Source organism: Gopherus evgoodei, chromosome 2 (assembly GCF_007399415.2).
Source record: "Gopherus evgoodei ecotype Sinaloan lineage chromosome 2, rGopEvg1_v1.p, whole genome shotgun sequence".
NCBI lineage: Eukaryota > Metazoa > Chordata > Testudines > Testudinidae > Gopherus > Gopherus evgoodei.
The window spans coordinates 228,908,423-228,980,511 of NC_044323.1; the positions used below are offsets into that span (position 1 = coordinate 228,908,423).

The 72,089-nt window shown below is 41.7% G+C and overlaps 1 protein-coding gene across 1 annotated transcript; it reads right to left on the reverse strand.

The window, feature by feature from the left end:
* Positions 1–12,147: 12,147 nt before the first annotated feature.
* IMPAD1 (inositol monophosphatase domain containing 1) lies at positions 12,148–43,963 on the reverse strand. Its single transcript, XM_030553133.1, has 5 exons — positions 43,496–43,963; positions 18,936–19,095; positions 17,757–17,852; positions 15,012–15,173; positions 12,148–13,543 (listed from the first exon to the last, which is right to left on the reverse strand). The coding sequence occupies exons 1-5, from the start codon at positions 43,874–43,876 to the stop codon at positions 13,266–13,268; spliced, it is 1,077 nt and encodes a 358-aa protein (XP_030408993.1). The 5' UTR covers positions 43,877–43,963; the 3' UTR covers positions 12,148–13,265.
* Positions 43,964–72,089: the final 28,126 nt, after the last annotated feature.

A 72,089-nucleotide genomic window follows, 5' to 3' on the forward strand; every position in this document is an offset into this window, starting at 1 on the left:
GTGACTCTGGACATTCAGTTGATCAAAGTCTCAGTTGATTTTAGATGCTCAGCAAAATCCAGTTAACAAAGTAGAGACCAAGGAATCAAAACTTATTTTCCATGAGTCATGTATAGTTTCATGAATTTAAACTTTTATTTGTACCTTTAGCCCAGGGGTGGCCAACCTGAGCCTGAGGAGGAGCCAGCATTTACCAATGTCAAAGAGCCACAGTAATACATCAGCAGCCCCCCATCAGTTCCTCCCACTCCCAGCACCTCCCACCCACCAGCAGCCCTGCCAGTCAGCACCTCTCCCTCCCTCCCTCCCTGCACCTCCCGATCCTCTGTTTTGTGGCATGCAGAAGGCTGGGGTGGGGGAGGAGCAAGGGCACAGCAGGCTCAGGCAAGGAGGCAGGAAGGGGTGGAGTAGGGGCAGGGCCCTTGGCAGAGCCAGGGGTTGAGCAGTGAGCACCTCCCAGCATATTGGAAAGTTGGCACCTGTATCTCCAGCCCCAGAGTCGATGCCTATACAAGGAGCTGCATATTAACCTCTGAAGAGCCGCATGTAGCTCCAGAGCCACAGGCTGGCCACCCCTGCTTTAGCGTATATGGAAAAAAATGAAATATTTTTCCTTCCAAAGAACACTCAGGTAAACAAGTTTCATTTGACCAAGTAGGGCAACAAATGCATGTCTTCTCTTCCCAGTATAGAACCATAAAAATCAGATGCTGCCACTTTTACTCCTGCTGAGTAATACCTTACCTCATGCATAACTCCAGTGAGATACTTCCCACTACTCCTGGAGTGTAGTATTAGTCAACAAGAGAAAGGATGGCAGAATCTCACTCACAGTATTTTGTATTAAGGAGAGAGTATCATGACTGTTGACCATAAGCTCCTACTTGAGATGTTTCCTCGGTTAAAAGCTGAGGGAGCCAATTCTGGAGCTGAGGGTTGTTCACACTAAATGCCCAGCCACCATTGCCAGTGGTTTGAATCTTGGATCTGTCAGCTCAAGCATTTCAGTTACACGAACTGCCATGGCAAGCTCACTGCTTGAGACACATTTCTCAGGAACCTAGGACTCAATTTGTCTGCATTTTCCTACAGTGTGGGCATCCAAGACTGAACACACAACTCCAGCTAAGGACTCACCCTTGCCAAGTAGAGTGAGGAAAATTGCCTCATACGTTTTACATATGACACACCTGTCAATATGCTCTAGAACAGGGGCGGGCAAACTTTTTGGCCCACATCAGGTTTTCAAAATTGTATGGAGGGCCAGTTAGGAGAGGCTATGTCTCCCCAAACAGCCATGCGTGGCCAGGTCCCTGCCTTCTATCCGACCCCCTGCTTCTTGCCCCCTGATAGTTCCCCTGGGACTCCTGCCCCATCCAACCCCCCTGTTCCCTGATGGCCCCTCCGGGACTCCTGCCTCATACCCCTCCCCACCCACCAGTTCCCTGTCAGCTTTCTCTGGGACTCCTGCCCCATCCACCACACCCTGTTCCCTGTCCCCTGTCCACTCCTCACCACTGACTGCCCCCTGCAGCCCATCCAACCCCATCTCATTCCGGACTGCCTCCCTGGGACCCCTGCCCCTTCCAACCCCCATTCCCCACCCCCTGACCGCCTCAACCCTTATCCAAACCCCTCACTCTCTTGCCCTCTATCTAACCCCCCCTGCTCCCTTACTGTGCAGCACACAGCACTGGTCGCTGGCAGCATTACAGCCGCACTGCCCAGAGCACCGAGTCAGACTGCAGCTCGGCGACTGTGCTGCCCAGCTGCCCCAAGCCTTGCACCAGCAGCGTGCTGCACTGAGGCTGCGGGGGAGGAGGACAGCAGAGGAGAGGCCAGGGGCGAGCCTCGCAGGCCAGGAGCTCAGGGGCCAGGCAGTGGCCGGCAGGCCGTAGTTTGCCCACCTCTGCTCTAGAAAGATATTAGCATTATAAGCAACTGCATCACATTCCTGACTCATTCAATTTGTGATCCACTATAACTCCAGATCCTTTTCTGCAGCACTACCACCTGGGCTAGTTACTCCCCATCTTGAAGCTGTTATTTCCATTCACATTCCTTGCTAGGTATTACTCATTTTGTGCCTTAGCCTTTCTGAATTAGTGCCTACATAGCTGCACTATTCTTTTGTACTCATCTTTAGCGATTTGTCCACATTTTGTAGGATTCCTTTTTGATTTTTTCCGGTCATTATAGACTCTAGATGGAGCCTAGTTTTACTTTGCATAAGGGTAGTTTGCTGTTGCATCTCTAATATTGGGTCTTTGGGAAACTGCCAGCCCTCCTGAATATTGATTAACTGTGGAGATGCTATATTTATTTCACTTTGCCTAAACTAGGGCAGACTTGAGCCAGTTTTCAGTATGTGCCCTCCAAGTCAATTATTTTGCCTTCGCCTCACAAAGAATCACATCCAGACTTAATTGTCCTTTTAGAGTAAACAGCTAGTCCCATAGTCATAGCCACTCAACTCTGGCCATGGCTACACTAGAGAGTTGCAGCGCTGGTGAGGGGGTTACAGCGCTGCAACTTAGGATGTGGCCACACTTGCAAAGCACGGCCAGCGCTGCAACTCCCTGGTTGCAGCGCTGGCTGTACACCCGGTCGAGCCTCAGGTGTAGAGATTCCAGCGCTTTTATTGACCTCCAGGGTATAAGGAGGTATCCCAGAATTCCTGTCCACAACAAACTGGAAGAAAGGGAGAGCTTGGAGTTCAGCCAAACTGCTTATTTAAAAAACAAAACTCATCTCCTGTTTGCTGAGCGAGCGGAGGCAGGCAGGGGAATTACTTTGGAATGTTCACAGCTGTTTGCTTGAAGAGAGAAATAGCACGCTCACACAGCAGAGGGGGAGGGGGAAGTCCATGTTGAGCAGATGCTTATCTGGTCTGACGGCTATTTAGGAGTACATAATTTGCATTTAGTGAATGAGAGAGGGGGGGTTAGAATGAGAGAGGGGTGGGGGAAGGGGGTCAGAACTTTTAAAATGATTGAAGGTAGGCACTGTGTGTCTTCCAGTCCTTAGAACTTGCAAGGTAGGGAGCTGAGAACAGTGTCAACTCCAAAAATCCACTCTCTCTGTCTCCTCCACGCTCCCTGTCACATTCCACCCCACCCCCCTCTTTTGAAAAGCACATTGCAGCCACTTGAATGCTGGGATAGCTGCCCACAATGCACCACTCCCAACAGCGCTGCAAGTGCTGCAAATGTGGCCACACTGCAGCGCTGGTAGCTGTCAGTGTGGCCACACTGCAGCGCTGGCCCTACACAGCTGTATGAACACAGCTGTAACTACCAGCGCTGCAGAACTGTAAGTGTAGCCATGGCTGTTAAACATCTTAAATCAAGCCCCAGGCAGTTAACTCACACTCTAACAGATATGCAACTCCCAGCCCATCTGCTCCAAAATTCACATACAAGTCATGTTAATAGGGAACTACACAAACAAGTGTTTCAAAGGACAAACCATCTGTAGTTTGAGACTCACATGTAGTGATCAAACAAGCAAGGGAAAATAAAGGTGATATTTGCCCAAGACTGAACTTCATGAAAAAGAATGTAATTGCTCTGCCATAATCAAGGGCTAGAAGTTCAGGGGTGTGACAGAGAGAGAGAGTGAGCGCGTGCCACACACGTGCTGGGGAGAAAGCGGTAGGATTAGAGTTTTTTTGCATGAAGTAAAAGTAAATTTGAGCAGGTGTTAGACTGTACTTATTCTCACTATTTATTGAAACAAAAACAGTCCCATTTAAGTGACCTTTACATAAACATATATCTTGGTATGAACAAGAGGTTGGTTTTTTATTTTTAAATTACTGCAGCCTTTGGATGAGACTCTGCAGTGATATACACGCATGCTTAACTTTTAAGTCAATGAGACAACTGCCATGTTTAAACTTAAGCATGTGTGTAAATCTTTGCCGAACTTTAGTTAACTTTCTACATGTGTTCATTGTATTGATGGAAAAATATAGCCCCCTAGTGGCCTAAGCAATGTTTCCAGGTTCTTAATACATATACATTTACTTCTAGAGAACACTTTTTACTGTTAAGGATTGTCATTATATGAAAGTTTTACCAGATATAAAAGTAAAGGTACAGTTATACTGGTATAACTTCCCCCCATGGACATTCTTGTTCTGGAATAAGAGTGACTTTTGTATTTAGCTTATATCATTGGGGAAGAGGTTTAAGCTAGACTTGAGGAAAACACAACACTCATATCTGAATAAGAGTCCAGACAGCAGTTTATACTGGTAGCTTTACTAGTATAACTAACTATTTACATTCATTCCTTAAATATTAAAATAACCCTTTCCTGTGCAGACAAGGTCTTAGCTTTGCCTTCTCTGTTCCTGCATGACTGAGTAATTTTGATGCTGACAAACTTCTTCAGAGATTTCTGAAATTTTGCAACATAAACTGAATGAACTGTGCAATCAAGGAAGCTAAAACAGTTGCCTCTCTCTTGAAAGGTAATCCATGTTAGTTTTGTTACTCCCAAGTTTTTTTTGGAGGGGGAGGGAGGAAGGAGGGAAACCACCTTACACGAGTTGTTTGTACTATAGATGCAAAGGTAATAATTAACCAAACCGGGGGGGAAGGAAGAAAGGAGATATAGACAAGGGGAATTACTTGATATTACCTAAAATACCTACTAACAAATTATCTTACATTTTGGAAGACTTTTCCTCTTTGTTTCACAATTGCTTTTACTAGCAATTTATTTCACTCACTACAAATCACTAAAAATAAAAAAAAAAAAAAACCCACCACCCTTGGTGAATCTCATCTCTACTATGTCAATAGAGTATGCTGGCTTTTAATAGTCTCTCTTAGGCCAGCCAGGGCATCTGCCCACGGCTGGCCCCAGCATTTTTGTCACCCCAAGTGGCAAAAAAAGCCGCTCTCAGCGGCAGCTCTACCGCCGCCGCTTCATTCTTCGGCTGCAATTCGGCGGCAGGTCCTTCCCTCTGAGAGGGGCCCGCCGCTGAATTGCTGCTGAAGAGCGGGACGCGATGCCCCTTTCCGTTGGCCGCCCCAAGCACCTGCTTGCTGTGCTGGTGCCTGGAGCCAGCCCTGCATCTGCCTCAAACAATGACAACCACTTCTGAGGTTCTCTTGTGGCTGGTGTCTTTTCACTTACAAATCTCAAAGCATGGTATATATTTAGACAAAGGATTACTCCATGACCCGGTTTTTCACCCCTCTCCAAGGCTCATTAATTTTTAAAAAGTCCATTACATATCCATTAACTTCTTACAATTAGTACATCTACTCAGGGTTTGTATTTTCCTTTATTGTGAAGCAGTGTGGCACTGTCAATGTTTTTGTCTTTCACGAGCCTTAGGTCAGGTCTACATTAGACTTCTGCTAGAATAGCCCTGTTGCTCAGGGCTGTGACAAGGTGTAACCACTGACTGACATAGCTATCCCAGCAGAAGCCACTAGTGTAGACAGAGTTATCAGCAAAACTGCACTTTTACTATTACAGCTAGTTTTGCTCATGGGGGTGGTTTTCCTGTAGTGGTACAAAGGGCAGCTCTGCCAGCATAGCTGCGTCCACACTAGGAGCACTTTGCTGCTATACTATGCCAGTATTCCTACACTGATAAAACAATTCTAGTGTAGACATAGCCTTATGCATAATATACAGTAGAGAACAATTTTAGCTTTTCACACAGGGTGCATAAAAATAGTCATCTCTACAATAGTTCCAAACTGGTCCACGGAGAATTGGCTGGTTACATGGTGCTGGTTTTCTTTGTTTCCAGCAACTAATCACATTAAATAACTACTCATACTCTAAATTCTTTCCTAATGCTACTCTAATGCGGGTGTTGCTACAAGCATGGTTACACTCCCTGCCCAGGGACAGTTTTCAAACTGGGAGTTTTACGCAAACAGGAATGGAATAGGGAAGTGGTTTGTTCAACTGCCACAAGGAAGCAGCCATCCCCCGCCTGTGACAGATTAGAGACACCCTGCTCCTCTATAGTGTTCTTGCCTAAGAGGTGCTAAAGTAAATGTAAATCTGCATTGTGTGCCACTACTCAGTTTACTGTCGCGTGTTCTACTGTGTTACTGAATCACTTTGCGTAGGTGACTAGAAACTATTTCCCCCCCCAGAATTAATATTATAAGATGTGGAGAGAAGTGTAAAAGTAACATATATTGGAAACTGCTTGGAGATACCGAGTATGCAGTTACACATTTTTTGGTGAATGGTGCTTGGTCTAGAAGCAGTCACCATGAATAAGGGGATACTCTATTTAGAAATAGGAGGATGAGGAAGAGGGGCTAATAAGAGTGCCTAATACAGCACTTCTTTTGCCCCTACTCTTCTTATCCTACTAGGAACTATTTTTCATAGCAGAAATATCCACAAGGTAATCCTCCCCATACCACCACCACTTTAAAATTTCCAAGCCTCACATTCTAACACAATTAGCAACACTAGGATATGCATTAGTAGGCCATTGACACTCTAACAACTGGTTACCTAACAGGCCTTCAACCTCCGAGGTAGTGAGGGTGCTCCAACAGCATATTAACAGACACCCTTTTATGGCTTATTGTGATGAGGTGTTATAGTATCTTTTGATTCATTACAATTCTTTTGGTTCTGGAATTATTACAAGTTTTAATCCATGAAGTATGGAGCACTGCTAAAGCAAAGGTAAGTATTTAAGATTTAACAAGATGTCAAAGAAATATGGAAACCAATGTCATAATGAAACTCTGTATAAATGAGAAATTACTTCAGGCTTGACCGTCCAAGTTTGAACAGACATTCACTGTATTAGTAAATCCAACTGTGTTAGAGAATGCAATCCCTGGAGTCTATGCCTACTGGCTGGTGTGAAATACTACGTTCCAAAGGAATTAATCTTCCCCTCTGCTCTACTGAGAAGAAAAGCTGACTTTAAATGGAAGCTGATGGTGCTTTATACCTCTGAAAAAAAATCAATCAGGCTATGAATGACTTCCCAAGGTCACATGGCCAGATATGGGGAGGAAAAAAAAATGTGTAACTCCTAACACCAAAACCACTGCAAAGAGTCTGGTTCCCACCCCCACACACTACACCAAACACATCACTAGACAAGCCTGTTTTCCCTTCTCATCTGAAAGAGAGACATATTTTAAAATGAGTGCACCACAGATCTGGTCTCTGGAGAATACAATTTATGTTTTAAAGGGCATTTCAAGGCTTCAGTTACAAAAACAAAGTTGTGACACTGCTGAGGTAGTACTGTATTCTCGACAATCATCTTGTCAAATGGAGCTATAGTAGTGGTTCTCAACCTATTTACCTTTGTGGGCTGCATATGCATCTCTCTGAGTGTTATATATATTGTGTGGATGCAGCTCACACACTAGCTGTATGGACCAGAGGATGTCACATGGGCCTCAGCTGTTTGCTGATTGGACTGCAAGCAGCGCAAGAATCACTGAGCTATAGGAGTAATACTTGAAATTTCTTCCATATTAACCATCATCAATGAAAATAGAAAAATCCAGGGAACAACAATTTAAAATAAAACCCAATACAGAGCGCTCTGACTTCCCTAAGCAAAATAGCTCTGTCTGCTTTAGTGGCTTATCGTGTGAGTAAAGTCAATTTACTTACGTTGCATTATTCCACTGTCATGTGTAAGAGCACAATACTGTGGGGCTTCAATGACAGCAACATCCGTCTTCAAGTTTGTAAAGAAATGAATGGCTGGACTCTTTCAGGTTAGAGTATGTCAGTGTAAACACCAATATTTGTGTGAACTATCAAATACAAAAATAAAACTTCAGACCTGAAACATTATAAAAAGGGCAATTGCTTGAGATCAAGTGGAAGAGAAACATAGACTCTTTGAAAACAAGAGCAAGACAGAAAGGGGACTCCTAGAAATCTCTTAAGTAATAAGAATACATCAGCCCAAGGAACAAAGTTCACATACAAAAGCTACTGGCAGTAGGGCTTTCGAATCCAGGCTCTGGTGCCAGCTTGCCAGAACCCATTGCTAGTGAAAATTCCTCTGGAGACCAAAAGGGGTGGAAACCAATTATGCGGGATGGGGATATCTATGGCTGAAAGAGTCTGTCCTTCCCAGGAAGATAAGTAGTATCTGAAAATAACTTAGCAGAAAAGCAAATAAACCACAACTCAAATCAATTGAAGTGTCCATTTAAAATGTGAAAAGTGAAAAGCCAACAATGCAGTCCAACAGAGGATTTATCTATAGAATTCTTATTCATTTGATACACAATCAGCAGATGCAGATACAGTTTGCTGGTACATTTGGGAAGATTTCCAGGGTGCCAATCCTTGAGCTGCTACAGCTTTTCCTATATACAGTTCACTGAATATTGCTGGAAGAAGAAAAGAAGCAGGTACTATGAATAAGAACATTCAATACTGAGGACAAATTTATCTGGAACCAGACCCTATTACCACAAAGAAATAAGCTGAAAGCTTAATACTTCAAATAACTTAGAAAACTGAGAAAAATTAGCCTGTGATCTTCTGACTCCAGATACCTCCAGTCATGTCAAAACTAAATTGAAGCCATGAGAGGTAACTGTAACAAAACCCTTCCCAAACCACCCTGCGGCCAGTTGCACAGTAGTATAGCTATCACAGTGCACTGCTCTCTGTGTCAATGCAAGAGCTGCTAGTGTGGATACACTCTGCCGACACAAGGAGCATAGTGTGGACATGCAACAGCGGTGTTAAAGGGCATAACTTTTGCTGACAAAACTTTATAGCATAGACAAGGCCTTAGACATAGTCGTACCCCCACCCCCATTATTTATGGTAGATGTCATAGACAGGGTCATGGGCATCCGTGAATTTTTGTTTATTGCCTGTGGCCTGTCTGTGGCTTTTACTAAAAATAACAGTGGAAAAAAATCTTAACCTTAGACATCAGTATTAGACAATCCCACCTCAGCAATTTAAGAAGTCAGGAGTTGGAGATGGGCCAATCTTTACAATTAAGATGATAAAGAAGAGAAAACATAAGATTTACTTACATCATAAGAATATCAAGCATAATTGGGTCAAGAGATCTAAACTGTCCGAGTAATGTATCATTCTTAGAAGTCTTAATATGACCTTAACCCCTTCCAGCTAAATTCAGATCTTCCACTGTCATTTTTCCCTCCGCCCCCCAAAACAAAAATGCAGTTTTAAGCACCCAAGAAAAATAGTACATTGGCACAGTTAAAGTCCTAGCTTTCTCTTTAGAGAAAAGCTGAGGAAAACAAAAAAGAGGGAGAATCTCATTAAGAAGTTTAAAGCCACAGCAAGATAGTGTCACTGCAGTTGCCGGACTCAGTTGACATGAGAGAGTATAGCTGGCAGCAAAGCACTCAAATCCACTTCTAAAATGACTGGGAGGAGGGATGGAATAGACTATCTGTTTCTATACTGTTAAACTGTGTGTTGTAGCATCATTTTGTTAACAGTGGAAATTTTGCTCTTGTACAATTAGATTAGATACACTAGAACATTATGATGTATGATGACATGACTGATGTTTTTTAAACTAAGGAAATAGTATATGGTATCAGAATTAGAATAAGTAACCAAAAGATGAATCTAAGTAACCGTTTTCCCTACTCCACCATTCGTCAGCTTCTCTAAATGGTTTCCCCAACTTGCTTTCAAAATTAACAAAAACAAAAAACCCACACCTCCCGAGCCAATGATAACCATCAAATAGCTATTAAAATCTATGAAATGGCAATGGGTTTAAGGACAAACTCTCTGTACATCAGCTTTTATATCATAAAAAAAATAGGTAAAACCAAAAGCCATTTTGTAAGCACAATATTCAACCCTTTTATTTCCATGTTTATTTATTCAGAAATATTTGGCATTCAAGGAATGCAAATTATAACTTTCGGTACAGTGCTATGTAGCATCTACACCACCTTTTACTGAGAAAAACAAAGTGGATTACAAATCAAGGTACTCTAAAGCCTTAGAACACTGGTTGAAATATCAAGTTAAAATAAAAACTAGTGCCAAAATAAAACACTATCCTGGGCTTCCCTTTTAGTAGCTATGATAGAAGTGTCACTTTAAAAATTTATATAAGAGGTACTATTGTAGGCCCCGACTGCACTATAAATGTTATGTTTCACCAGCATGCCTAAATATTGTACTGCCAAGGTACAACAGGGTTTGCTTTATGTGGAAGAGACCAAAGTGGTGTTGTAACCAAAGTAAGGACCTGCGCTCCAGCCCTTGTAGAGGATAATGTTACAGTATGATCCCTTACCACGCTGAACACATGAGCAAGATCAAACTGTGTTATATCCAAGCTGGGCTAATACCATGTTTAGGAACACAGCACAATCATGGTAAAATGGATAGTGTAGACAGGGCCTTAGTTTTATCACAAATAACCCAGATGTGCACTAAGTACTTTTAAATATTAGCTGGTCTGTGCAAAAAAAGTTATTCTTTTCTAATATGAAAACATCAGAAAGCTTGATGTTAACCAAGGGCCCAATTCTGCCAACTTCGAGGGGATGCCTCTTTGCACTAGATTGTGAGACTCTAGGCACAGCCCTGCATGCCTCTGAATCACAATTCCTCCACGGCCTTCTCCTTAGGCCTCAGAGATAGTAATATACGGCTGGCCTATACCCACAATAATGGCTTGATCCTGCAAGGTGTTGAGTACTCTGGACCTGATGCAGCAAAACATCTAAGGATGCAGTAACTGTGAGCAAATAGTCTTGCTGACTCAAAGCTAGCTGCTGTGGCCAGGAAGTAGGGGGAGTGGAGCCATACCTTTGCCCATTCCCTGGTCACCTACTCTGGGGAGTGATTAAGCAGGTGAATATCCTCATTTACTGCCTGATCTAAGTATACGTAAGGATGTAAGGGGAGTTATTATCCCTTCTTACCTTTCTTGGGCATGCAGTCTGTCCACAATCTAGTTCTATGCAAGTAGGGTTGGCAGAATCAGCCCCAAAGTAAGAAGTAGTCACATACTTACTAGGAAAAGTTTACATGGTCTCTCAGGCCTTGGCTACACTGGCGCTTTACAGCTCTGCAACTTTCTTGTTCAGGGATGTGAAAAAAAACACCCACCGAGCACTGCAAGATACAGCGCTGTAAAGCGCCAGTGTAAACAGTGCTCCAGCGCTGGAAGCACGGCTCCCAGCGCTGCAAGCTAATCCCCATGAGGAGGTGGAGTACGTGCAGCGCTGGGAGAGCTTTCCCCCAGCGCTGGCGCTGTGACCACACTCACACTTCAAAGCGCTCCTGAGGCAGCACTCCAGCGGCAGGGCTTTGAAGTTTTGAGTCTAGCCAAGCCCTCAATCCGAACCTTCGAAATAAATCTTTGCCTTAGTATTATTTAACACCTTATGCCCTATCTCTATGATGCATTCAGCTTTTAATATGCTAATTATGGCTATTTCTAGGATTAAATTTAACTCATGTTCTTTAATTAGTAGTAAAAGAGCTCTCTTTTTAATCAGGCCCCAAGTAGTTTTAAAGTAGCCAGAACGAAAAAAAAACACAACAAAACCAAAACATTGTACTCCTGCAAAATAATCTTACTAAAGCCTTGCTAAATCATTGACTTTAGTTCTTCAGTGAAGTTTGCAGTGAAGTTTAATTGTCCAGAATAAATCTGCCCACTGAAAAGGAGCATATTTGTTTTATTTTGTAACATAAGGAAGTCATTGATGTATTAACCTCTTGATTTAAGAAGAACTATAAAGTTATTTTGTAGGCGGTGTCACTCTCCTTTTACCATATAGATGATTATTGGAGTGAAGATTAAAATTTTTACTAGGGGAATAGAACTGAGAAAAAAAAAATTGTGTTTAAATGAACCCTTTAGCTTCCTTGAGATGAGACACCCACAAGTACATTTTAACTTGCTTTATTAAATATTATTCTTCCATCTCTCTAAGACGACTCCCAGTTAGGCAGTTACGTTTTCAAAAGAGAAAGGCCCAAAGATTTTAGTGGTGCAGCTATTTGTTATCTGACCTCAAAGGGCTAGTGTTTTGCCCCATATGAACTGGGTTAAAACTCAGAAGTGGAATTAACTAAAAGTGTCCTGTTTCAAACTGAGGTACAGCAATGCTACAGGTCCCCAAAAATTTCCTAAGCCCATTCTGGGCTACAGGAAAATGTTGTAATTTAATGCAGAGCTAAATTCCATGGTGAACTTAAAAGGTGAACATGTGGCCACAGACTGTTCAGAATTAGAGTGCTTACAGCGAAGAAGGAAAGAGTATATCTTTTGAAGGGAATTCATACAAGACAACCTTTAAGAAACCAGCAAGTTAATTTTGGAATTCTAAAAAACTGCTAGTTTAAATCCATATTGTAAGCTAAACCACCTACTTACTGTTGCCAACAACACTGTTGTATGTGTTTGTCCAGTAATTTAGTGAACAAAATGACATTAAAAGGAAAGGAGGCTGCTTCTACAGGGACAAACATTGAACTAATCTCACATTAGAGAAAAATCTAGCATGCAACTTTAACATTGCAAACGGAAATCAAGGACGAGTCTGTTAAAAACCCATACAAGGAATCACATTTTCTTTTAAAAAGATATACAGAAATAATTACACTAATTAATAAACCACCAATATTCATGATTTTCTCATGTGAATTAAACTGGTTTAAGTTTTCAGAAAATATATCAGCAAACTAGTACAGAACATGTCTGATCATTCAAAAATACTGTTCTGTCAGAGGAACTGTTGAAAGCAGACACAAATGTGTATGCAACTTGTGCTTTTTATCCAAGGGAATATGGAACAAATGGTCATAGGTTTCCAGCTAGATGGATTACAGCGTTGTCAAGTGACTACATAAATCAATCCTTTCTTCTACCTGATTCAAGTTGGAGCAGCTACAATACTGTAACAACGATGTGTTCCAAGAATCCATATGAAAAGTACCACTTATAATAATCTAAGTACCCATCTGGATTTTCTTTTAGTTTGCCTATATTCACAAAATATATTCTGTATATGCACCTTGAGTATAACTGTATGGAAAAGTCTCAAAAGATAAAAGATGGCATGAGACAGTGCAGTCGCCTTCCTGATTCTGAATTTGTAACCACCACCAATGAAGAAGCCCAGTGCTATATGTAGTCCCCCAAAAAACACTGAGTGGCCTTAGCTCTCAGTGCCTAGACCCCAGCAGGCTCTTCGTACGCCTGTTTCCTTAGGCGGAACATATCGAGGCTGCAGAAACATTTGTGTACTCCTCAGCAGTTATGTTTGTTTATGTGATGCCTTCTCCAGATCTGGGAGTTTGTTAACCAACGCTTGATGATCCACATTGATACTGGCTAGGAGTCCCCCCTCGTTGCCATCTGAACCAGTATAACTGATTTCTTCACCAGTCAGGGTAGTCATGTGACCACCCAATGCTTTCAGCACGGCATTCCCGGCACATATATCCCATTTCTTGATGTATGTCACATGAATGTACACATCGGCTTTTTCTTGTTTCTTGTCAGGCACATCAAGGAGAGCTAAAACTTTATAGCCTAAAGATTAGAAAGGTAACACCAGTTAATGAAAATATCAACTTTCCTAATTCATCACAAAATAATGGCATTTATTAGCAATTACAAAAATGATTTTAACTGTGTCATGTTAGTTGAGAATGTAACGGTGAATACACCAGAAACCTTCACCTTCTGTTACACTTCCTGCAAGCTGCTGAAATTGAGATTTTTCCACTATGTAACACTTGAAACAAACAAACCCATTTTACTCATGATCATTTCCTTTTCCCTATCACCTGCTGGTTCATCAGATACCTAGATACATCAAGAGATGCATCAAAAGAATCAGACTGAGTATGCGTTTAATAAATGATAGCATTTCACTCTTGGGCTTGTTTCCTTTACCACAATTGTATCACTTATCTCCACTTTACTCTCAAATGCACCATTTTGTTAATTCTAGCTGGCATGCATATCAAACATATTTCCAATTCATAAAAATCTTTGCATGTAATCAGATTTCTTCATTTTATTGATTGACTTCATTCTTTTACAAAGCTCCCTACTTGCTCATTTCACATTACAGTTCATCCTCTTTATTCAAGCTAACTTTTGCCCCTTTTTATATGCTGCCAAATGGAATGGAATTGAATGGAATATCTGCTATATCACTTATAATTTCATCTTTCCTGCTAACCAGAACCAACTTCTTTAGACTCATTCTCTTACCCAGGACAGCTCATCAACATGAGATATTAAGAACTGCATCCTTTCTAAAAACAAACAAAAAACAGATATAACTGTCTATACAAAGTTGGAAGATGCCCTTTTGCGAAATTCAGAAATCACCTGCAAAATGCAGGTACTTGAAGAGGGTAATTACTTCACACTTCTGCTTCCCCTTCATATAGGCACATTCCGCCTATGCTATGAACCAATTTTGCCCAGACATTTAATATAAAAAACCCTCCAACCAATTTGTTTGCTTGTAGTTAGACCACTCCTGGAACTGACTATTAGATTCTTAAATGACTGAACTCCTTTTTCACAAAATTTTCATCTTGTACATCTGAAGCTATATTATCTTGTTATTGTTTTCTCAACACCAGTAAAATAGTGCAACTCCTCCTGTTTCTGTTCATGACTATCAGCCTTTTCTTAACATAGCAGCCAGTTTCACTCTGATCTTTTCTAATGTTCGGCATAGAGCAAAAGTCTCCCCAAAATGCTCCTCTCTCAATGTATCCAGTACTCTCTTTTCGTTTGTTTCATGTTGTGCCTAATACTTGGGTACTTTCTCCTTTTACTGCCAACTAACCAGTGCTTTTACTCACTCAGTCCCATCCCACAATCTCAAAGAAGTTTAAATTTGGGTTCTAGGTGCATGAAGTACAGTACTTCTGCTGCAAATTACTTGTTTTTGGTCACTTCTCCAGTTAATAACGATTTCCTTACTAAGTAATCCACAAGCAATAAAATGTCTGGAATGCTTAAAAAGGTAACAAACCTGCTCCACCTGCTGGGATGATCACAGTTTTATTTCCAAATGTTTGCCGTGCTACCTGCTCTACTCTTCCTGCATGAGAGCGGGACACAATAATTCTTGGAGTTCTCTCACTGTAGGAGGAACGCGCTTTTACATTTGACCCACCATCCACCATTGCCCATGCTACAAAAGAAACATACATTCCATTAGTGGGTTTTAGTGCATTTTAGAACACTATGTCTAGTTAGGTTCAACTGTAATCTTTCATAGTAAATAAAATATTGTAAAACTGGAAAAAATGTGATTGTAAAATTCAGAGGGAGAGTTGGGGGCACATGTAATGTAGATGATATTACCTGAAATTCCTTTAGCTCATTCTTTTAAATTGACTACATTTCAAATGGATTGTGAAACCTTACCTTTTATTTCCTTCCCATCAGTCAACAAAATACTGTCATTTTTCAGATCAAGAGAAGAATATGAACATGTTTATTTTCAGAAAACATTGATTGATTCAGGAGACTGAATTCAGGATGCATAGCCTGCCGCTTCTCGATCACTGGTTCAAAACCACCCCTTGATAGGCTGTGTCCAAAAGCCACTACAATTTGACATTTATTTGGTGATTTCAGCACAGTAGAGAGGCTGAGACTATGTGGGCAGAGACTGAACTAACCTGTAATCTTTAAATATGGTTCCTCCTTATTGATTTATATCTATATGGTAGAGCAGGATCATGACAGAACAAAGGGTTATGGCATTTCCAGTTTGGAAAGTTACTCTCCACAACCCCTAATCTGGAGTAATAGAACTAACTACATTTTTACTTTTAAAAAAAAAATCTTATTTGGATGCCATTCCTGAAGATTTCTCATGGGCTATCCTTGCAGATTCCATTTTCTAAAAAGAAAGAATGTGGCAAATTCCCAGTTACAATTACAGAATTTTTGTTGGAAAGAAAATCACCTCTTCAATAATAGGTGTGGCAGGTGCTTCGGAAAAAGCCAAGATACATCTAAATGTGAAAATAACGTGCTAATGATCAACAACTGGAATTAAAGTCAGCATTTAAAGAATGTAATACTTAGGAGGGGAAAGTCACAACAGTAAATATTCTAATAGGTAGAAAACCTAGTTCATTTGAACGAGCTTAGTTGCGGTGTTATTTGTCTGAGTTACTACGTAACTTCTCTTGACTCTAGAGGCCAGTATGGCCTAAGGGAAAAGGGGAACATGTTATCAGCCTCTGTTTTAACTATCCAGGAATATAAAACACATTTCCTTCAAATATACTCAACATTTAATTTGTTGCCTTTCCACAAGTTATTAACAATACCCTGTCCTTGGAATGTGTATGTTTAAACTCGCATCCATCCTCATCAGTGCTTCAACAGAGTCAAGAGATTCTGTATGCGAGTGTTGCATGTTTGGAATACAGTAACTCCTCACTTAGCATTTTTCAGGACCATAACTATAATACAACTTTAAGTGAGACAATGTTAAGTGAATTTACTTTCCCCATAAGAATTAATGTAAATGGAGGGCTAGGTTTCAGGGAAAATTTTTTTTGCCAGATAAAAAACTAATTTTGTATATATACACAAACACAATATATATACACATACATACATATACACACACACACACAGAGTATAAGTTTTAAACAAACAATTTAATACTGTACACAGCAATGATGATTGTGAAGGTTGGTTGAAGTGAAATCAGAGGGTAGAAAAGGGTGGGATATTTCCCAGGAAATGCCTTACTGCTAAATGATGAACTAGCACTTGGCTGAGCCCCCAAGGGTTAAACACACTGTTAATGTAGCCCCACACTCTACAAGGCAACTGGAATGGAGGGTGGGGAGATAGCATGGCAGAGACAAGCATTGCCCCCTTAAGTACACTAACCCCACTCTAAGTACACTGCCTTTTTAAGTAGATCAGCAAATTGAAACAGCAGCTGCTGTCAGCAAGCTCCCTCTGTCCTGAGTCCTGTTGTGTCCCCTCCTTGCTCTGTGGAGATAAGGTGCAGGAGCGGGGGGGAGGTGACATTAGCACCCCTCTTGGGAGCAGTCGTATGGACTTCAATGAAACTGTGTGAACAAGGGGCTACTCAGTATAAGGGTGATAGAACAGAGACGTATCTATACAGTGTTATTTTCTTTAGAGATTGTTCTTCATGCAATGGTCCCCAACCTTTTCGTCTGGCGGGCACCAGATGAAGAACTGTGGCGGCGGTAGAGCATCCGCCGAAATGCCGCCGAATTTCTGCAGCATTTCGGCGGCGATGCCTCTCGATGATGCCACTTGCTGCCGACAAGCGACGTCATCGAGAGGCGTTGCTGCCGAAATGCCGCAGAAATTCGGCGGCGTTTCGGTGGACGCTCGACCACTGGCCAGGAAGCGGGCGCATTTAGATGCCCCCGCGGGTGCCATGGTGCCCATGGGCACTGCATTGGGGACCCCTGTCTTAATGTTTCAGTGAAAGAGCTTCATCAACAACTGTATTTTTGGTTTATGTTTCTTCCACATACCGTTCTTCTGCCCCACAAAGATCACTTTTTCCTGTCTTTTGTGGGTGCCCCAATCTTAAGGATTTTGGACATTACCATAATATAAATAAGTAATATCGACACATTTTTGTTCTCCTGTATTAAGTATTATTGTAACCATTTATAACTACAGATTCTCCCTCAAATGTAAAACTTTAACTCTACATCAGTGAAAATGGCAGAAACAAAAAATGAGAGACGCATACTGATACCTGTATATGCTGAGAAGGGCTTGTGTATTACTCCTATTACTGGTTCACCATTCACAGCCACACACACCATAGTTGTGACATATTGTCGAAGATCCTCTAAGGGTTGAGGGGGAAGGGCCGGGAAATCAGACAAATTAAGTAGCTCAACATCACATAGGTTAAAAGCATCAAAAAAAAAAAAAAAACCCCAAACCCCTGACTTTATAGACTTACATATATTGACACAATAGCCTGAACAGCATTAGTAAATTAACAGATTGTACTGAGATCTTATCCTTCAAGCTTTATAACAGCCTGCATTTTAAATTCAATCCTTTAAAAAGATATGGCCTTCTTCTATCTTGATTTAAGTCATTTGACAGTTACCAAAATATTAAAGAGTATAAAGAGTAACCCACCTCCCCCCCACTCCAGTTTCCTCATACTTTCTATTGTTCAGTAGATGTGCACTCTGCTCCTACTGAACCCAGTTCTGCCACCTGGTCATTAAGCAAAAGATTCTTATATGAAGGTGGCAGATTTGGGCAGAACAAATTCCTCCCATTCTCCACCTCATTTTACATTCTGTTTACGTTAGAGCTGAATGTTCTTCCTAGGTTTTGAATTTTCATATATGATTACCATCATACCAGTGCAATATTGTCAAGGAAAAGAACCACTGGTTTAGTTTTGCTGTAATTACTTACCCATGTTTATATTGGTTAGGTTTTTAACTGTACTATATTGTATTTTAAATAGTCTGTGCAGCATCATGAGTCTTTTGGAGAAGGGGAAGATTTACAATTATGTGATGCATTTTAACTTCATGTCCATTTCTTAATTCAAGCCCAGAAACAAGTATGAGCAGACAATTCAACTGGAATTTAAAGTAATTTGTTTAGAATATAGCATCACTGGCTATTCAAGCATAAAAAATAGGTATTAACCAACTGCACCCATAAGTGACAAATATCATCAGATGAATTTTAGTGTCATCTAGCTCGAGAGTCAACACAGAACTAAGCTTTGAAAACAGCTGTGGCCAAGATATTTACCTGAGATCTCATTTTTAAGAGTAGTTCAGCAAAATCACAACATCTCTAACAAACAACTCTTATATAAAGTTTCTCTTGAAAATACATTATATTTTGTCTACTAAGTAAATATTTAGCTCAATTTAAAAAAAAACAGAACAGTTACCTGTGTATTCATGTGTGGCGTCTAATGGATCGATCCAGACTGTCACACTTTCTGCTGGAACCTCTTTAGGCTGTATTTTTTCCTTTATGTCTTCAGGAATACTGCGATCCCAGAAAATTATCTCCTTATCAGGTGCATCGACATGTTCTTCAGTATTTATCTACGTTAAAAATTATATAAATAGACACATTAACCCAAAGTGTTATACTGGGATGATCTATCAAATATTTGTGCACATAATGGAAATTAACAGCATTCCCTTTCTCCTTGAGGAATTTCATTTCTAACTCAATATGGGTGGGAGAGGGGAGGAGAGGGAAGAAATCCCAAAACATTTAATGAGTTTGGAGACCAAATCATACCTCTGAACCTTCAGATCTGACCAGGTGCAACACAGAAATTGTGACAAGTGACCAAAATGTTGAACTCCTGTATTTTGCTGCAAGCTATCCATATTTCCAGATCATAGTGTTTAACTATAAACCCTGCTATTAAGGATATTTTCCTCACTGTGTGAATTAAATAACCACTTTTAAAAATGTAAACTTCAGCCACTTCAGTAACATTCCTGATTGACTTTGAAGGAAGCCACTCCTCACAAAAAACGGTCTTCTGCTATACAAATCTCTCGCTTCCCTTCAGCTATCTAAAGGTGGCGAACAGCCATTCACGAGCAGCCTATCAATTATTTCCTTACATAAAAAAGGCAACTTAATTGCAACCTACAAATTCAAAACTATCATATATATTCAATCATAAGCTTGTTCGTTTATAAGCTGACCCCCTCCTAAGATGGATAAGTAAAAATGGAAAATATTTATAACCCGTTCATAAGCCAATCCTATAATTCAGGGGTCAGCACACTTTGGCTCCCAGGCCATCAGGATAAGCCGCTGGTGGGCCAAGATGGTTTGTTTACCTTGAGCATCTGGCATGGAGGTAAACCTAAGTAAACAAAGTGTCCCAGCATGCTAGCTGCTTATCTTGACAGGCTGGGACAGCAACTGGCGGGGAAATTTTTTTTGGTGGGGGAGGAGAGAAGCTGGGAGTCAGAGAAGTAACCCCTGTGACCACACCCCACATGACCCCACCTCTAGCCTGGGATCCCCACACTCTTCCCTTCCCATCCCTTCCCACCTTATCTGGGGAGGGCCAGGGAAGGATGTTTCTGACCTGGCTGGAGCTGCTCCACAGTCCAGCCTGCATAAATCATTACAAGAATCTCACATGGGTTCATTTCCCTGGTCTGGGCTATTCCTTAACAACAGTTCATTAAGTATTTTTTTGCATCACCCACTCTCCTCCCAAATGTGCTTGAATATTAGCCAGTTGTCCATGAAAGGTGCATTAAATAAGACATTCTTCCCAGTTTGGGAAGCAAAACTACAGCTATACCCTATGAAGTCTTTCAATTATACTGAAAATTGAAGATACAAAAATAATTATAATTAAGTATGTGAATAGTCAAATCCTTTTGGCTGATTTTTAAGGAAATACATTTTTATAGTTTAAAAGATAGCAACTGCAGCTAATGGAAAACGCAATATTTCTAAGGACGAAACGGTTTCCTTCTTCCAAACACAATGAGCGCATCATACAATGCTAAACTTTGAAAAAGAGTAAGAAATTCATTGAAAGTGATAAAATTAAGTTCACAATAAGTTAATTCCATAAACAACCAAATTATAGGAACTAAAGTAGGAGAATTTAAAAAAAAATCCTAAAAGTTATCTATCTACATATGAAGTGTAAATAACAGATGGAGGTATGTAAGCACTCCCAATACAAATACCACTATTATTTCATTAAACTGCAGATTAACTCAGTCAAATACTGTCTGCTTGTAATTTAAAGGTAGCCTTTACCAATTAGGCATATGTGCAGAAATTAGGCTTAATACTTTCACTACAATTCACCCTTTACAGGAACTGCAGAGGATTTATTAAGATTTTACGGTCAACATTTTAAAGCCCCTGTTGAAACTACAAAACCAACAAGAATGCCAACTTTGGGCCACTAACAGAAGGTCAGCCAACAAGATCAGTGGACTAACACCTAAAGCTAGACGGAATGCGCTCAGAACAGTCAGAAGATTCTCTTATTATGCTAGAACTGCTTAGCCACAAGAAGTTGCTTTCTCACTTCTCTGTGTGTGTGGGGAGTTTGTGGGGGAGGAGGAAGACAGTTTACCTGGAATAAAAGCAGACAGAGGCAGAAATAAATAAATATATAGCATGGGTTCATAAAGCCTCTCAGTTGAGGGAATCCTGGTACTTTATGGATCGACTGAGATTACTGATGTTTTCTTCCAGATTAGCAGCCATGAGGGTCATAATGCAAGACCCATTCAGAGCTCTCCCTGAGCACACAATCTCAGTGCCAAGCTCCTTAAAACTCAGAGAGGGATGGTACACTTATCCTCTCACTCACCAACCCTGATCTGCTCTCATGACGGTAGCTTATTCCACTCCCATATATGATGAAGTAGATAAACTCTTGCAGTGATAAGAAAACTGTTTCTAAGCAAAGGCAGGACCTCAATCATGTTTAATCTCCGTTTGGTTCTAATTAATATAAATCTTATTTCCCCACCTTTCTTCACAGGGTACCTCAAGTGTAACAGTCTTTGTTTGCTGTCACCTGGACTCTTCTTGTGCTAAATTTCCTGCAGGTCAGTATCCTATGTAAAATAATTAAGAGCTGCTGTTCACTTCTTAGTAACAAGTGTCCCCATCACAAAAGAGTCACCACTCTAGCTGCCACTTCTCTGCATGTTTCGCAGATAGACAGAATTGATGGGCATAGAGAGTTAATCACCACCTTCTTTCTTAAAGGCAACCTATCAGATCAGATTTGATGCACATGGGCAAAACAGCATGCAGAAGCTTGCATTATTCTGTGCTGTTCCTCATTTATGGACAGAGGAATTCAGTCTCAAAAGGTCTCATATCTGGAAATTTAAAATAAAAATACCAACTGAAATACTTTTAAATACATTTGAAAAGATAATCACAGACAACACTGCACCATGACGTTAAGGGCCTGAATTAATATAGTTTCTTTAGTGAGCTTTAAATGGGAGATTCACTTCAGTGCAGGGGGCCTGCATAAAGCCCAAGACAATATCTGTCAGTGGAACTTTGGGTTTATGTCTTAGCTCACTGTTCTACTTAGCTACTTGCTGGAGATTGCCAAACAAGGAAACAGTGTCACAAAAGTACTAAAACAATGCAATTGCCCAAATCATATAACTCATAATTCTATAATGATTGCATTCCCTTTCACATGAGGCCCAGGACTGCAAAAGTAGGGGTGGCCTACAGCTAAGGTTTGAGGTATACTGGAGGAAGTGATGCCAGCGAATACACCGAAAAAGGGCAGCGGCCCTGTGGAAAAAATGTATGGTTGCTAATTATATGATCACATACTAACAAAATGCATAAACACAAAGAGGCAGAACTAGCAACTGTTAGTCCGCCAGTTTCTAAGTTTTGAGTGCGGCAACTTTACAACCTAAATAACCCTCTTTTAATGCAGTGTTTGTATGTCATCATATGTTTTATGCTTTAGGACAGTAAGCCCTTTGTGACATACCATGCCTTCATGTCTGAAATAGCAACCAGTCCCAGGGAGCACCAGTCCTGAGAAGTATCTAAAGGCCCCACAGTAATACAAATACTAAAGAATAACCCTCATTAAAAAGGTGATCAGGCTTATTGCAGATATAATAAAATTAATGCTACTCCTTGCTCCTATTTAACTTTGCTACTGTAACTGATGTGAATTTAACCAGCTGACATCAAACAATACTTGAATAAACTGGATTTTTTTCCCCATTCTGCATAGAATGGAGCCTCACTGTATTTTTTTTCCCTAAGAGAAAAAAAACCAAAAAGGTACAACATTTTCTATGGTTTCCTCCCTGCAGATTTCAAGTGCTTTTATTTATAATCAGGTGTCAGAAATCCAAGACTTTTTACATGTTTATTCAAATCCCGTAACTAGGAAGCATAACTCTTTTCTATGGATAACGAGGTCAACAAGAAACTCTGCTTTAAGTACTGACTGTTAACATTACAAAGAAGAAAAGCATGTAAAGTAGTGTAGTGCAAGGTAGACGTACTGCTGGGAATACAGTGGCTCATTAGTTATTGTCTACTTTGATCAAACAAAACAACACTATTTCCTACTATCTAATTACGCTATTTTTGAACACTGGAAAATGACAATAATGCTGAAAACGTAATAAAGTTTCTGCTCTTTAAATAAACTGTGTCTGAGGCTATGTCTACACTAATCCGTTAAGTGGCATAGCTGCAGGTGCACCACTGTAGCGCTTAAGTGTAGACATTCACTACAGCAATGTGAGAAGGTTCTCCCACTGCTGCAGTTAAGCCACCTCCCCAAGAGGTGGTAGCTAGGTTGATGGAAGAATCTTATATCAACCTAGTATTGTCTACAATGGAGGTTAGGTTGGCATAGATGCATCTCTCATGGGTATGGACTTTTCACACCCCGAGAGATGTAGCTTGCCAGTGTAAGTTTTCAGTGTACCAAACCTGATTTAAGTCCCTATTCCTGCAAAGAAAAGCATTCCTGGACCCATGCAGGGACACACTGACTTTAAAAGAGCTTCACATAGGGGTTGGCTCAAATGCTTCTCTTTGCAGGATTGAAGCCTTAGAGACTAAAACCAAAATAGCGCATACTTGACTTACGCCTGGTAGTGAATGCCTTATTTAAAAAAAAAAAAAATTCTTGCAAACAGTATCTTTGAGTTTTGTTTTCATAAGTGTTAACCAACATCAATTAATCTTAACATTTTAGTTTTATGATCACAATCCATCTATTAATAATGCTGAGAATTACTATTTCGGGTTAATGAAGGAAGTGTAAATCCACATAAAATAAAGTTAGGTTTTTTCATGGTTAACTGAATAAGTGAACCATCACTATCCATATGAAGAACCCACGCACAAGAGTTACTTGTTAGCTACAGAAGAGAAAAATGTGGTGCAGAGAATCATTATCCAAATAGTCAAATCTTCTGCTTCTGGAAAGAACTGTTTCCAGTAGAAATATCAAAATGGCATTTTCACGTTTTCTTTGAGACTACTATAAAAACAGATCTCAAAAATTATTTGCATTAAAGGTATATAATTTTGGTATATCAATATTTCTTGCCTCGCTGCAAAATCTGGTCCTTTGTAACTGACAAGGAGATATCGCAGCAAGGGATGCCACAAATACACAGGCACTTGCATAACATTACTCATGCAAGAAGTTATTGTGTGCCTGAATGTTTCCACAGCTGTAGTGTGTGTCTATTTCTTTGCCACTGTAGCAGTTTAAGGCCACGTCCACACTACAGAGTAAAATTGAAATTAATAAAATCGATTTTATAAAACAGGTTTTATAAAATCGATTTTACGCGTCCACACTAGGGCACATTACTTCGGTGGTGTGCATCCATGGTCCCAGGCTACCATCGATTTCCGGAGCAGTGCACTCTGGGTAGCTCAGTAAAAGAATGAGACCAATAATTTCAATTTCCGTCCACACTAAACCTAAATCGATATAGTAATATCGATTTTAGGGTTACTCTCTCGTTGAGGAGTACAGAAATCGATTTTAAGTCCCCTTAAAATCGATTTTAAGTGCCTTGTAGTGTGGAGGGTACAGAGTTAAATCGATTTAACGCTGTAGTGTGGACCAGGCCTAAGTGTTAACATACTCTCATGTCACAGTTTCTTTAAAGAACAGAAACCTTCATTACCTTTTCAGTATTACTGTAATTTTCCAGTCGGAACATCTTTCAAAGTCTCCAGAAAAATATTACTCCTAACTTATTTTGAGCATATTAATTTAAAAACAAATTGGTTTCACCAGTCAAAAGTTGCTGGCATTACAAAGTGGGGTTTATAATGGAAATTTAGATTACCTTTAGCTCAGAGGGTAATAGCAACCAATGCTTCCATAACAAAAGACATTTTTGTTTTTAAACAAATAAAAAAACAGGTTCAGTCTCCTGTGACAACTTAAGTCCTACTATTGCTTCTGCCTTTCACACACCACCACCACAAAAAACCAATGCTAAGGAACATGACATAATATTTTACAAAGAGATCTACCTTGTTGGGTTGAAGATCAGTGGAGCTATGACAGCTTTCACCAGCTGAGATCTACACCCACATATTGTGTGTCACCTTTTGCACAGACTGTACAGAGTGTTCACCTCTCTTAGTTGTAATTATATATCATATGCTAAACAGGGTTAACAGTATAAAGAATTATTTTAATGTTTCATCTTGTACATACAAGCTTTCCTCAATTTAATTTTAAGAGCTGTAAAGAGGCAGAGAAGGAAAGCATATCAATTTACTTTTAAAGTGAACATGCTGGGATGATTCAAGCATTAATACTGCTAATCAAAATGCCTCAAGTTTTTGCACTCATAACTGGAGACTAACTTCAGTTCTTTTTTAAAGTTGTATCAAGCTGAGATCCAGCATCATCATCTATCATGAATTCCCTCATCAAGGGCTGATCCTGTACATCTCATTCTGGAGTGGGTGGAAAAGAAAGTGGCGGGAACTGCGTGTGTGTGAGAGGTATGTCTACACTATGGGATTATTCCGATTTTACATAAAACTGTTTTTGTAAAACAGAGTGTATAAAGTGAGTGCACGCGGCCACACTACGCACTTAATTCGGCGGTGTGCATCCATGTACCGAGGCTAGCATCGATTCGGACCGGGCATTGCACAGTGGGTAGCTATCCCGTAGCTATCCCATAGTTCCTGCAGTCTAACCCGCCCATTGGAATTCTCGGTTGAGATCCCAATGATGGGTGGAAAAACAGTGTCGCAGGTGATTCTGGGTAAATGTCGTCACCCATTCCTTCCTCCGTGAAAGCAATGGCAGATAATCATTTCGCGCCCTTTTTCCCTGGATTGCCCTGGCAGACGCCATAGCACGGCAACCATGGAGCCCGTTTTGCCTTTTGTCACTGTCACCATATGTCTACGGGATGCCGCTGACAGAGCGGGGTACTGCAGTGCACAGCAGCATTCATTTGCCTTGCAAGATAGCAGAGACAGTTACCAGTCGTTCTGTACCGTCTGCTGTGTCCTTGTTAAATTGGCGATGAGATGACGGTTATCAGTCGTTCTGTATCATCTGCTTCTGTCATGGGTGTACCAATGCAAAAACATTACGGCCGGCAGACGCGTAAGCTCCACTGGAACACGAGAGCTGAGAGAGGCTTCGAGGTGATCAGGCTCGGTTACGGGTGCACTCAGGGTGCAAGTGACTCAGGTGCATTCTCCTCTCTGCCTGCCAAACTGTGGGCAGGACAGATATACCCAAAGTGACGCCTCCCCCCAAGATCTAGTGAAGAAATCGCTGACAGCTATATGGGGCTTCTCGTCTACCAAATAAGGTAAATTAACTATAGATAGGGTTTCGCGAGTTCCCCGAAGAGCGGGGGATATTTGGTTGCAAGCTGTTTGCAAAATATCTGTAAAGTATCTGTAAAGTTGCAACAGAGCAGTCAAACTTCAGCCTTAGCCTTACTGGAATGGTCAACCCTCAGCCTTTACTGGCAAAGACAATAACAGGAAACAGCTCAGTGTACGTGCTGGCTTTGCATCTAAGCATGGAGGCCAGGGCAGACATGCAGAAGCAGGTGGTGTTACAACATGCCCCCGTGCCCTGGCCGAATGCCCGTGGTTAGGGTGCCTAAACCCCCGACTCGGAGTCCGACTCTTCGCCTTCCCCTACGAGAGGCGAGTTTCGGGGACGGAGGCCATGTAGGCCGAACCAACGGTGCGACGGATGCAAGCTTTGATACAGGCACATCTGAGACATAGCAAGACACTCCAACCAAAGAGAAACAAAAAGGGACTGAAATAGGATTTAAATTGGCCTAAGCCAAGCCAATCGAGCCAGACCAAAACCGAAGGTCTCACGAGACTCCCTGACAGTGGAGCTCAGCGTCTGCAGGTCTTTAATAATAGAACTTAAGTTGAGAGAAACAGAACAAAGAAATACAACACTTATCCTTAAAAGTTGGATACACTTCAGCGAATTTTTCACAAAAGTCGGGAGCTTTTAACAAATATTGAAAAACCTTGGGCCGTAGTATTAGATAAAGTTTCTATGGCCAAGGACTGAAACAAAACTTGATCACGTAAAACCATATAACCGATGGGGTTAAAGGTAACTACAGAGGTGGTAAGGGATGAAACGGCTTTTAAACCGAGTCCACACCCCGAGGGACCGGCGGACACGACCGGGATGGGAGCCAGGGGCTTTTACATAGACTCCGCCCCCCGACAAATAAAGAGTGCCGATGGTACAAATTCCCGTGGGTTGGGGGGAAGGACCGCAAAGGACACATTTCACAGATCCAAAAGTGACCCGGCCTTAGAGGTGGGAAAAAGTTAGCACACTGGCCCTGGGCCCGGTGCTGTCCCGTGCCGTGGGTGTGGAGATAGTGTCACCTAAGGAGGAATCGAAATCCTCGGAGCTGAGGGAGGTTAATACCGGGGTAGAACAATTTACGGGGGGGGGGGAAGGACGGAGGAGCAAAAAGGGCAGTTTGATTGGGAAAAATCCATCGGGTACAATTGGGATAGGCTCCTACCCACGTGGGATAGAAGTCTGGGTATTACCAGGAAAGATCCAACATGAGGGGACACGGAAGCACTAACTTTGACTGGGAAAGGGAAGGGATTGCGATCAGAGGTATTGAGATAGGGAAAACATGTGCAGGCCACTGTTGGGAACATTATTCCACAACGAGTTATGGGCCCACTGCACAAAGGGGGAAGAACAATTTACAGTGGTCAAGTTAAACAAAGTAAAATTATACACAACGGGTACAAACACGAAGGGGGTGGGGGAAGAGGGTGACAATGGTGCAGAGCAGACGAGGCAATTTTGCGAGGAGATCTTGGAGATGTTTGGATTTCCTCCGAGCTCCTGGATCCAATAGGCTGCAAACCACGTTTGAAGACCCCCGGGGCCCAGGGGGTTCGGGGTAGCCACACATCACGGTCCGCGACTGCCACGGTTAGCTAATAAAAGACATAAGCGAAAAAGAGAGGGCCTTAACCGGCCACTAGGTTAATCCAATGATTACTTGGAACGCTTACTGAGCCAATTGTGGTGAACTAGGAGTTTATCGGCCTGTTCATTGCTGACCACATAGGTGTTGGGATATTTTCCGGCCTTGAGTACAACTGCTTTGTAGGGCTTACGCTGACCGGAAGCCTGGGGCTCCGTTACCCAAACGGGCTGCTCTGGTTTAAACACGGGGACCCAGGGTTCTCTTTGAAGGGGTGCGATGTGAGGCCACCTGGAGTAGCCGTCGTTAAGGGCAATGAGAACCTGGGGTAGGAACGTGCTCCAGTTTTTAAAGTCATCATTGGGATTGGCCGTGCGCAACATGGTTTTAAGAACTGCGATTTTGCGCTCCACTACGCCATTGCTTTCTGGGTGATACTTGGTGTGAATGTGGAGAGAAGCTCCCCACCGAGAGAGCCGTTCAATGTTTGCTGGTGAACGGAGGCCCCCGTCTGCCTGAACCTCCGTGGGTGTGCCCCAGGCGGCGGCCGTTAGTCTTAAGGCCCCAGCGACAGTGGCGGCGGTAGTTTTATTAAGGGGGACACAGTAGGTTTGTCGTGATCCCAAATCTACTATAACCAGGGCTTTCGGATGCCGACAGCGCCTGGTAATGGCCCCATAAGGTCAATTTGCCATGTACTACCAGGAGCGAAATATCCCGCAGCATAGGCTGCGCGTTCGTAGCGGGGCCGATTCATGGACTTAACCTGCACGCACTTTAGACAAGATTGCACTATGCTTTCACACTGGTGGCGCTTCACCTCTGGCGTAATATTGGTGCAGGCTGACAATTTGTTATACAGCCTGCCGGCAGGCAAGTGACCCCATTCTTCATGGAGCCAGCGAAGTAACGGTTCTGCCTGGGGTCGATTCCACTGTACACACTTGGGGGGTCTGAGCCTCCCTTATCTTTTGATCTAACTTGGAATGCAAGGGGTTAGAGTCTGGTCGATGCGAGGGACAATGAGTGACAAACCAGGGTAGGGAAGATTTTCGCAGTAAGGAGAAGATGTCCTCCCAAAGGGGCACAAACGCAGAGGGGTGAGCCTCGTCGATCAAAATGCTTAAACAAAACTGTGAATCAATACCCAAAACAACCTGCTCACTAGCAGAGTGGGCTTTGACCACATGCTGAGCTGCTAAAAGGACGCCCTGCACCTCGCTTTGCTGTGGTGCAGGATGAAGGCAGATGCTTCACTTCAAAGTGATCGCATTTAGCACAAAGGACTCCGCCCGGGGCCGGCGAGGTGCCCCCGTCAGATACGATCCACGGGTTATACTTTGTCTCAATACATATCGGTTGGCCTCGTGGAGGAATTAAAGCATTTTCCGAGACACCAGTTTCCACCCCTGCCAAGCCACCTCCGCCTGGAAACACAAAAGCTGCCAAGTAGCAGTGGTACCATGAAACTCAGGCGGAGGGGTGCTTGTGAGCCATGGGATAAGATGAAACGGGGTCCTGACAGAGTACCCGTAACAGAGAGTGGGGCCCAATGACGCGCACTGGCCGCAGCTAATAACATCTTTCCCACCAGTCCATAGTTGTATTGGGGTCCGACCATGCGGTGGGCCCAATTATAAACAGTTTTGCTTTGCTGTAATACAGAATACCCTACATGGTGCGCTGTAACGAACAGAGTGATGGTAAGGGGCTGGTGCGAATCAAACGGGCAAGGTGGGGGTTAGAGGCAAACCGGCAATCTTTCTAAGCTTTGCTGTGCTGAAGTGCTCCATACCTCTCGATTGCGTTTGGAAGAGATAGGGGCTTGTAAGGCTTCTAAGTCAGGAGTTAGCTTTGCCGGGAGAAAGTGGCGGTGATAATTGAGGAGACCTAATAACTGCTGAAGCTCTTTTTATGTTGAGGAGGGGTTTCCACCCAGGGATCCAAACACCAGCCGGGGCTTGGGTATAAGTGGTGGGGTGAAATGGAAGCCCAAAAATGAAAAGCGCTGGGAGGCCTGTAGGTGGCTTTTTGCCGTATTAATTTGCCACCCGTCGGCCTCTAATGCATTGACAACCATTTGGGTGGTGTTTTGGACTGCCTGAGAATGGGACCCACACACGATAATCATCTACATAGGGTAGTACACTTACACCTGATGGGGGCTTCACCTTTTGCAAGGTGATGTTGAGATGGGACGCTGCCAGTGCCGGGGAGTTACAGAACCCCTGCGGGCAAATTTTGTTTCGAGCGCATAAACCAGACCGCGAGAAAACTTTCTACAGTTATATTGAACGCCTTTAAAAGTGAAGTTTAAGATTTCTTGTGCGTCCTGTAGGAATTTGATAAAACATATCTTTTAAATCAAGAGTACATGCCCACTGATTACATGCATCACTTAGTTGCTGCTGGATTTCGGGGATGGTGACCGCACTGGCGAACGCGATATGCTTGACATGGCTGTTAGCCTGTCTATAGTCAATGACAAGACGATTTAGAGGGGTCGCTAGGCTTGGGAATGCCCCAGCCCGGGGACAGAAAAGTCGATGCAATGGCCCTTTCAATTTTTCTTTCTTTTAAGAGTTGAACGAGTAACTCTTCAATGAGGGGGAGCCCTTCAGGTTTAGTGGGAAGGGGGAAAATTTCCAAGGCTGGGAGTGATAACTTCAGGGATATAGGGGAATGACTGCCTACTGCTATGGGGAGGGCTTGCAAAACAGAGACCTGCAGTTTAAATCTCTTAATGTCTAACAAATTTTGCGCTCCCACCAAGGCTTTTACTTTCTCATATATTTTCCGTGGGCAATAGTAACCCAAACTACAGGTTTTTCTTCTACACTATTAAGACCTTGAACGAACATAAATGAGCCTGTGGGGGTGTGGGGAACCTCGGACTTAATTACACTAATTTGGGCGCCGGTGTCAACAAAAAGGTAATGGGGAGGCAACTATCGACCAACAAAGTTGCATAGGGCCGTTTGTCGGTGGGGTCTTGGTTTGGGCCGGGGCGCACCTGGCCGTTACTCGCTTTTTGACTTGACATAGTCGTCCCAATTTTTCCAGCCTAGTTGCTTTGCAACTGTCTGCTGTTCGGTGTTAGACATTTTACGCAACGCCTCTTTGGGGATTCCCTTGTGAAGTAGGAACCCGAAGAGTGCCCTTTTCGGGGCTTGGCTGTCCCCTTGAGCCGCCGCGGGGGAGTACTGAGGGAGGCGGCGTTTCCGGAAATCAAATCTTGCTAACAGCCTCGTACAATGTAACCACGGGGCGCCCTATGGTGGCATGTAACATGAGTTGCCCCGGTGTCAAGTTGGGGACCCTCTTCCAAAGCTAAAGTAAGAGTGTCCATTGGCACCGGAATTTGGGAACGATCGGCCACAAAAATGAACGGCAAATTACTTTGTTGTTGCTGCTGGTTAAGATTTAGCGGAAATTGATTCAGGTCCCAAAGTACTATGGAGGCGACGGCAATGCCCCATGTTAAGTCATGGGGCGTTTAAGGCTGCCTGGGGGAACATACATGCCTTTAAAGCTTCCCCCTCATAGCGAGGATGGCTGCCGCCGGGGTAGTAACTGGCCAAGTTCCGTTGTTTAATAGAGCGTGACCAGGGAACCCCTTTGACCAATTGGCCGTTTTAGCTAAGATGGCGGCCTCCTCCCTATCTACTACTTCTGCCCCGTGGTCCAGGGCCACACAGCCTAGCCACGCCAGGGGTGGCTCATTCTTCCTACGCTGGGTTTCCGTCATGAAGTCTTTTAACTCGGCTTTAGACCGGGTGCGATATTCGGTTGTGGTGATGGTCTGACCCGTGTTAGAGTCGACCTTGCTCTTAGTCACAGCAACGGGCATGGCTTCTACTCTAATCCCTTCCTCTACCGCCGGGGTGGGGCCGTAGGCAGAGCGGGGTATAGCGAATGCTGCGGCGCCTCATACGGCGGGGGGGGGGGGGAAAATCGCTGTCACTGCCAGTGGGGTTTTCTTTACCTCCCCTTCCTCGCTTGCCTCGCTCTTGCTACCGTGAAGGAATCCGAGGCTGCTTGCTTTGCTGCAAACATAGTACTTCCGTGAAGCACAGCACAGAGATCTAACGCTTTATTTAACACACAGAACAGAACAGTGGAAACGTCCTCTGACTTATATTCGTCTGGTCTGAGTTTTTTTAGGCTTTTTGACCTTTTCTAGCTCTTCTAACAGGTGGGTTAATAGTTTGTGAGCCAGATCGCCGCCTTGTACCCATGGTAGGGGAATAAGTTTGGATACGGCGCCTCCTGATTTTTTGACTATACGACTGCACTCTCTCGAAATTTGGGAGGAGGCTTCGGTCCGATTGTTCTCTGCAACCCCCGTGCACTGAGGCTGCAGGGAATTATCGGCCGGCTGACACCTGAACGTCGGGTGACAGTGGAGGAGGCACCCTACCGTGGTTAAGGTTAATGGTGTCGTATAATTCTTGGACCCGGAGCCCGACTCAATAGAGCAGACCCAATCTAATTTAGGTTGTTCCGATTGTCGGCTGGCCACTAGATGAAATTGCAAAATGCTGAAATTGCTCGAGCTCAGATTGTTTGCGGTCCACAGTGTGCCATGGACATGATCCATCCCTCGAAACATCCTGTTCATGATGCCATGTTAGTCACCCAATAGTATGCGAGGACCCAAGTAGTCAGATGCACACCTGTTATCTACCAGGTTGCAGGGGTGACCAAACGATAAAGGTTTGTTTTTGGATGTTTAGAGGGGGAACAGTTGTGGCACAGTGTGCAGGCACTGAGACGTATGGTTTTAACTTAATGGTTTATTAGTGATACAGAAACAATATTGACTAACAACTCTATTTATACAAGGAAACACACAATATATTCATACAAAGAAAGACACAATATACAGTTAACCCAAAAAGAAAATCTTGTTAACTTCCAAAAACAATTAATTACAAAGCATACATACTAATACAAACCAATGCAAAAACATTACGGCCGGCAGACGCGTAAGCTCCACTGAAACACGAGAGCTGAGAGAGGCTTCGAGGTGATCAGGCTCGGTTACGGGTGCACTCAGAGTGCAAGTGACTCAGGTGCGTTCTCCTCTCTGCCTGCCAAACTGTGGGCAGGACAGATATACCCAAAGTGATGCTCCCCCCCAAGATCTAGTGAAGAAATCGCTGACAGCTATATGGGGCTTCTCGTCAACCAAATAAGGTAAAATTAACTATAGATAGGGTTTCGCCGAGTTTCCCCGAAGAGCGGGGGATATTTGGTTGCAAGCTGTTTGCAAAATATCTGTAAAGTATCTGTAAAGTTGCAACAGAGCGGTCAAACTTCAGCCTTAGCCTTTACTGGAAGCTGTTTGCAAAATATCTGTAAAGTTGCAACAGAGTGGTCAAACTCAGCCTCAGCCTTACTGGAATGGTCAACCCTCAGCCTTTACTGGCAAAGACAATAACAGGAAACAGCTCGGTGTACGTGCTGGCTTTGCATCTAAGCATGGAGGCCAGGGCAGACATGCAGAAGCAGGCCTGGTGTTACAACACTCCTGGCTGGCCTTAACTGAGGTCTGCTAGGGGCGCAAAGACAAAAATGGGAATGACTCCCCGAGTCAATCCCTCCTTTATGGTTTATCTAAAAATAGAGTCAGCCCTGCCTAGAATATGGGGCAAGTGTACTAGAGAACCAGTGTACCAGAGAGCACAGCCGCTTCGTGTCAGATCCCGCAGAAATGATGAGCTGCATGCCATTCATGGGGGGTGCTCCTGCAACAACCCCACCTGTTGATTCTCTTCTCCCCCAACCTTTCTGGGCTACCGTGGCAGTGTCCCCCATTTGCGTGATGAAGTAATAAAGAATGCAGGAATAAGAAACACTGACTTTTTAGTGAAATAAAATGAGGGTGAGGCAGCCTCCAGCTGCTGTGATAGTCCAGGCAGGACATTAAATGGTGGGAGGAGAGGAGCCCAGCATCCAGCTGCTATGATAGTCCAGGCAGTACAGAATCTTTTCTTTAGACATGAAAGGGGGGGCTGAGGGAACTCAGCCCCCAGTTGCTATGATGAGGATGGTTACCAGCCGTTCTGTACCATCTACCGGGAATGACCGGGAGTCATTCCTATTTTCAACCAGGCGCCCCGGTCAACCTCACCTGAGGCCAGCCAGGAGCACTCACGGGCTGATGACGACGATGGATAGCAGTCATATTGTACCATCTGCCACCGGGGAGGGGAGGGAAGAGGATGCTGCTATTCATTGCCGCAGCAGCGCGTCTACCAGCAGCAATGCAGTAGACATAGGATGACATAAAAAAAAGTCAAGAAATGATTTTTTTCCCTTTTCTTTCACGGGGGAGGGGAAAGGGGGTAAATTGATGAGATATACCCTGAAACACCCCGGACAATGTGTTTGACCCTACAGGCACTGGAGCTCAGCCAAGAATGCAAATGCTTTTCGGAGACTGCAGGGACTGTGGGATAGCTGGAGTCCTCGGTAACCCCTCCCTCCCTCCATGAGCGTCCATTTGATTCTTTGGCTTTCCGTTACGCTTGTCACACAGCACTGTGCTGTGGCCTCTGTCTATCATAGCCTGGAGATTTTTTCAAATGCTTTCTCATTTCGTCTTCTGTAACGGAGCTGTGATAGAACAGATTTGTCTCCCCATACAGTGATTAGATCCAGTATCTCCCGTGCGGCCCATGCTGGAGCTCTTTTTGGATTTGGGACTGCATCGCCACCAGTGCTGATCAGAGCTCCACGCTGGGCAAACAGGAAATGAAATTCAAATGTTCGCAGGACTTTTCCTGATTACCTGGCCAGTGCATCCGAGTTCAGATTGCTGTCCAGAGCAATCACAATGGTGCACTGTGGGATACCGCCTGGAGGCCAATACCGTCGATTTGCGGCCACACTAACCCTAATTCGATAAGGTAATACCGATTTCAGTGCTACTCCTCTCGTCGGGGAGGAGTACAGAAACCGGTTAAAGAGCCCTTTATATTAATATAAAGGGCCTCATTGTGTGGACAGGTGCAGCATTAAATTGGTTTAACGCTGCTAAATCGGTTTAAACGCATAGTGTAGACCAGGCCAGAGAGGCACAAAACCACCATTTTTTTTCGCAAAAGAGTGCCCTCAGGGCATGGCAAACAATTTATAGATCTGTCTGAAGACTCTTCCTCAAGACGCTAAACACGATGTGCAAATTCAGGAAAAGAGGGAGGCGGGATAAAATGAAGAAAATTGTAAATGAACTGAAGTTTAGCACATTTCTTGTCTGTTTTGGAGTTTCTGTTTGGATACTTTTTTATATATATAAAAGATTTTCTTCCTAGCTTAGTAATAGTTTAGCTTTTTGGAAGAAGCGTCTTAGTACGTTTACTACATCTTTGATGTACTAATTCATAAGATTACTACCCATATTACATGGCTAATGTATTGTGCGTCACTTGATATTCCCATTACCAGAGATATTTCATTACATTTCGTCAATCACCAGTCAGAAGACTTCTACTGGGGTCCCCAATGTGATGCCCGTGGGAGCCATGGTGCCCGCTGGGGTGTCTAAGTGCACCCGCGTACTGGCCAGCAGACAACATCTGCCCAAATGCCGTCAACAAGCCGCGCCATCCAGAGGCGTCGCTGCTGAAATACTGCTGAAAATCAGCAGCATTTTGGCAGCAACGCCTCTGGATGATGATGCTTGTTGGCGGCATTTCGGCGGCAATGCCTATTGACGTTGTCGCTTGTCAGCGGAATTTCGGCGGATGCTCGTCCGCCGCCATGGTCCTCCGTGGCTTGTCTGGTGCCCGCCAGACGAAAAAGGTTGGGGACCACTGATTCAGAGTTTGTGCAGTTTGAGGCAGGTAGAAAAGACATGACTGAAGTCCCCTATTAGTTACCCATTAAAAAAAAAACCTTTTAAGTTGCCTAAGGTAATTAAATGTTAGTATAGCATTCCCTGAACTACGTATATGAAGTTTTAGGTAATACTGTGATGTGTTAGCTAATTACTAAGGCAAAAATGGAGAGGTTTGAAGAACAACAAATAAATATTAATTTTGAAGAAGTGGAGAAGCTTCAGAGTTATGGTGTGGGGCTGAGCAGCAGCTGGATGGCAGGGCAGCCCCGACCTCTGGGGCCTGTTATACCCACCACCCACGTAGCTGTGCATTTTATTTTTCCTTTGTAAGTGTAATACTTTGTACTTGTCTTTACTGACTAATACTCCAACTTACTAAGGTCCTCACTCCAAAGATGTGAGGGAGATTCCCACACCCAAATCATTCGTACTAGGTAACAAATATAAGGAACTGTCCCAGATTGAGGTATCAAAGGAGATTTTGGAACAAGCTGGTCAATTAAACACTAATAAGTCCCTACAGACAGATATCATCTTCCTTTCCAAATGCAAACGGATGGACATCATACCAAATGGACTAAAGGTAAAAAATTCACTGCTATCTACATACTACACAGACCACAGTGAGAGATTATGCTATACTCTATCAAAAAAACTGAGGAACCACCTGATCAGCATCCTATACAGCAAACAGGAAAACATCAAAAAAGAGCTCTCCGACCTGGAGACTCTCATTAATAACCAAACTTCTATACAAACGGACTTCACTAGAATAAGACAGGAGATCTACATTACTCACTTCAACTCTCTACAAAGGAAAAAGGACTGTAAGCTGTCTAAACTCCTACCTGCCACATGGGGCCACAACCGTGGTACCCCTAACCCACCCAGCAATATCGTCAATCTATCCAACTACACACTCAGCCCAGAAGAAAAGTCTGTCCTATCTCGGGGACTCTCTTTCTGCCCTGCCACCCCCACCAACATGATACAGTTCTGTGGCGATCTGGAAGCCTACTTTCGCCGTCTCCGACTCAAAGAATACTTCCAGGACAACACTGAACAGTGCACTGATACACAGGTGCCCTCCCACCAACAGCACAAGAAGAAGAACTCCACATGGACTCCTCCTCAGGGTCGAAATGACAGCCTGGACCTCTACATTGAATGCTTCCGCCGACGTGCACAGGCAGAAATTGTGGAAAAACAACATCGTTTGCCTCATAACCTAAGTTGTGCAGAACGCAACGCCATCCACAGCCTCAGAAACCACCCTGACATTATCATCAAAGAGGCTGATAAAGGAGGTGCCGTTGTCATCATGAACAGGTCTGACTACCAAAAGGAGGCCGCCAGACAACTCTCCAATACCAAATTCTACAGGCCACTTCCCTCAGATCCCACTGAGGAATACACTAAGAAACTACAGCATCTACTCAGGACACTCCCTACACTAACACCAGAAGAAATCAACATACCCCTAGAGCCCCGACCAGGGTTATTCTATCTACTACCCAAGATCCACAAACCCGGAAATCCTGGACGCCACATCATCTCGGGCATTGGTACTCCCACTGAAGGACTGTCTGGCTATATGGACTCTCTACTCAGACCTTATGCCACCAGCACTCCCAGCTATCTCCGTGACACCACTGATTTCCTGAGGAAACTACAATGCATTGGTCACCTCCCAGAAAACACCATCCTAGCCACCATGGATGTAGAGGCTCTCTACACAAACATCCCACACACAGATGGAATACAAGCTGTCAGGAACACTATCCATGACGATGCCACAGCACAACTGGCTGCTGAGCTCTGTGCCTTTATACTTACGCACAGCTATTTCAAATTTGATGACAATATATATCTTCAGATCAGTGGCACTGCTATGGGCACCCGCATGGCTCCACAATATGCCAATATCTTTATGGCCGATCTGGAACAACGCTTCCTCAGCTCTCGTCCACTCACGCCCCTTCTCTACCTACGCTACATTGATGACATCTTCATCATCTGGACCCATGGGAAGGAGACTCTGGAAAAATTCCACCACGATTTCAACAGCTTCCACCCCACCATCAACCTCAGCCTGGACCAATCTACATGGGAGGTCCACTTTCTTGACACCACGGTGCAAATAAGTGATGGTCACATTAACACCACCCTATATCGAAAACCTACCGACCGCTATGCCTACCTTCATGCCTCCAGCTTCCATCCCGGACACATCACACGATCCATTGTCTACAGCCAAGCACTGAGGTACAACCGCATCTGCTCTAACCCCTCAGACAGAGACCAACACCTACAAAATTTCCACCAAGCATTCTCAAAACTACAATACCCGCACGAGGAAATAAGGAAACAGATCAACAGAGCCAGACGTGTACCCAGAAGCCTCCTACTGCAAGACAAACCCAAGAAAGAAACCAACAGGACTCCACTGGCCATCACATACAGCCCCCAGCTAAAACCCCTCCAACGCATCATCAAGGATCTACAACCCATCCTGGACAATGATCCCACACTTTCACAGGCCTTGGGTGGCAGGCCAGTCTTTGCCCACAGATAACCTGCCAACCTGAAACATATTCTCACCAGTAACTGCACACCGCACCATAATAACTCTAGCTCAGGAACCAATCCATGCAACAAACCTCGATGCCAACTCTGCCCACATATCTACACCAGCGACACCATCACAGGACCTAACCAGATCAGCCATACCATCACGGTTCATTCACCTGCACATCCACCAATGTAATATATGCCATCATATGCCAGCAATGCCCCTCTGCTATGTACATTGGCCAAACTGGACAGTCTCTATGGAAAAGGATAAATGGACACAAATCAGACATTAGGAATGGCAATATACAAAAACCTGTAGGAGAGCACTTCAACCTCCCTGGCCACACTATAGCAGACCTTAAGGTGGCCATCCTGCAGCAAAAAAACTTCAGGACCAGACTTCAAAGAGAAACTGCTGAGCTTCAGTTCATCTGCAAATTTGACACCATCAGCTCAGGATTGAACAAAGACTGTGAATGGCTTGCCAACTACAGAACCAGTTTCTCCTCTCTTGATTTTCACATCTCAACTGCTAGAACAGGGCCTCATCCTCCCTGATTGAACTGATCTCATTATCTCTAGCTTGCTTGCTAGCATATATATACCTGCCCCTGGAAATTTCCACTACATGCATCTGAAGAAGTGGGTATTCACCCACGAAAGCTCATGCTCCAAAACGTCTGTTAGTCTATAAGGTGCCACAGGATTCTTTGCTGCTTTTACAGATCCAGACTAACACGGCTACCCCTCTGATACTTAATAAGTCCCTAGGACCAGATGGTATTCAACCAAAAATTCTGAAGGAACTCATGTATGAAATTGAAGAACCACTAACTGTGGTATGTAGCCTATTGCTTAAATCAGCCACTGTACCCAGATGTCTGGAGGGTAGCTAACATGACACCAATTTTGAAAAAAGGCTCCAGAGGCAATTACAGACAGGTAAACCTAACTTCAGTACCAGGCAAAGTGGTTGAAACTGTGCTAAATAACAGAATTATCAGACACATAGATGAACACAATATACTGGGGGAAGAGTCAACATGGTTTTTGTAAAGGGAAATCATGCCTCACCAATCTATTACAATTCTTTGTCAACCAACACATGGACAAGGGTGATTCAGTCGATACAGCAGTCTTGGACTTTCAGAAAACCTTTGGCAAGGTCCCACCCCAAGGGCTCTTAAGTAAAGTACGCTGTCATGGGATAAGAGGGAAGTTCCTTGAAAGGATCAGTAACTAATTAAAAGATAGGAAACAAAGGTAGGAATAAATAGTCAGTTTTCATGGTGGAGAGAATTAAGTAGTGGGGTCCCCCAAGGATCTGTATTGGGACCAGTGCTGGTAAACATATTCATAAATGATCTGGAAAAGTGTAAACAGTGAGGTGGCGAAGTCTGCAGACAATACAAAATTATTCAATATAGTTATGTCCAAAGTTGACTGTAAAGAGTTACAAAGGGATCTCTCTAAACTGGGTGACAAAGTAATGCACATTGGAAAATATAATCCCAACTATACATACAAAATGATGGGGTCTAAAATAGCTGTTGCCACTCAAGAAAGATCTTGGAGTCACTATGGATAGATCTCTAAAAACATCTGCTCATGTTGCAGCAGCAGTCAAAAAAGCTAACAGAATGTTAGGAACTACTGGGAAAAGCATAGGTAATAAAACAGAAAATATCATAATGCTACTATGTAAATATATGGCATGCCCTCACCTTGAATACTGCATGCAGTTCAGGTTGCCCCACCTCAAAAAAGATATCTTGTAATTGGAAAAAGTACAGTACAGGGAAGAGCAACAAAAAGAAAAGAGACGACTAATGGGGGTTGATACTATAAATGTCTACAAAATCATGAATAGTGTGGAGAAAAAGTGTTATTTACCCCTTCGCATAAACACATGAACCAGGGGTCATCCAATGAAATTAATAGTAACCAGGTTTAAAACAAACAAAAGGAAGTATTTCTTCACACAACAGCCAACCTCTCAAAATCATGAAGGCCAAAGTGTAACTGCACTCTAAAGAGAATTAGATAAATTCACTGGTGATGAATAATAGTCACTGATGGACCTAAGACGGTCAGGGATGCAACCACGTGCTCTGGATGTCCCTATATCTCTGACTGCCAGAAGCTGGAACTGATGGACAGGTGATGGATCACTCAATAATTGCCCTGTTCCATTCATTCATTCTAAAGCATATGGCACTGTCCACTGTCGGAAGACTGGATACTGGTCTAGATGGACCATTGTTGTAGCTATTCTAATGTTCTTAAGGTTGTTTAGATTTCTCATCTAATCCTCCAAAGTGCTTGCAATCACTCTCAGCTTGGTGTCGTAAGCAAATTTTATAAACAGGCTCTCTCTCCACTCCATTATCCAAGTCATTAAATGAAAATATTGATTAGTACTGGACCCAGGACAGACCTCTAAAGGACACCACTAAATACACCCTTCCAGTTTGACAGGCACCATGGACAACTAATCTGAGAGTCTAACAAATTTATTTGGGAATAAGCTTTTGTGGGCTAGAACCCACTTCATCAGATGCATGAAGTGAAAAATACAGGGGCAGGTATAAATACATGAAAGGATGGGGGTTGCTTTCCCAAGTGTGAGGTCAGTCAAACAAGATAGATCAATTAACACCAGGATACCAAGGGAGGAAAAATAACTTTTGAAGTGGTAAGAGAGTGACCCATTACAGACAACTGACAAGAAGGTGTGAGTAACAGTAGGGAGAAATTAGTATTGGGGAAATTAAGCTTAGGTTTTGTAATGACCCAATCACTCCAGTCTTTATTCAAGCCTAATCTGATGGTATACAGTTTGCAAATTAATTCCAGTTCTGCAGCTTCATGTTGGCATCTGTTTTTGAAGGTTTTTTTGTTGAAGAATTGCCACTTTTAGGTCTGTTATTGAGTGACCAGAGAGATAAAAGTGTTCTCCTACTGGTTTTTGAATGTTATGATTCCTGATGTCAGGTTCGTGTCCATTTATTCTTTTGCGTAGAGACTGTCTGGTTTGGCCAATCTACATGGCAGAGGGGCATTGCCTGGCACATTATGGCATATATCACATTGGTAGAAGGGGGTTCCAGCCCACAAAAGCTTATGCCTAAATAAATTTGTTTGTCTCTAAGGTGCCACAAGAACTCCTCGTTGTTTTTGCTGATACAGACTAACACAGCTACAACTGTAATCTGAGAGTACAGCTTTTTAGCCACTTGTGCACCACTATATAGTACAGGGGGTAGGCAACCTATGGCACGTGTGCCAAAGGCAGCACGCAAGCTGATTTTCAGTGGCACACACTCTGTCCAGATCCTGGCCACCAGTCGGGGGTGGAGGGGGGCTCTGCATTTTAATTTAATTTTAAATGAAGCTTCTTAAACGTTTTAAAAACATTATTTACTTTACATACAACAATAGTTTAGTTACATATTATAGACTTATAGAAAGAGACCTTCTAAAAACATTAAAATATATTAGTGGCACGCAAAACCTTAAATTAGAGTGAATAAATGAAGACTTGGCACACCATTTCTGAAACGTTGCTGACCCCTGATATAGTAATTTCACCTAGACCACATTTCCTAGTTTGCTTATGAGAATGTCATGTTGAACGGTGTCGAAAGCCTCAATAAAATCAAAATCTGTCAGGTCTACAGCTGCCCCCAGATCCTCCACTAGGCTATAACCCTGTTAAAGAATTAGATTGGTTCGGGATGATTTGTTCCTGACATATCCATATTGTCATAGGGTGATAAGAAAAAGACAACAGATGTAAGGTAGTATATGGTACTACCTTACACTAGTGATCATGTCAAAATATGCAAGCAAACTTTTTTATTTCCCAACTCCACCGCAATCCCTGCAATTCAGATGTGTAATATGCCTCTCTTCATTCAACCTACTGAGCGACAAAAGCAGAATGTATTAATATGAAACTTCCAGTTTTAGTGTGCCTACTGTTTGCAGTACAACTATATTTATATAAAACATGGGTTCTCCATCTGGGTGTCACAGTAAGGTGTCCTGCTCTTCTTATACCGTATTACTTATACTGTATTACTAAGGTCTTTTCTACACTAGAAAGTTGTGCTGCTTTAACTGCACTGAAGTAGTTCAAGCAACATAAACTTGTAGCATGGACACAGTTATACCACTATAAAGATATCTCATACTAGTATAGCTAATCCCACATAGGAAAGAGAATAAAGTATACTTGTACAAGACCTCTTTATAATAGTGTAACGGCATCCACACTGTGGCTTGTACCTAGTGCAGGGGTTCTCAAACTAGGGTTCAGGACCTCTCAGGGGGTCACAAGGTTATTACATGAGGGGTTGTGAGCTGTCAACCTCCACCCCAAACCTCACTTTGCCTCCAGCATTTATAACGGTGTTAAATATATGTAAAAAAGTGTTTTTAATTTATGAGGAAGGGGTGTCACACTCAGAGACTTGCTATGTGAAAGGAGTCACCAGTAAAAAAGTTTGAGAACCACTGACCAGGCCTGCTTGGTATGGCATTCTGTCCCCCTCTTGTGACTAGAGACTGATGAGCCTGTTACACTGGCCAAGAGACAGATGTTTTTTAGCTCATGCAGTAGAGGCTCATCAATTAAGCTCCAGAGGTCCCAGGTTTTATACAGATGACAACTGTACTACACTAGGACAACCATTACAAGAAAACATAAAACACCAGTAACTGAAAGAGTTATACCAGTACAAAACTTGGGTACAGCTCAGACCTTAGCATGAGAAGATCCTGGCAAGGAAAAGGTTGAGAATCACTGATAAAGTATTTCAGGGCCGTCCCAGTTTAAACAAACAGAAAGTTGCCATGACAGGACACTGAGCTACCGGTTCAAATGATTTGTGATTAGGGACGGGTGTGCTGGATAAGGAGGCGGGGCCAGGGAAGAGATTCCCATAAAGGGGGGAGAGGGGCTGCTGTGCAGTTATGCGGGGGTGGGGGGCTCGAGAGACACGCGGCTCCCTCCGTTAAGGGAAGGGGGCCCAGAGCAGGGCCTCAGGGGGCGGGCGCGGGACCCACCTGCACGCCGGGGAAGCTGTTCTTGAGCAGGTAGAACATCTTGCGGTTGGACAGCACGTCCCCGCTGGTCATCTTCTCCTCGGCCCCCTCGCGGGTCTTGCCCTTCGCCTTCTCGTTGAGGACGTTGCTTTCCCGGACGCGCTTCACCTCCTCGCCCCCCCTGACGGCGGCCAGCACGGACACGGCCAGCAGCTCCCGCAGGTCCACGGTGCCCTCGGGCAACGTGTCTGGGGGAACATCGTGCCCGCCCCCGGCCCCCAGCACGAAGAGGGCGAGGCGGCCGGCCAGGAGGCCGGAGTAGAGGTGGTAGAGGACGCCGAGGCCCAGCAGACAGAACACGGCCACCCCCAGCGGGGAGAGGCGGATCCCCATGGGGGCCATGGCCGGGGGCGGGCACGGAGCGGGCTCTCGGGGGCCCGCCCAGCCCGGCAGCGGCCCGTAGGCAGCGCCCGCCGGCGTGTCTCGCTGTTCAGCGGGCTCCCGGCTCCACGTTCCCCGGCGAGCAGAGGTGAAAGGCAGCGGAGCGTGTGTATCCGGGTTAGGCGGGGGCGGGGCGCCGGGGCAGGCTGCCGGGGCTCCCACTGAGCATGCCCGAAGTTGGCTTCGGCGCAGCAGCGGGCTGGCCGGCCCCTGAGCATCAGGGGAATTGGGTGAATCGGGGGCTGGCTAGGAGCTCACCTAAAACAGGGGCTTAAGGCCACAGTGAAGTCCAGCGGGCAGAGAGTTCAGTGCTTCAAATCGTGAGTCAGGCCCAGGGTAAGCACCCTGGTGGGAGCTGGGCCACTTTGTTTACCTGCCGCATCTGCAGGTTTGCCAATCGCAGTTCCCACTGGCCGCGGTTCGCTGCTCCAGGCCAGTGGGGGCGGCGGGAAGCTGTGCAGGCTGAGGGATGTGCTGGCCAGTTTTCCACCGCCCCCATTGGCCTGGAGCAGCAAACCGCAGCCAGTGGGAGCCACAACTGGCCTAACCTGCGGATGCGGCAGGTTAACTGGCTCGGCCCACCAGGATGTTTACCCTAGCGAGCCGTGTGCCAGAGAGTGCCAACCCCTGGTCTACACTGAGGTCTGGTCTACATATCAGGATAGCTGTGTGTCTCAGGGGTGTGAAAAATACATACCCCTGAGAGACATAGCTATACCGACCTAACCCCTGGTGTCAACATCACTAAGTTGATGGAAGTAGGTGGGGGGTTGATTACCTATACTGATAGGAGAACCGTTTCTGTCACTGTAGGTATTGTCTACACTGAAGCATCTTAGTAATGCAGCATTTTAAGTGTGGATATAGCCTAAGAATGCTCTCTGGTGATTCATCATAGCTTTAGCTGTAGATAGGACAAGGTTTCAGCAGCTGCCACTTAAGCCTAGGGCAATGTTCCAAAACTTCTGAAAGTTCCTTTAGTAAAATTAAACTAATAGTTCCCCCCATCCTGCTTCAACCAGGCCAATATGCCTCTTCAATAACTCCATGAATTTTAAGGGGTTAAAATCAATAGTATTTTATTGTCATTTCTTTAAGTAATCAGTCAAAACTGTTGAATTAAAACCTAAAGAATACTTCATAGCCTATTACTGCTATCAAGTATATTTTAACTCAAAGGTGTGTGCTGTGGATGTACAGGTTCTGAGCTCAGACCCTGCTAGTGATTCATACAGAGGGTCATTGTGGTTCCTCATGATGCATTTTCTGTCTTTCCAGTTTTATTTTTAAGGTTGTAAAGTCAAGCACTCTAAAGCTAGGAAATGACAGAATTACATTTGCCTGTGCAAACTTAATTTGGCCCCTTGTGCATAGGCATTCTGTTAATTTTTATTTGTGTCATCATAATATTTTTTCCAGGAGTCGTGCTTCATTTAATGTACAGGATGGACAGATGGATATAAGAAGGAAAATGGATTGTGTTTAAAGCAACAGACTGGGACTCAGGAGAGCTGATTTCTATCCTTGTCTCTGTAACAGACTTCCTTTAATATTAGGCAAGACCGTATCTTAGGGCTTGCATTCTGGGGGGTATTTAAATTTTATTTTTAACTATTTTTGAGTTTTATGTAGGTATCCAAAAATCAGTTTTTTGGCATTCACTCTTGAAACTGGTGCCACTGGCCAAAAATTCTTTCCAACACAGGTCTGAAGTGTTTCATCAGGGCAGATGAGGGGGTGGACAAAGAGTGAATCACCAAGGGGAAGCTGTTTACAGGCATTGTTGCCAACTCTCAGCAATTACTGGTGAGAGCTGATGCTCTTATTAAAACCCCTGCTATGTAATTACCTGAGCTCTGCTTCCATTTAATAAGAATCATAGTAACAGAAGCCTAAAAGTATGCCTGGTTGTCTCAGCTCTTTTTCTGATTAAATAATTGTTTACTTCACAGCACATATTGAGTAAGGCCTCATAGGCCTATCTTAGGAGGCAGACAAGTATTATTCCCCCTATTTTACAGAAGGAGTAAGGAGATTGAGTTGCACAAAGTCATCACTAGCAGAACTGGGAATAGAACTTTCTGTTTCTAATGTGACAGGCCTGAAGTTGCCAATTGAGTGTGCTTGTTTGTACTGCGAGTAATCACTACAGCACACTTCCTTCCAGAACCAGGAAGAGAAACCAGGAATCCTGATTTGTAACATTCTTCTGCTGTCTAGAAAATAGTTGGGTAAGTCACTGGCACTGTGGGGGTTGCATTGTACTACAGCTAGGCTGCAATTTTAATTCAACAGTTTTGATTAAAGAAATGACAATAAAATGCTATTGATTTTAACCTATTAAAATTCATGGAGTTATTGAAGAGACAGTGTCTGAGAAATAAATGATGTACTGTTTCTTAATAAAAGTGCTATACCTGGTTCTGCTACACAAGAACGAAAAACACTGCTGTTACTGTACAGTACGTGGACTAGGCTTAAGCATAGTTGCTTGTTTCTATGTGTCTGCATGCCAACAATCTCAGATCTACTGTGTTTTTGTAGCCTCCAGTACTACGAAAATCAAATTACATACTTACAAAAATAAATTCCCCTATGTAACGCTAACAATATTTTTTTACTTCAGCTATTAGCAAAAGAGAGAGTGCTCTGAACCTGATACGCAGTGCTCTGTTGCAAAACAAATCCACAGTCTACTTCAAAACAGTTTGCTGCTATGTGAAGAACTTCTCAAGAATTCTAAGAGAAGTGAGAGTTTTTGCTTTTTGACACTTTCCTGACTTTCTCATGCCCCAGTGAACCCTCGAATTATTTAGTCATGCACCCTACCGTTCTACTGCAGTTGCCAACCTGTAACCTTGATTTATGTATTCCTAATTAATAAATTTAAAGCTAAGGATTAAAACCAAACTGAACTCTTTAGGTGCAAGTCTCCAAGGCAGCTACAGATCATTTAATTTAGTGGAGGATTGTGAATGACACAATGAGTGACAGAACTAAAAACTTTAATTAAAACAAAATAATTAGGTAAAACAAACAAGATTACAATATAAACCATATGCTGCATTTATACTCGCATTCCAAGATGAAGTGGTGCATCCAGAGGTGATCAGACCCTGGATGAGAAGAATGGGTATATAGTGCTTGAAAAAAGATTATCTTGGTAGATGAGCAAGCTCATGTAAAATTAGTGTATATCCTTGTTATAATGAATTATAACAACACCCCTAATTAATTAACACTAAGCATACTTATTATCATATCTGTATTGCTATCATAATTAAATGTTTGTTAGCTAATGAGAAAGTAGAAAATATCATCTTAATTAACACCTGCATAATATCATTCCAGTAACTATCAATACAGGTAGCATTCTTCCAAAATATTCACATTTTGTCTAAAATACACATTAAAACCCAAATGTGTTTATAGTATGACTTGGGGTTATGACCTAACTTATCTCTAACTTGCCTCTGAATTGTCTCACTTCACTCATATTTTATTAGGCCTTTACTATTAAGTTCAAATATAGGCCTACAAACCTTTTCTCTACCTATTTCTATTTAACATAAGCAAGTATGATCTCTATAGGCTACACTATTGATTATGAGAAGGAGGTGAACAGTTCCTTATGGAAAAGCCAGTGTGTCAAATCCTAGCCCCGTTGAAGTCAATAGAAGTTTTGCCATTGACCACAATGGGACTGTATGAATTTAGCAGTAAATGGTAACATTTATTTAGACTCTCTCAACCATCTTATAGAATTTAATATAAAATTTTATTTTTGCTATAGACGTCTATAGAATGTTTTTTTAAAAAAACCCAGCAACTAAAGAAAGGGTGTTATTTCCTATTTAATTTGGTGGGCCAGATTTGCCACTGTCTTTAACCCTTTGTAGTTATTTACAACTGTGTCAAGTGAATGTACAATTATATTAAATCAGGATAGCATTTATATGTGAAATAGAAATGTACATGAATGTGAAATTTACATTCACTTTGCACAGGAGTAAATGACTGACATGGAAGACAATAAAAGATCAAACTCCATAATTTCATAGAGTAATTTCTTTATTACCTTATTATATTTCTACTGGCTTATTTACAATGAAATTCTAAAAGATTTTTTCCATAAAGGGATGTGGAGGCAGAGCCAGCATCCACTCATCTGGACAGAAACTCAGTACAAGCACCAAGTTAATCAGACAAAAACCTCTCAGGGATTTCACTTTTAGCCACAGGTTTTTCTGAGGCACCCAAAATAAAACAGCAAATTCTCTGTTTATCTTTGCTTCAGGCATCTTAGCAGTCTTCAAATACAAAAACAAACTGTATCAACCAGACAGTTCTTAATGTATCCTGATCTCTGTGCTCTGGCTTCAAAATAGCAAACACTCCATCCTTGCTGAGAGCCCTAAAAGAAGCTCAGGATCTTTTTTTGCATCTCTGAGCCTGATTAACTCAAGAGCAGGTAGGAAGCATATAGCTTCCTCCAGTTACATTCATTTCAAGGAGGCATTCCCAGAAACTCTAAAAAATCTAGTCCAGAACAACTAGATTCAGCCCTCAAATTTAATCCTCAGAATTTAGGACTACACTCTCAAATGCTCACACAGGGGAGGGAGGCATTAAGGCTGTGGATCTGTCCAGGGAACACCAATGAATATGTGGGCACATACACCTCTCCATTGACTATGCTCTTAATTCATCTCTGTGAGAAAAGAGACAGAACAGAATCCTTCTTACCTCTCTCTCTTCCCCCCCCTCCGCCTCCCCTGGAGCTCCACTGAGGTTGTTGTAATTCTGTAAGGGGAAAAGACCAGGATTAATGGAATTCTGCTTTGGAAGGTGAGATGGGGAAGGGACTGGAGCACAATATTGTGAATTCTCCCTTTCCCTCACTCTTTTAGCAGCTCTGTAGCTCCCAAAAATTAAGCAGTAGAGAATCCTTTTGTTTCCTTTCTTAGGGCCTGGTTTTCTTCCCTTTTATAATTATCTAACACTACTGACTTCATTGGAGTTGCTTCTGATATGCAGTGGTGTGAGATGAGAATCAGGCCCTTTATTTTGATTATTTGAACTTACGTTAGCAAAGTAGGAATCTGCCACCTTTAGTGTATTTTAATTGGGGGATGTATGGCTGATACGCTTAAAGATATTTTTATATCAATTGTTTCAGAATTATTCTCTACCTCTACAACTTTTAATGGTCATCAAAATCTAATTCCACATTAGTCAGTCAAAGTTTTGAAGAAACTGAAATGCAGGCTTTAATAAGATGTTTTGCAGAAAGCTCAAATGTTACTGGTAGTTGTTTAACTTTAGTAGCTTCCACTACTATACATCATCCAATCTGTGATATTATAAATCTCTCTGAGCATAGGAGTATAATAGATTAAATAGAAAATTACACCTTAAAGTATCTTTTTTTAAAAGTTGCAACTTTGTAACAATAATAAGCCTATTTTTATGTTGTTTCTTGTGGGACAAACTATCCAGATTATGTACATTATTGAACTTTTGATCATTTATTAAACAGTTGACAACTCAGAATTTCACCTGAATAGGAAATTTAATGGTGTGTGAAAATGATGATATGAATAATTCAGTCAGTGCTGCATTTATTGATCTTCAAAATGACTTTTTATGCCATAGACCATCCTTTACCGAGTAATAAATTTTATAGTTTTGGTTTTAATGAGGAAGTGATTAAGTGCCAAAATGTTAAATTAACTTATACAGAATTTCTTGGCTTGCCTCTTTAAAGCCAGATCCTGTTCCCACTGGAATTTTGGGTAAGATTTTCAAAGATGCCTAAGGGATTAAGCAACCAACTCCTATTGAGACTCCATGGGAGTTGGATGTTTGACTCCTAGTAGACTCCATCTAAAATCCCTGACGTTATGTCATTGCTATCCTAATAGTATTCTTTCATGTTACTGGGCACTATGGTTGCTGCATGGGAAGTGTGGGGTCAAGACTGGGAGGATAGGAATAGAGGTATGTACAAGACTCTCTTTCTTAAAAAGTGATTGGCTATAACAAAAGCTTAAGATCCACCAATTTATTTGATTTCCCTGACCCATTGTTGTGTTCTGTAGTATATTAATGATCTGACTGTTTATGAGATTTTGTTTGTTTTTAGCATGATGTTCTATGGATGATAATTTGCCAACTGTCAGAAGCAAATCATGTCATTTTATACTTATACATATGTAACTCTGACCTAAATATAAGTACTAAAGTGATCACATTTTCCATTGGAAAGTTATTAGAATTGCTCCATTCTCAGTATGAGGAACGGACTGAATTCTCACCAGTATCTGAATTCTGTTCAACACAGGGAAATAGGATGAGCCAACGGGGAACCAGTTCTGATGCTGTAATTTGTGTTGATTTAGCCCCAGTGCAAGTAAGAGCAGACTACCTGCTGTAGAGAGGTATGCTAGGCACGGACTTTAAACCAGTGGAGAGTGAGTGTAGGAGTGTGGCAGAGTCATCCTGATCTCAGTCATGTTCCGATTCTTTTGTTTGAAACCATGGTAATTAGTTGTTTCAATTTCAAAAGCTCCAGGCACTTTTAAATCTAATTTCTAATATTTTAAATCCTGTAATCAAATTCTCACTGGTTTATGTTAAACATTTTAACAGTGATTATTTGTATTCCTTAATGAGAAATATTTGCCTATTTGATTATTTTCGTGGTATGATTAAAATCCTAATCCCTCAAAAGATGCTTTTTTAGACATACAAAGTATTCTGGATTTAGTTAGGAGAATTAGGAGATATAAATGAGATTTAAGAGCTAGCCTGTGGTGTGCAATTGAAAAAAACAGGTTCTACAACTTTCTTCAGCTATAAAGCCTGGTAGATGAAAAGTAGCCCTGGAAACAAGGGAGGAAGGTATAGAATGCAATTTTACATTATCAAGCTGCAGTTATGAAGTATTTCAGATGCTTTATTATTTGTTTCCTGTCAAAATACAGTTATAAAGTGGGAAACCTTTTTCTTTAGATTTTGTCAGAATTTCTGGAGGACTTTTGCTGAACTGAACGTATTTGATAAGGAAATGCAACCACTCTTATGTTAAACGTGTCGTTTTAGTTGCTGTTTTTTGTGATAATTGATATCAAAATGCGAAGAAGCTCTCCAACTCCCCAAAAGTGCATGGAGAAATAAGAAATCTCTCTCATATAGCAGCAGTCGTCTTCTGCTGTGTTTATTATGTTGAAAGGGCTCTTTGAAGATCATTATGTCTGTAAAGGGAAGGGTCCTAATTTTCAGCATCTTGTACAAAGGTCCTTTTGTCTGCGAGGGAGGGCTCAGTGTCTTATGCTTGACAATTTCTCATTAAAATCTCTATTGTTAGCAACCTATGACACACATAGGGCCCTTCATTTTTGGTTTTTATTTTATTTATTTTTTCCCCAGGAATTTATCGATTGTTTATTACTACAACAACAAAAAACAGCTGAAAATCAGTACATTTTTTCTTGATAAATATGGGGTTTATTTTGATGGATGGAGGGACAGAAGAAAAAACTATTCAGTAGATTAATGCTTTGATGAACGAAATTTAGTGTCGTTTGCTGCAGAACTAAACCAGAACGCAAAACACAATTTCACCTCTCATCCCCAAATAAAACTTTTTATTTGAATAAATAGTTTACTGTTGTAGACTTAGAACTGTTAGCCTATATATATTTACATTTAATAGTTGGGCCCAACTTTTTAAAATATTTATAAACCCTCCCTGTTTTATGTGAAATCCTTCAGTGTAATTTCCAAAAGCCCTGCATAGTGTAGGCTTACAGCAATCTTTTTAAGGAGTCTTTTCTAAGGCCCATTCTCCTAGTCTTGGATGTAGCCAAATTTCAAAAATACTCTTTCCACATCAGCTGAGCTACCTTGAAATGTGTACATGATAAGTGTGAGATTCATCAGTATGTTCAGATGCACTTCAGAGCTTGTGTGCGTGCGCGCTTGTCTATTTTGTGTCTTCTAAACTAATAAATAGTCTTACTGCAACAGGCAGCTTTGCATATACCCACAAACTAATGTATTATCATAATACATATCTCATACAATGTATTGTATTTTCCTAATAAAACAAGTTATTTTTATATATTTGAATGATACATAAGTAGGCTGAAAATTGGAAAAAGATTAATACTTTTTATAAAATCCTGGGTTTAGGGCGGGGTGGTGGTGGCGGTGGTGGTGGTGGTGGTGGTGGTAAAAATCACTTTAAACTGAAAATAAAGGGGCTTAGACACACACCACTTCATGACTGGCTTGTTGTATCATGTGAGGGTATTGTAAATTGTTTCCTGGTTTATTCTGCCCCTCTGAAGTTAATGGGAAAGCATCTGGTAACTTCAGTGATGCAGGATCAGGCTGTAATTGCCCTTATAGCCATTAATAGAAAGCCACATTTTCAAAAGTCACTCTAAAAAGGTGCTCACAAAATTGTGGTTGTATCCATTTGCCCATGCAACAACTTATTTGCATATGAAAATATTTTTCCTGCAAAAATGGCTAACTACATGCATAAGACGTGTTCACACATGCTGTCAAATGCACAATCATGCAAATTTTGTGAGTACATCTTTAGAGGTTCTTCTGAAAATTAATTAATCTAATGGCCTTGCTTAGTTGTATGAAACACTATGTCTACCTTTTCACTACCAACAGCTGGAGCACTAGTGTTGACTGGCCACCAGTGGTTTAGCCACTTCGTAATCTATTCCTGCTTCAGGCACATCTGAGCAACATGGCAATTAAGACACCAGCAGTAGACCAACCACTCTCCATTAGCATTCCCATTTGTGGTAGGGAATCTGAAGAAAAATACTACTATAGACAAGATCTAGCAAGCTGAATTCTCTGCGTACCTAGCCTAGGGAAAACTACAGTGATGTCCGTGATGTTACTGCACACTCTAAGAGTGGGCAGAATTTAGCGTAGCATTTTAAAATAGGACACTTGCATCCACTATAGCATAGCAATAGCAAAATTAAAAGAAAAAAATTAACTGAGGACAGTAGCACTAGAAAGCCATGATTAAAATAACCTTGGACAATGTCATGTGAGGAAAGTAAACCATTCACGTTTACTGTGCTTCTGCTCGACATCCAAAATGGAGGCCCTACAGGAATATAGGTAAGAAATGAGGGGTATTAAGGGCTTGATCCTGCTCATACTGACTTCTGTGGTGCAGAATTAGGGCTGAAGGGAGTTTAGGAATATTCTTTCCCTAGAGGTGAATGAATGTGTGGAATAGGCTACCAGAAGAAGTGGGAACTCCTAAGAATTAGATAGGCACCCCATGTGGGGCAAAGCATGTAGAGTTCGCATAGAGTGGCTACAGGAGTGATCTTCCAGTGGTGCAGCTGCCTCGGTACAGCTGTGCCACTGTAAGCTCACTAGTGTACACCTGGCCTTAGATTCTGTATCCAGCCTGACACATGGCTCTAGTACTCCACAAGTGTCAGAAGAATAAATTCTGTCTGGGGAAACCTGAACAGCTGCTGGGGGAAACAGATTCAAGTGGCATTCCGGTACGAACAAGAGATCACACAAACTGTATTCTCAGTTGAGTAAGGCCTGAAACCAAATGTCTACCATCACTGAGGTATTATGCAAGAGCCCAGCTCTGCAGCTCTTGCTCAAAGACATGGTTCCATTATCATCATTGGGGCTACTCATGTGAGTAAGGACTGTTGGACTGGACTATGAGGGTAGATCTACACTGTGATTAAAGACCCATGTTACAGGTGTGGCTGGTCTGGGTCAGCTGACTCGGTCTCATGGACCTTTGCTGGAGCCCGGGCTCTGAGACCCTACAAGAGGGGAAAAGGTCTCAGAGCCCAGACTCCAGCTAAAGCCCAAGCATCTACACTGCAATTTTTAGACACTCCCCCTCCCGCAGTCTGATCCTGTGAGTCTGAGTCAGATGATCCAGGCTCAAGCTCGGTGCTGTGGGTTTTTGTTCCCCGCAGTGTAGACATACCCTGAGTGTGCACAAACCATGATGTATTAATGCTGAATACTGGCTGTCTGGGGTGCTTACCTAGATGCCTCCGGGCTGGAGGAGGAAAAAACCTTTCCTGCTTTTAAGACAGAACTGTGGGTGTTTTGCCACAAAAGTTTACATTTTAAAAAATATTAGTATTTAGGCAGAATCTTCTAGAAACAAGCATTTAAAATAGGTCATATTATTATTATTCATTTGCATTACTACAGGGCCTAGGGACACAATTTCAATTGGCTCCGTCATGCTGTCTAGAGTGACTCATGACCATGAGTGCCTACCTCAAAGCTGACTGTCAAAAACAGGGCAGACACCTGAAACTGGTGGTGTGCTCAATAAGTAGTTTTCACCAAGCCAGTAACAATTGTGAACTCCTGGATCACTATAATAGTCTGACCATAGAGTCTTAGACTCTCCAGTCCATCTTGCCACCCAGACAAACTGGACTTCATGATAAATGGTCATGTACACCAAAGATCACACCACATTCAGATTGTTTCCAGTCCCAAGAGACCAGTCACTTATCACCAGATCTGTTGGTACCCTAGATCCTACATCAAAGACAACACCTGTAGTCAATCTTGTAATAAGCCATCTAAAGGTTTATTAACTAGGAAAAAGGAAGAAGAGAGTTATTTACAGGTTAAAGCAAGCAAACTTATACACAGAAATGAGTTACCACCTAAATGCTAAGAGTGACAGAGTTGTAGTGATCTGTCAATTCTAAAGTTCTTTCACAGGGCAGACCCAGTAAGCAACCTCTGGGGATCTCTGTTTTCAGTTTGGAGACTCTGGCCCTGTCAGAGTTCAAACAGCCAAAAAGATGGAAATTTTTCCGTGGCTTTGTTTTATTTCCTTCATTCAGCTTTGAAGGCCACAGAATGAGCTACCTTGTACATAGCATTTCCCAGGTGCAATAGGGCCATTAACCAATCCTTTGTATTCTGATGATTCTTGGTGGCCCATCTGATTTTGATAGTTCTTCTGGATGGGTGGGTGGGGGGAAGGATTCCCACACATGAGTTCACAAGTTCAGGACAAACATTTTTAAAGTTATGAAGCAAAACTTGCATATTTTCTGATGAGACATTACAAGTGAGATCAATACACGCAGCAACTTACAAGTGTTTCATTGCGTCTCAACAGTGAATACATTATTATAAGACTAATACCTATTTTGAGTAAAACTAATGTACAGGTAACCTGGTCTGATCTCCAGTTACAAGCTTGGCAGTTCTTAGCTAATGCCTGCAGCCTGGGCAAAAGCTGGCATCTGACCCGCCAGCATCACACGCTCCTATATCTTGCAATGCTCTGTAGAAACACACAGTAAGAAACATCTCACCCTCAAGAGCTAACAGTGTTAGTAGATAAGACAAAGCATGGGAGAAAGGAATGCACCTTCAGCTGTTGTCTCTGTTTTTGCTTACAAAGTTCATTTTTTCAAACCATTTAACACAGCTGTCAGTAGGCCCAGTCCTGCACAGTGCTTAGCAATTTTTGCAAGGTGCTGAAGCCCCTCAAATGTATCTAGGTGCCTAGCTTCCATTGATCTCATTGGGCATTAGGTGCCCAAATACCTTTGAGGATCTGGGCCTGAGTGCCTTCAACTCCCATGAAAGTGGTCAGCATTTTGCAGAAGACAGTATTGCCAACCCTATGTATTGAAAACTCATGAGTCAGGCCCTCCAAATCATGAGATTTTAAGACAAATAATACATTGCACATTCTTCTTATTTGTCTCTTGGTTTCTGAGCCTTTAGAGTGTATGTGGGTCATGTTTCCAGAATTTTCTCCAGAGCCAGGAGGGCACAAAACTTGACTCTCATTTAAAAAAAAAAATTCTCACATAATTCCAGAACTTGGAGGTTTAAGAAAAACATCCACTACCACAGCAGTTGGCAATTCAGCACCTTGTAGGATTGGATCTGAAATATGAGTGGGTGGTACGCAGGGAGATTGGAGAAAAAGTTACCCAGATCTTCAAAGTCTATTTCAAGACAATGTTTTCAGTATGATTTTTGGCAAAAAAACACAGTCAAAGTCTATTTATTTTTATTTTATGTTGCTTAAAAGGAGATACGATAGCTTAGGGTCAAGGCTTATACAGTTTTCCATGTGGAACTGAAAACGTACGTTGTAATCTGCTGGCCTGTCCTTCACCCAGGGAAGGACTGACACCATCTGAATCATGCCCTGTTTCTAGGGCTTTATTTATGGGTGGCACTGACAGTCTTCAGCCAACCACCGCAAATAAACAGTTGAACATAAATCCCAACAGCTTAACCAAGTCCTTTCTCCTGAGCCAGGGGCTTCCTTGTCAGAGTGTCCCTGAACCCAGCAGTTCTTCCCTCAGCACTCTTATAGGCCGTCTGCCTGGGAATCACCCTATTCCAGAGACTGGCACAGGAGCCAACCTGCTTTCTGCAATTTTCTTCCTTCCATTGAGCTCTTTCAGCCTTTATAGGAGTTGAGTGCTCATCAGGCAATCGCTGACCACTTACAAACTACCAGGCCCAACCTGTTCTTAACAGGGCTCCACTTCAGGACAGGGCTGGCTGGTCCCAGGTACTTACAGTGGCAGCCCACTCTGTTACACTTACTAAGAGGCAAATCATGGAATGGTAATGAACTAATTTTGTTTGAGAGTTTCATTATATTGGTGTTTCAGCTGTGAAAATTATTTCTCTGTAAACAGCATGGTGCCTCATTTTAGTTTCATTATGTACAATATCTCAAATAACTGAGCAAGAAAGTATCAGAAACAATGTAAAATCTGTCTATCCAAGTCATCGTTTGCTTGGCTTATCTGCTGCTACATTATAGAATGTTTCTAGTTAAGTTCTCTTTATTACCCTCTATGACTAGGAAATTGGGTTATTCAATCCCTTTCACTCTGTTTTATATAATTCAGTACAAGCTTAATATTATTTTTATTATGTGTCACCCTCCACTTTCTAGGTAAGCTCCATAGATTTGCATCAGTAATTTTAAATATCTTAATAAGACCTTAAATATAAAAATCATTTTAAATAGGGACTCCACAAATAGTTTCAATAATGTTGTCAAAACCACTACCTCTGAACAGCTATTTTTTAAAATAATCTTCTACATCAGTTACTTTAGAGATATCAGGAAAAATTGAGTTTTGGCAACCTTTTTTGCCTAGAGTTATGCTCCTAAATCCACATTTACGCACTCGAGCACTTATAGAACTTCTGAAAATTGGGCATTTTTATTTAGGTACCCAAATATGGATTTAGGAGCCAAAGCCCTGATACACACACTTTTTTGGGGTGGGGGTAGGGGGCTGGAGTGTATAACTATTTCAGTTAGGTGTGTAATTTTATTACTAAAATAGTTATACTGTTACAGCCCCTAGTCTGAATGCAGTTACTCTACTATAAAAGTGCCTTATATCGAGCTAGCTTATTCTCCTTCCCATCTGGTATAAGCAATACAACTTGTGTGTGTAGCCACCATGTTTGAAAATTTTGACCTCAATTTTTACTAACCTGCAGATTATCTTCTTATTTCTAAACCTCATTTGTTATCAAGGATGAGTCACAGATTGCAAAGCTGAGTGACAAATAGCAGGCATCCATCTCCTACATCTGGGGGCCACAAATACAAAAATTGCCCTTTTTTTTACTGGTTTCCTCTCTCTCTTCATTCCCCATTAACATTACTTAAGTCTTGTCTGGGTCAAATCTCTAACAAGTTGTTGCTGTCTAAACCAAATTCTCAGCCAAATACATGGATAAACTGTTGTGCTGTACCCCCCAGATTCAATTAAATGGAGGAATAGAGTTGGTTATCATTATCATATTAACCTCCTAGAATTATTCAAATAGCTCAATTATTTTCTATCTATCCACCCCTCTTCGAGTACTAGCATGTGAACAAAACTTCTTGCTCAGCAGAGCTAACTCAACATATGCACTTGATCTTTATCCATGCCATCCACCAACACAAACAGCAAAGGGATACATACAGACTTACAAAACACTTCTAACATATACAGATGTTGGGCCAAATACATCCTATTGTAATTCATTATGGAATTAGAACAGGGATGCATTTGTCCTGAAACAGAAATTAAAATAATGTTATAAACCATATTTATTTTTTGTCACTCTATATTTCAGAGGCTGAAGCTCAGTTTCATAGATATTTCTTTTCTTTTTCTCTCCCTAATAAGAAACCAGTAGAACAGTCAATTCCTGTGTTTGTTGTATCATCAACCTGGGCCCACAGGGAATGCTGCAAAATGATGTAGCAAATCAGAGTCCAAACTAATGACTAAAAGCTATTATCTTGTACACTCCCAGGTACCACTAAAAATACTTGAGGACACTAAACAACAAGAAGTTCATTAATATTAGAACACACAGGACACAATAAACCAAAAATAATCAAGAATCTGCAAGGTGAAAACCTCATGTAGTGTGTTTCTTTACAATATTAGCAAAGGCAGTAACAGATGCTGTTCAAGCCAACTTTTAATTAAACCTGACAAGGCACATAAAACATTTGATGTGGTAAACAATCAATAGTAATACAATCTGGTTGTAGAAATATCCTCAAAAGCATTTGATAGTTGAGCTGGATCGAAAACAATGAAATGACAGATACACTACTAATCTGGTACTGTGGTGACTTCTATAACCTTTTACACACAGCAGAAGGATTAGTAAAACACAAAGAATCACAATAGCTATTTTCACATGATAGGCTGTAAATGAATGGAACACAGGTGTAAAGATGGATGATAAAATGAATGAATAGGTACACTGAATGCTTTATATTAAGAATGTCATTGCTTTACTTATGCTATGTTATTGACACTGCATTGTTAATACTGTCTAAAAGAGTTTCTATTTGATATGCGCTGGAATTATTGAAGAAATCTAATAACTAGAGATAAATCTAACTTTAGTACTGGGACCATACATGCAAAATGATGTGTTCTAAATTAGCTGTTACCACTCAAGAAAGAAGATCTTGGTGTCATTGTGGTTAGTTCTCCGAAAACATCCACTCAATATGCAGTGGCAGTCAAAAAAGTGAACAGAATGTTAGAAACCATTAGGAAAGGGTTAGAAAATAAGATTGAAAATTTAATGCCACTATATAAATCCATGGTATACCCTCACCTTGAATACTGCATGTAGTTCTGGTTGTCTCATCTCAGGAAAGATATATTAGAATTGCAAAAAAATACAAAGAAGGGCAACAAAAATTATTAGGGGTGTGCAACAGCATCCATATTAGGAAAGATTAAAAAGACTGGGATCATTCAATTTAGAAAAGAAACGACTAAGGGGGGATATGATCAAGGTCTATAAAGTCACGAATGATCTGGAGAAAGTGAATAGGGAAGTATTATTTACCCCATAACGTAACTCAAGAACCAGAGGTCACCCAATTAAACTATAGGTTTAAAACAAACACAAGGAAATACTTCTTCACACAACACACGGCCAACTTGTGGAACTCATTGCCAGATGATGTTGTGAAGGCAAAAAGTATTACTGGGTTAAAATACAAATTGAATAAATTCATGGGGGATAGCTCTATCAGTGTCTATAAACTAAGATAGTCTGGGATGCAATCCCATGCTGTGAATGTCCCTAAACCTCCATCTGCCAGAAGCTGGGGCTGGACAAGAGAGGATGGCTCACTCGATAATTTCCCTGTTCTATTCATTCCCTCTGAAGCATGTGGCACTGGTCACTGTGAGAAGACAGGATACTGGACTAGATGGACCATTGGTCTGACCCAATATTCCTTTTCTTATGACTAACCACTCGGGCCAGAACAGAAAGCAACATCATAGGGAAAAGGAGTATCAACACTAAAAAAAAAAGACTTCATTTCAAAGAAGATATCTGGTACCAAGCAGCATGGTCTAGTGTAGGGCATTAAACTGGGAGTTTACCAACCTGTTATGTGACCTTGATCAAGTCACTTTTTGTGACTCTTTTTCTCCTCTCTTTCTTTGCCCATATTGATTTTAAGCTCTTTGGCACAATTACTATTTTTTACTGTGTGTTTACTAGAACTGGTAGAAAAAACATTGAAAAATATTACTGATTTAAAAAAAACCTGCTGTTTCTTTTTTTCATTTTTGAATTTCAGTTTTCCAAATTTCAACATTTTTGGAAATTGCTATATTTAACTAACACTATAGCTAACTGAACTCCCCACGCAACAAAAATCTGTTAATTTTTATCACATACCCAACACCATATACAAGAAAAAACAACTTGACTCAATGCATTCACCCAGCAAATTGGACTGAAAATCAACTGCAGTAAGACAGATATCATGACCTTTAATATTGCCTCACCATCACCAGTATGGATAGAAGATTATGTTCTCACCAGTGTATAAACATCCACATACTTGGGCAGCACCATCAGCCAGGATGGTGGAACAAGCCAGGACATCCAGAACAAAATTAATAAAGCCAGGAACACCTTCAAGAGCTTAAATGCAATCTGGAAATCATCAAAGTACAACACCGAAAACAAACTCAAGATTTATCAGAACTGCTTACTTTCAACACTACTTTATAGTGCAGAATGCTGGGGAATGAGAAAGTATGCCATGTCCAAACTGTCTTCATTCCATACAACCTGCCAAAGAAAAATCCTCCATATCTTGTGACCCAGAACAACCTAAAAGCAAGATCTATTGACAGAGTGCAGCCAAGAGGATCTGAGCACCATCATTGCCAGGAGGCGTTGGAGATGGATTGGTCATGTGCTTTGGATGGAAACTGATTGCATCACCAGAGTAGCACTAAGATGGACACGTGAAGGCAGGCGAAAACAAGGCTGCCTGAAAACAATGTGGCAAAGAGCTGTGGCAGCCAAGCTAAAAAACCTGGGGCACAGCTGGGGAACCATTGAAAGACTTTCCAGAAACAGACAGGAGTGGAGGAGCTTCGTCACTGCCCTAAACGCCAGAGGTATAATAGGAACATGATGATGATAGCTAATTGAACCCCTCCACTGAACAAAAATCTGTTAATTTTTGTTTTTAATGGAAATTAGGACTGTCAATTAATTGCAGTTAACTCAAGTGATTAACTCAAAACAAATTAACTCGATTAAAAAAATTAATCACAATTAATCGCAGATTTAATTGCACTGTTAAACAATAATACAGTACCAACTGAAATTTATTATAAATATTTTGGATGTTTTTCTACATTTTCAAATATATTGATTTCAGTTACAACACAAAATACAAAGTGTACAGTGCTCACTTTAGATTATTTTTATTACAAATATTTGCACTGTAAAAAGATAAAAATATAGTATTTTTCAATTCACTTTACACAAGTACTGTAGTGCAGTCTCTTTTTAATGAAAGTGCAACTTACAAATGTAGAATTATTATCTTTTTTACATAACTGCATTCAAAAACAAAACAATGTAAAACATTGGAGTCTCCAAGTCCACTCAGTCCTACTTCTTATTCAGCCAATCGCTGTTTGTTTGTTTACATTTACGGGAGATAATGCTGCCCGCTTCTTGTTTACAATGTCACCTGAAAGTGAGAACACGCATTCGCATGGCACTTTTGTAGCTGGCATTGCAAGTTATTTACATGCCTGATATGCTAAAAATGTAAATGCCCATTAATGCTTCGGCCACCATTCCAGAGGACATGCTTCCATGCTAATGATGCTTGTTAAAAAAAATGTGTTAATCAAATTTTTGACTGAACTCTTTGGGGGATAATTGTATGTCTCCTGCTCTTTGGTTTTATTCACAGCCTGGCATATATTTTGTGTTATGGCAGTCTCAGATGATGACTCAACACATGTTCGATTTAAGAACACTTTCACTGTAGATTTGACAAAATGCAAATAAACTACCAATGTGAGATTTCTAAAGGTATACCCTTAACCCAAGGTTTAAGAATCTGAAGTGCCTTCCAAAATCTGAGAGGGATGAAGTGTGGCATATGTTTTCTGAAGTCTTAAAAGAGCAACGCTTAGATGCAGAAATTACAAAACCTGAACTACCAAAAAAAAATAAAAAATCAGCCTTCTGTTGGTGGCATCTGATTCAGATGATGAAAACGAACCTGCATTAGTCTGCACTGTTGCGGATTGTTATCAAACCGAACCCATCACCAGCATGAAATCACGTCCCCTGGAGTGGTGGTCGAAGCATCAAAAGGCAAACAAATGTTTAGCGCATCTGGTGCGTAAATACCTTGCAACACTGGCTACAACAGTGCCATGCGAACATCTGTTCTCACTTTCAGGTGACATTGTAAATAGGAAGCAGGCAGCATTATTTTCCATAAATGTAAAGAAACTTGTTTGTCTTAGCAACTGGCTGAAAAAGGAGTAGGACTGAGTGGACTTGTAGGCTCTAAAATTTTACATAGTTTTATTTTTCAGTGCAGTTATGTAAAAATAAATAATTCTACATTGTAAATTGCACTTTCACAATAAAGAGATTGCACAGTATTGGATGAGGTGAATTAAAAATTCTATTTCTTTTGTTTACAAATATTTGCACTGTAAAAAGATAATAAAAAATAATAGTGTAAAGTGAGCACTGTTCACTTTGTAATTTTGTGTTGTAATTGAAATAAATATATTTGAAAACATAGGAAATACCCACAAATATTTAAATAAATGGAATTCTATTATTAATAGTGTGATTAAAACTGCGATTCATCACAATTTTTAATCTCGCAATTAATCACTATTAATTTCTTTAATAATTTGACATCCCTAATCTAAATTTTTAAAATTCAACCAGCATTAATGTGTACAGTGCTTAACACAATGAGACCTTGCAAATCAAATAATAAATAAATAATTATATTTAGTTACATGCAAAAATGGGATGAGTATCAAGCACAAATATCAACATGTGTCTTTGAAGTGTTATAGGTTAAACAAACAGAAATGGAACATAATTGTTTACATAGGAGTGCTCTGCTGTATTAAATATTGGTTTTACTGGAACATAATAGAAGATGTCTATTTCTGGAAGAGTAATTCTGGGAATGAATTCCAGTTTTACTTACTGCTTCTTTGCTGTTTCATATAGTGCAAAGTGTCTGTATTCTAGCCAGAAGATAAATCCCTTAGTTAGAGGAACTGGCATTTATTATTTTAGTCACAGTCAATTTTCTTTTATATTACAACAATGTGTATTTTCAACCCTAATGTATACTGATATAGACTGGGGTCAAAATAAAAGGCAGTAGTATTATAGTAGTGAAACCTAGTCAAGATTTCATAATATCAGTTCCAGTGTTAACTTAATACACTGAAAAACTGTATAACTCTAAAACTTAAATATATATTGTATGTCGTTAGTTAGCACCTGTCTTTGTTCTTTACCATTATATCAAAGTCCAGGTGCACTTGCACGTCAATGACACCCTACGAAGGTTGCAGTCTGGGTTCTGGTCTTTCTTTGGAGTTGAGTCCATGCTTGTCAACATGCATGATTTTCTGGTTTTAGATCAGGATCACATCACGATTTTGGTCATGCTGGGGCTCTTGGAAATTTGTATATAACTGATCATCCTTTGTTTCCTGAGTACTCATGTATCAGGAACTTACTCCTGTGGTTCAAATTATATTTAAAAAAAAAAGATTAAATTGGTGCTGTTGGACAACTATGTGCTATCAGTGAGAGCTTGATATGCAGCATCCTTCAACGAATCATGTTGCTGGTGATATTTCTAATCATGGTGAAGTATCACTGAAACGCAGATGTATATCTATTACCCTTATGGGCCATACAAATTCAGTCTCTTTTCTGGAATGATGCCTGGACAACATTGTAATCTGGGTGTTTCAGAGTGACCTCATCTTGATGTCCAAGAAAATAAATTTTGCTAGTGGATAAGAGTGTTATCCTGGGGTGGTGCTAAAGGGCTCCTCAGATGAATGGGTCTTGGAATTAAGAACCCAGTGCGGGTAGCTTGCATCTGTCAGAACTATGATTTCAGATGCAAATATCTCTACATTGGTCACACCCAGTTCACATTTTAAAGACTTTGTCACAATCATGAGGTCTAGAAACATTTTTTTTTTAAAAGAAGCTTATGTAATTACATAAGAAACTGACCCCATCAGCTGGAGTCCTAGGCCTGGGTCCTGAGTGCCTCTGCCTTAATCCAGCTGTGTACAGACCTTTTCCAATCTCTGATTTTCCCTTTGGTCCCTATTGGAGTGAGCTTTCTGATGTCCAACAGTTTACCCAATAAAGAGGAAAGTCCACTAGTTATGTTGAAAGGATCAGTCCTTTCTTCAAACCATCACTGTTTTGTTATTTTAATCATGTTCAGCACTACAATTGCTTCCAAGAAACCAGGAAGGTTTATTCATTTTCACAGTGAATAATAATTTTATTATGTACAATTTAGTTATTATGAAAATGACTATCTGACCTTACTTTGTTCCTAGTCACACTGATGAAACTCAGGAGTAACTGCTTGGGGGCTAGTGCAGTTAAACCAGTGTAAAACTGATATAAGTGAAATCAGAATCTGGCAAACAAGTCCAAGAAATACTAGAATAGTTATCATTGTAAAAACTACTATTAAATTTCTTTCACATTTGCTAAAATGTTATTTAAATCAACATTAGCTAAAATAGAGAAGGCCTGTTCTGGATGAGAGATTAAATTACTTGCAATATGCATGCAGTCTTTGAAAGTGACTGTGCTCCCCTTTCTATACGCCTCTTTAAATGGCACCAGTAAAACTTCTCTACAAAATGAAAATGTATTGTTGGCATAAGAGAAGCAAAACTTACTGGAACAGAGTCTGCTCTGTTACACATGTGTAAATCTGGAGTAATTTTATTTACATCAATGGAGTCACTCCAGATTGACATCACTGTCACACAGAATGTAGTCCACGAGGCTGCTTTTTCTTGAAGATACAAATCGAACTTTTGGGGCATTAACTTCCATGTCATGTAACACACACATTCACAGTATGATGTTCTTTAATCATATGGGTTTTCCTTACTCATGCAAGACTCCCACTGCAGTTTCAAATGAGGAGAACCATTTGTACGTAAAGCATGTTCAAGTTATGTAAAGGTCATTTATTTCAGCGGTTCTCAACCATTTTCCACCTCGGACCGCGGAACCACTGGTGTTTTCTTGCTATGACTCGCCCAATCCTACAATTCTTGTGGCTGCAAAATATTGTGGGACTGAAGTCTGGAAAGAAACCACAAGTGGGTTTTGTTCCTAAGTGGGAATTCTGGGGCTTTTTTGGTGTTGGTTGGGCTGTTGCTGAGGGATGGTGAGTGAGAGCTACATTGGGAAGGTTTGTGGATGGGGAAGGAGAGAGTCAACATGGGTGTGGTGCAAGTCTAGTAGGTGTTGCTGATGGTGGATGAGGGGGCTGGCATTGGGCTGAGGGTGCTTGAGAGAGGCGTGGCTGATTCTAGCTGTTGGGAGTGCTTTTCATTTGTCCTTTTCACCTGCCCACCCAACACTCATCTCTGGAAAACTGGCTCCAAACCTTCTGAAGGACCTTTTTTCCTGCTCTAATACAGAGTACTGGTGGGTGCCGAGAAGAAGTTAGGGATGAGAGCTCCTCTAGGGTTGGATTTAGGGGCAGATTATTGGACAATTTGTCCAGATGAGTCACATTAGGCATATTCACTTTAAATATGTAGGACTCAACCCTGCACTCCGCTACCCAGCAGCTATCATGGTACAGTTTGGGAAATCAGCTGAGGTTCCTACATTCATGATCCAGCACAGTTGCTTGTTTTTAAGGTAAATGATTATGATGATTTACATACTGGAGGGTTGTAGCAAGCCCATATGTTTTATATATAAAAATCTAGAACTGTACCTTAAAACACCCCCTGGGATAATCTGGGGCTTGTGTACATGGCAAGTGCAGTGAGCTAGGGAGTGACTCTACAGTATACCATCTTACCATGCAGTAACATCCCATTTGGACACAAGACTTCAGAGTGCTGTAGTATTGTCCACATGGGGCATTACTGTGCGGCAAGCTGGTGCATGGTAGATTCACACCCTGGCTTGCCACACGGTAACTTGTAGAAGCAAACCCTAGGTCTCATTCACTTAATCAATGCCGCGGTTCCTGGCCACTGAGAGCTGTGGAGCCAGCGCTCAGGATGAGGCAGGGGCAGCTCACAGAGCCCCCTTGACCATTCCTCCACTTAGGAGCAGCTGGGACATGTCACCATTTCGGGGAAGCCACATGGAGCCAGGTAGGGAGCCTGTCAGCCCCACGCCAACCGGGCTTTTAATGACCCAGTCAGCAGTGCTGACTGGAGCAGCCAGGGTCACTTTTTGATCAGACATTCCAGTGAAAAAATGGACACCTTGCAACCCTAACTATAGGACTAAATTTTCTCAGAGGAACATATATTTTCTAGAGAGAAAAATGAGCATCTGAGAATATTGTGCCATGAATTATATTGTCGTACGTAATAATTACTGTATCAGCAAGGTTTCCAAAGTCTGCTTTGTGGCCTAGAAGGAGTTGGTGGTCTGAGACCAGGCCCTATTGGATAAGTATTTACACCTGTGGCAGAGTTAGAGTAACCTAAGGCTAACTCATAGCTCTATGCACTCTGTAAGCTTCCCAGCAGAGGCCTAATTTGGGAGATATTTGATTAAGGACTGGGTGGTTAACCAATTAACAAGGGAATTCAGCTCCTCTGCTCGGGATGGCTCAACAGGAGATGGAAAGGGAGAGAGGGAGGCTGGAAGGAAGGACAAAGAAGCCCTGGATCTCAGAAAACTGTGATTTCTCCTCCCCCCCTCTTGCTTTGTTACCTCAGGAGTAGGCAGGAGCTTGGGGAAAGCTTTATGGTGTGGGGACATGAATTTACTTATATAAGACATTGTAAATAAAGCACAGAGTGTTGACTCCACTACAGGGGAATGTGTGAGGACTGTTTGCAAAGAAGAACATATGGGGAAGGAGAGCCCACCCTATGACAACATTGCATAAACCATTATTATAGTTGTCATTAATTATCATCCTTACTGGTGGGCTCAGCAAAGAAACCACAGATTGAGGGGACATGAAAAGTGAACTATCTTCTCAGCTCCACAGGTGATCCATCCAGATTAGGCCCGAGGTATACAGGCAAGATGGAGTGGGAAGCTTGCATTTTTGGTGTCCATGCTATACTTGATCTATGATTATAAAAGAGGATTTAAGTCTTGTATCTTTCATGGGCACTGAATTTACGCAACTGTTTTTAAATTACATTTAAATGTAATCTGGTGTTTTGTTTACAGTAGGTAGCACTATCTTTCTTTAAATTCTTCCTCTTCCTTTCAGGCCTGGGTTCATAAACAAATATTTTGCCTAACGAAGGGTCAGTGAACCTCACCAGTCATTTTACTCTTGTGAGCATCTTAGCAAATCTAAAGGCCTAATCATATGGGTAAAATTAATCAATTGTGTAAGGGATAGAGCCCTAAGGATAATATCATAGAGTATTAGTGTTGGAAGGAACCTCAGGAGATCATCTAGTCCAACCCGCTGCTCAAAGCAGGGCCAATCCCCAAATAGGCCCCTCAGGGATTGAGCTCACAACCCTGGGTTTAGCAGGCCAATGCTCAAACCACTCTGACATAATTATATACTGTATTTAAATCCATACATACCCTCTGTATCAGTGAAATACTTACCGTTACACATGCAAGGTACGCTGGGTTAAAAATGGGTAGCTTCAGAGTAAAGAAATAAATCTCTGAAAATCATGAAAATATCTGGGCCCTATGGAGCTGGCAGAATTTCACTTTTGAGTAGAACTCTGGCTGGACTGCAAGAGGAGGAGACTTTATGATTTGTATATTTAATCATAACTAGTCTCTAACAAAATGCCTGGTATATTGTGTGGTTGTTAAACAGCAATTAAATCATAAAATGTAATGAATGTTTTAAAGTAAGATAAAATATGATGTGCAGCTGATAAAACAACATCAATATTAACCATATTATACGTGAACAAGATCTATTTACAGATAACTTCCAGATTCCCAGGGATGTTACAATTTATGTACACAGCTGGCTTGAATACTCTTCTTTCCACTTCTGGCTTTTGTCAGGTTGAATGCTAAATTTTTGAAGGGGAATAAGTGTTAATTCGTTATACAGATGAGATTTTTCATCATGCTGCTCATTGGAACATTGTGTAGGGCAGCCTTTAGAAAGAACCATTTATGAGCCTGATTCTGATCAAACTAACAGTCTGTTGGAGCCTGACTGACTCGAATGGGGTTGTGCTGGGGATAGGTAGAGAGGAGGAATTCAGCTGTGTGCACCTGAATGCAGGAATAAAACCTAAATCAGGCATAATTATGCTGAAGTCGATGGAGTTACACCAACAATAAACTGATGAGAACTTCTCGTTAAGAAAAAAAACTGGGCAAAGTTTTGTTTTTTCATCTGAAAACTGAAAGTTCCAAAAAACAATTAAAAACATTTTTTTTAGTTCAAACCCCAACATTTTCAGCTAAAATTTTTCAAAAGTTTGTAGCACATTTTTGGTCAAAAACTGCTGAAAAAATGCCAAAGCTTTGGCTAAAATCTGCTGAAACTTTCAGGTTAAAAACTGCCAAAAACTTTCAGTTTTTGTAAAAAAAAATTTTTTTTGAGGAAAACAAGACACTTTCCATGAAAATTTGTATTTAATCAAACACTCAAATTTCCATTGAGAAAAGTTTCAGTGGGAAATTTTCAAGTACCTTATGGGTGAGACCAGAATCAGAAAGCATCTACTTCTTCTTTAATTACTTTGGGAAAAACTGGGCCCTCCTTGTGCAGCTGTACAAAGTAAAGAGCCAAACCGTCAGCTACACATAGTGCAGCTCACACTGTGGAAGGCGAAGCAGCCGGGTGGAGCCACTACCATTCTCCTATTTTTGCAGGAAGAGAAGGAGGGGCAGGCAGTGGGTGGAGCTTTGATTCCACTCTCAATGCATCATGCAAAGAAGCTATGCTGGTACATTGGCAGATGTACATTGTGCCAAATATAGATCTGGCATGATTTATTTCCTCCCCAGAGTAATAGGGGGACCAGGAGAGAGACTGTGACTTGCTAAATCACAGTCTCCCTCCTGGGTTGAATCTTACTCTGGACAGATAATTAATTCACAATCTAGCCCTTATAGGTTGATTGTCAAATCCTTTGTGAGGAGTTAAACTGGGAGCAGAGGAATTCCCCTCACCCTCCAGCTGTAGCTTTCACTTCTCACATACCATACATACACAAAGTTATCCCATGCAGATTAATATTGGAGGCTTACAATTTTACTTCATAAAACGTTGAAAGAAATCTTTCTACTTGTACTTTAATAATTTTTAAAAATGCAGCACACCCTACATAAACAAACAAGCCTATGTCATCTTGAATATAGGCATTTACGGTAATTTAATTTGCATCGAGCTTGCACATTTGCATTATATTTTAGGCAGCCGACAGCAGTTTTTCATTATTTAGACATTGGCTAACAACATTTGAAATGATTTTAATGGAGAGAACTAGAATGTTGCAGCTACAGCAAGGACAACATACCTTGCCTCCACTTTCTGCACTGGTTTCCTATAGAATATCCAGTCAAGTTCAAGGTCTTGGTGTTTAATCTTCAAGGCAGTCAAATGCCTGGGCCTAGCATATCTAGAAGATTGCATAAAGCTCTGGGATGAAGACTCCTGAGTCACAGTAGAACTTTCTACCAAAAGGGAGAAGCTTATCTTCAGGAGACAGTTTTCTCAAGGCTTGGTACATGACTGTGTAGAACAAAGTCCTCCAGGAGCATCACACACCTCGCCAACTTCTGCTCCAAGTACAACCTGCACTTCTTTGACATTGCCTTCTCTCATATAACCACAGTATATGTAAAAACCCCAAACCAGCCTGACCAAACCAAAACACTCCACTGAACATGCAATTCTCTCCTGGGGAGAAGAATGAAAGAAGGAACTGAACATGACACCTCATTGCATGCACAACTGTAAGGTGATCAGATATCACAGTGATGATGATTGTATAAGAACCTCTATAGAATAGAACCATAATGCTATTTGTTTAAAACACACATAGCAATGCCACAAGATTCAGTAGCAAATTTGTGTCCAGCAATTTATAAGCAACTAAAGAGGTCATAGGGGGGTTCCTCTGTTGCAATTATATAATTCTGTTCTTAGTTTTCTGTTGAAAAGCATAAACAAAGAGGCATATTTTCAAACAATATTAGATTGACTGCTTTATCTAGCTGCACAGCTATAAAATGGATCTGAACTCCCCCAATATCATATAGGTATGTGGCATATTTTGATTAAGGCTTGGGAAACTATTCTTGAAAAATATGTTTGGCATCCCCTCTCCATAAAATTGAACAGTATTTTGCAAAGCATTTATAATTCACCAGTGGAGTTTACTGCTGTGAGAAGCAACTGAGTCAAACAGGTTTTACAGAAGGTTTGCATTTATTTTATGACCACTAGCTATGTTTGTGACCATGCAAATCAAGATAATGAGAAAGTTAATCAACCACTCTCTTCTCATTGAGATTTCTCCTTAAGGCTCACTTCTTGGACATCTGCAAAATACTCATTAACACAATAGGGTCCTGGTCCATGACTGTGGGTCCTAGGTGCTACACTAATATGAATAATAATAATTATACTTAGATAGAGGGACAATTAAAATTTGTTATATTTAATAACTTATAAAAACAAATTTGTTTATATGTCGTATTCCTTCCCTCTATCCCTTGTATGTTTCCTTTTACTTATTAGGAAAACATTCATGCAAGTACTTAAAGTTAAACTTATGTTCAAGTGTTTTGCTGAATGGGGGCCTAACAGTGTAAGCTACTTAAGGAAGGACTGTTTCCCCATGCACTTCAGTAGCATGCTGGGTGCTACTGCAGTTATAGGCAGATCTTGTAGCAACACCTATACCTAAGGTATTCCGCTTGTCCTAATATAAGAACCTGTTTTAATTTGCTTATAACTTTGTAAAACTTTAATAGCTGAGGCTGGAATTTTCCATGCTAGGTGTCTGCCTCAGGCTCAATCATTTTTGGAGAATTTCAGCAATTTAGCCATTTCCTAAAACAAGATTAGGGAAAATTATGTTTTGCCCCTGGTTTAAAAAAAATAAACTTACAGCTGTTTCATTGAGAAGCTATAGCATCTCCATGCTTTGGAGCAAGGATTTGAAGTACAAAAGAAGGGCAGTAGCTCTGGTGTCAGCAATGTATCTTTTGCTGTTCCCAGGAAAAGCCAAGCAAATCCAGCCAAGTTCTAAGCCTATGAAAGTCTCATCCTCACATGCTTAGTGGAGACCCGTTAGAATTTGGCAGCTACATTCTCTAAAGAGAATGTCTTCATTGAGCATGCTCCATCCTGGGGCTGAGAAGGACTTCCACTGCAATTGCTGCTCCCCTGCTGGGACCAAGGTGGAGGAGAGAAGAGGAGACCACTTGATTTAAATGGACAGGAGCTGGATAGGGCAGTGGCTGAGAGAGTAGATTAACAGTGAGGTGGGCTGGATGGAGATGGAGGCTGTCTGGGAAAGGAAATTAGGAGTGGAAGGCTGGGGGATAGGAACTGAGAGTTAGTGGGCAGAGAGAAGGCTGACATCAAATGAAGCCCTGGAGGTTGGAAATGGGGAGACTTGGACTGACTGGGCAAGGAGATTGGAACTGGAATGAGGAGCTGGGAGGGTGGAGAATGGGACTAGGTAGGTGAGGAGTCTAGGATTTGGACAAGGAGTTGGGGATGAGGATGGGGGAAGAGACAGGGAGAAGCTGGAGGGAAGAGGGACAGTGTGAAGTAAATAAGATATGGGGTAATACTTCGGACAAGGATAAAACAAAATATTAAATAGCTGCTCACTGACTGGGCACCATTCATCCTATGCACTGAGTGAGGCAGGGACTTCTGAAGAAAATTAGTATGTGGTCATGTAATTAAAGACACTATGATAATGTATGTATCATAGGCACGGACTCTGTGGGTGCTCTGGGTCTGGATTTTTAGAAGATTTGTCTGTGCTTTCATCTGTTTTTAGAAGATTTTACAGCTACTATGGACGTGACAAGGTCTAGCAGGAAAGTATGGTCA

Bases quoted from the DNA above. Each gene is read 5' to 3' on its own strand.
- IMPAD1 (XM_030553133.1), bottom strand. From the start codon at position 43,876: ATGGCCCCCATGGGGATCCGCCTCTCCCCGCTGGGGGTGGCCGTGTTC. The intron at 19,096-43,495 runs GTGGGTCCCGCG...TTTTTAACGTAG, and splicing joins ACAGCTTCCCCGGCGTGCAG to ATAAATACTGAAGAACATGT. The intron at 13,544-15,011 runs GTTTGTTACCTT...TCTAATCTTTAG, and splicing joins CATCCCAGCAGGTGGAGCAG to GCTATAAAGTTTTAGCTCTC.